Raw genomic sequence first — 72,089 nt, forward strand, 5'->3', positions numbered from 1 at the left:
CCTTTTGCAAATTAGAGAAGAAACACAGTGGAAGCCTTATACTTAATACTTTATAATAATCAAAATTTTGCTTATTGTCTCAAAAGACTCGGATTTCCATTTCCTTATTTGAATACAGGCACGGTACAAAAACAATATTGGGCCAACAAAGTACGGAATAGAAGATATTTAGTACAATACAAGTTGTGAACTTTAGGGAAAGTTCTACGATGGTTAACTAACAAAACTAAACACATAGCAACAATACGACTTTTGCAGCAGCAGATAGTTAGAAATGAAGCATTCTTTTTAATTGTTCATTTCAACCATAAACTTTATACTGTAAAACTACCTTGGTAGCCATCCCTACATGAATTTTGAGTGCTCGGCAAAGAAATTACATACGATGCAACAAAATCCAAACCTCCAAAATAATATAGTTACACAAACATTTAAACATTTATGTATATTTATACATAAAAAATCAAGAAAGATAAATACACACGCAAAGACAAATATATGTGTAAATACGATACGAAGAAACTAAAATCAAATCGAAAGATATACACGCAAGCAAATAAAATATTTAAAAAATATACCTTAATAGAAATAAAAACAAACTCCCCGGCTCTATAAATTTCAGATTTGCAGAAACCAAAACCGAGAATCTTAAAATATGAAAATAAACTAAAGAAAACATGAAAAAACAGTACACAAACTTACTAATTGAAAGCTGACCAAGAATCTGGTTGAAATAATCTTGCTCCATGTGTATTTAGTTTCAATTAGGGTTCATATCTTCTTAGAAAGGGAGTATCTTTTTAGAAAGGGGGTTTTTGTTAAAGCTTGAAGAGGGAGAAAGCGAGGTGTGTGAGAGAGCGGTGAGAGAGAGAGAGGTGTAAGAGAGAGAGAGAGATGAGAGAGGGGGGGAGGTGTGAGAGATGTGAGAGAGATGTGAGAGAGAGACGGGTATGAGTGAGAATCGGGGGGAAAGAATCGAGGAAAAGGGGGGAAATAATTGGGGAAATTAGAATTTTGGTTAAGGGGAGAAATAATGTAATATTAGAGGGGACAGAGGTGTAATTGATGCCGTTTTTTATTTAATAAAATTTGAGATTAGACAACAGTCATTGTCTAAACTGTTGTAAATGTTTTTTTTTCATTTTTGAAATTAAAGATTAGACAACGGTCAAGTTTTTAAATGATATCTATAAACCCTTTAACATCGCTTAAAAACTAAGCGATGTTAAAATTCATGTTAACATCGGTGGTATTTAGGACCGTTATTAAAAGTATGATATCTTTTTCTTTGTTTGTTGTAGTGATCAACAAGAAATATATATTTCCTGCTGCAGTCGAGGGAGAGATCGGGCAACAAATGTCACCGTGCCCCAGTTCCGGCGGTTTTGTAGCACTGTAATCCGCTTTAGCAGGAAATTACTTTACCGTTTGTTTCGACATAAGACAACCTGAACATAAATTTTTGGGCCGGCTCACTTTTGGTAGGCATATCACCATACGATCTTTAAACATCAATTCCATGGCCTGATAATTCACATGCCCAAGGCGAAGGTGCTAAAGCTTCGATACTTCCTCTGATTTTGATAATAGACATGCAGATTTTCTACTTTCGATGATTGTCATATATAATCTATTTGTTGACCTTCTGATCTTCATAAGTAGTCTTTCATAGTTGTCGAATAATCGTAAAAATTCTCCATTGATCAGTACTTTGTTGCCTTCTTCGCACAACTAGTCTATGCTTATTATGTTATTACACATACTAGGAATATAGTATACCTCTTTCAGTACATGCTCCTCTCCATTGTTGCACTCGAACACCACCGAGCTTTTCCCTTCAATCTTTACAGATGACCCGTCTCCGAATTTTATTTGGTCACTTACTCCCTCATCCAGCCTTGTAAATTTTGATCTACAACCCATCATGTAATTACTCGCTCCATTATCGAGATACCACACATTCGATTCGACTTGCTTTCCTGTTCCTCTAAGCAAGAGTGATGGTATAACTTTTTCTTCATTTACCAGCATCAGATCCCTCTCATTCTTCTTGTGTTGTGCCAGCAATAGGGCAGGCTCATCATCATCTACATGTGCCATATTCATTTCAGGTTTTGTGTCTTTGCCTCGCTTGGATTTCTTACATTCTGTAGCAAAATGCCCATATCCATAGAAATTGAAACTACTCACTCTTCTTTTGTCTCTAATTCCATGGTTCCTCGTGTTTGTTGCAGCATCTGCACTCCCTATATTTTGACGCTTCAACCACTCCTCCCGAGTTAATAGGAGCTTACCATCTTCATTTTCCCTTTTTTCCCGTTCTTCTTTAGTAAGCTGGCCTCCAACAGTCTCTCCTTTTCCTTTCATTCTTTCTTCGTGGATTCTGAGCAAACCAATCGCTTCTTCCACGGACATTATTTCAAGGTCTCCAAATTGCTCCAACGTTGAAGTAATCTGTAAAAACCTTGAATTTACAGCACGTAGTAATTTTTTGACCACGTATGATTATTGTATTTCTTCCCCCAAAGCTCGAATGTTTGTTACTAGTCCATTCAGCTTCATGCTGAAATCTTCTAATTGTTCAGAGTCTTGCATGCTCAATGACTCGAGCTGCGCCTTCAGTGTTTGTATTTTGGCTTTCTTCACTTTCTCTGCATCAAGATACATCGTCTTCAGCGCGTCCCAGGCTCCTTTAGCCGTCTTCTCATCACCAATGGACAACAGCATCTGCTCTGGTATGCCTTGGTAAATCATAGTCAAGGCTACCTTGTCGGTTTTCTCTTCAACTGTCGCCTTCAGATCAGTTGGTTCCACAGCCAACCACACGCCCTGAGCTTGCATAAACACTCACAATTTTCAATCCCAGGTTGTGTAGTTTATTTTGGCGAACATTGGGTAGGTCAGAACAACTGACCCTCCTTTCACTTTGCCCACTTTCACTTCCAGACAATCTCTAACGTACGGGCACTATAACACCCCCGCTCTGATACCAACTATTGCAGACAATAAGAAATATTTATATAACTGTTTGATAAGTATTAGAAAATACAGAGCTTATGCACGTTAAAAACTGCTTCATTAATTTGCTGAAACATGATTTAAATATAAGGAAATAACAACTAGCTAAAAACCAAGAAAGAACTAAGCTAATGTCCTAAACAGACTTCAACACTAACATTTTTCTTGTTCCTACAAAAACTCCACGACTTACACGACCAAATCAACCAAGACTAAATCAAACACTGACACATAAATACTGCAAAAATAAAATAAACAAAATATGATAAGTTTTAGATTAAATAGCCAACACCAAAATGGGGCAGATTCATTTTTATTTAATCTAGATCGTCGCCAACAACCAAGGAGAATAAGACCTTCCTCTGACTGAAAAAGGTTTTAATCTAGCTAGTTTAATATGCAGAACGTGTCATGTTCAGGGTCGTGCCTGAGGGTGTGTGACTTGCTAGACGGAATATGCCCTAAAATTTGTAGGACACATTTTTTAGATGAATGCTTATATTATATATTTTATTTGCAAAAAAAAGTATAATATATTTTTAATGAAATAAATGTACAAATAGAAAGTAAGCTATATTGAATAATTAGTAAATGTCAAATGATTATAAATAATTATTCTGAGGTAAAGTAAAAATATTATATTAATTTTAAAAATTAAAGTTATTAAATTTTAGAAAAAACAATATTAAGCAAAGTAATTAATAAGAATATTAATTACTTTGATAAATAATTTATACTACGACTAGTCTTAACTATAAATATTATGAATGTTAAATTTCTTTTTGACAATTTGCGCAATATATCAGTTTTTAATAATTCAATTTCTAGGTTATCAATTTATTTTAAATAAATTTATAAATGAATTAGGTTTTATGTGAATATTTTTATGTTTATAATAATTATATCTGACTATTTATGTACTTGTAAGTTTTTTTTTTCAACTCTAATTTACTATAATATTTTATAAATATAAATTACTATTATTTTAATTATTTATTTTTGTTATTTAATAATATAATCATTTTTCTTGGTCCCAGAGGCATAATTTTTTGATTTGACACACTGCACAAAAATTCTCAGACACTAGTCCTGAAATAGGGTCAAATTTCATACCTTGCAAGATAAACATAATCTAAATTTTAGTATCATTTAAATTTCTTTACCCAAAGAGACCATGCGTTCGAGTTCAAATATTTATAAAACAATTATATAATTATATAATGAGAATCAAGGTAAATGGGTGGAAAGGATATCCCTTATAATATGTCTTCATGGACTTGATCAACTCTTTCTAATTCACTGTAATTGTATACAAATACCCTAGACAGGATTGAGCATCACATCTTTATGCACACCATATCTCTCATTATCATATGTTTCTAAAAAAGAGAAAAATGTTTAGTATACTATACATTCAATGTATATTAGACCCACGTTTGAACAAGAGGAAGGGCTAATTTTATCCCCAGTTGTCAATAAAGTAGATGAAGTCGGTTAGGACTTTGACATGCGAATCTTGACAAGCAAGGTAAGTGAGGATTGCAAGCAAGTTTGTAATCTTTAAAGTCTATTAGGATTGTAATATTTGAAATCTATTAGGAAGACAACTTACTTCACCAGCTCGCCAACAAATATGGTTGGAAACGGTGTCCAAATTGCAATATATATATTTCATATTATGACTCTGTCAATTCTGATTATGAATTGCAGTTGGTAATTAATCATTATATACCAAACCAATGTATATATTAATGTTCCTAAACGCATTTGAGACGTCTTTAACTTTGTTTTGGTTTTCAAGGAGCTGCGGGTGTGGATTCTGTCAAGGTTGCGGATATGCTTACGGTGATCCTGGAGCAGTGTTAGAATAATATAACATCCTGAAAAGTACCATTCTCTAAAATCTCAAAGTGTTAGAGAATGACCATTTTGAGGATATTATATTATTCCAATTTTAAAGAAACGGGCTCTTTCCAGGATGTTATATTTGATAACTCCTGGTGGCGGGACCGCTCCTTCGACGCCGTCCTGGATCCTTCGCAGCTATGGTTGGGTTCCTACGAAACAACACCGGAAGGGGGGTTGGAGTCCCACGGCGCCTCCGGCGTGAGAGTAAGAACTAGCTTTTTGGGAAGATGGAGATGAATATGAATGCAAGGTGGCTGTGTGTGTATATGAGTGTGAAAGAATGATTAACCCCAAAACCTCACCTTCTTGGGCTATTTATAGCCCAAGGGTAGGGTTTTGGGGTTGATACCTTTAGATCATAGCCATTGGTTCTGGGAGCGGAGGACACCTGGCTGGAGTGGATGCTTTACACTTGTCAGCGCGGGACTGGCTGAGGAATGTTCTGAGGATCCTCTGACACGTGTCCTGATTATTCCCATGATTGATGTGTGACAGTTGTCCCCATCATGTGCCTGGGCCAACGTCTCACGTGCTGGGATTTACCAAGGTTAGGCTTGCGGGACTGAGCTGATTAGGAGCGGTAGTGTGCGGGACAACTCCTTCCAGGAGCTGCGTGGAGTTAGGGGCCTAGGAGTAGCCCTCCCAGGAGTTATATGGAATTAGGAGCTTAGGAGTAGTCCTTCTAGGAGCTGTATAGAGTTGAAGGCCTAGGAGTAGTCCTCCCAGGAGCTATATGTACTATCATGTGCCCCCACTCCCTTATGCAGATTTTCTGGATGGGGGAGTGAATTTGGGTTTGTCTGTAGAACATGAGCTTTTGATTGTTTTGTTAGAAGAATTTGAGCTTTTCTTGCCCCCCAGTCCGGATTGCGCTGAGTTCGGAAAATCAGGACTAAGGTGGTTGTCCTTCTCAGGAGTTGAGTTTTTCTTGCCGCCAGTCCGGATTGCGCTGATATCGGCGAATCAGGACTAATGTGGTTGGTTTTGGTAGGAGTTGGGGTTTTCTTGCCCCCCAGTCCGGATTGCGCTGAGTTCGAAAAATCAGGACTAAGGTTGTTGTCCTTGTCAGGAGTTGAGCTTTTCTTGGCCCCCGGTCCGGATTGCGCTGAGTTCGGCGAATCAGGACTAAGGAGGTTGGCCTTTGAAGGAGTTGAGGTTTTCTTGCCCCCCAGTCCGGATTGCACTGAGTTCGGCGAATCAGGACTAAGGTGGTTGTCCTTGTCAGGAGTTGAGCTTTTCTTACCCCCAGTCCGGATTGTGCTGAGTTCGGCGAATCAGGACTAATGTGGTTGGTTTTGGTAGGAGTTGGGGTTTTCTTGCCCCCCAGTCCGGATTGCGCTGAGTTCGAAAAATCAGGACTAAGGTTGTTGTCCTTGTCAGGAGTTGAGCTTTTCTTGGCCCCCGGTCCGGATTGCGCTGAGTTCGGCGAATCAGGACTAAGGAGGTTGGCCTTTGAAGGAGTTGAGCTTTTCTTGCCCCCCAGTCCGGATTGCACTGAGTTCGGCGAATCAGGACTAAGGAGGTTGGCCTTTGAAGGAGTTGAGGTTTTCTTGCCCCCCAATCCGAATTGCGTTGAGTTCGGCGAATCAGGACTAAGGTGGTTTTCCTTGTCAGGAGTTGAGCTTTTCTTGCCCCCCAGTCCGGATTGCGATTAGCGAATGAGTCCGGACTCGGAAGTCGAAACGGTTTTGGGGAATTTCCCCCCAATTATTTGAATTATTACAGCTCTAAGAATGTTGAGAGACGTGCTGTTAGGTCACACTTTCACTGTAGAGGGGGTGAATACAGTGTTTATTACAATCAAATCAAATTTCAAGAACTTATGTAACAGAAAACAATCTTTATTTAAACAATAAACTCTGTTACAATCTGGAACTGTTATCTCTCAGTGATGAACAAAATATCACGAGAGCTGCTAGAGTTATATTTTATAATATTCTCGATAATGATAATACTTCTAGTATAAACTCTATTCCTGTGTTTATATACTACACAGTTACAAGATATTCGCTAATTGATATGGAATATAATTCTGCTTCCTAAAATATATCAATCAGATATCTTCTATTCCAAGTATTCCATTCTTCACAGAATTCCTTCTTCATGCATATCTCTTCTTATGTTTATCTTGATCTTCTTAACTTCAATCAGCTACTGTCCTTATCTGATCGTCCTTCAGCACTTAAGTTCTGATATCTATCTCCTGATGACATAAGTACTGATATCCCTTAAGTTCTGACTTCCAGTATAAGTACTGATCAGTTAAGTACTGATTTGTTCTGTTCAAATAAGATCTGAAATCTAAACATAAAACATATTAGCCATGACATTATCAAATATATCTAACAATCTCCCCCAACTTGTAAATTAACAAAATATACAAGTTTAACAGATATTTGATGATGTCAAAAACATTAAGTACAAATGCATGAGAAATAGACAAGATAACTACAACTTACAGTCCTTAAAATTTTTACCAATTCAGCTTCTGATAACAACTTCAACCTGTATAAACATCAGAATTTAAGCAGTTGTAGATCTTCGACTTGGCTTCATTATTTTCTGATCTCTCTGATGTCAGGAGTTGTTCTGAGATAATTCTTCAACAAACATTTCTCAGCATATCTTAGTTCATCAATCATTCTCCTTTTAACATCTTTAAGCTCTGCAGTATCTTCACCAGTTTGAAAGATTGCAGCTCTGAGATCATTGATCTTTGCTTTTCTCAACTCCTGATCTAGTCTTATAACATAAGCTTTGTCAGACTCTAGATTGAATTCAAGTCCCTTAATACCAAGATACGTTCTGATCTGTGCAGTATTAGGCTTCATATCAACAATATCACCATTGTGATTTCTGTACTTTGGAACATATCTGCTGTCAGACTTAACAGAATAAAGTCTTTTCTGTCTCTGAATCTGTTCTTTTAAGTAGTTTGCAGCAGTCTCTGTTATTCTGTCATCCACTTGAAGTAAGAACAATACATGCTCCAATTCTTCAAAATACTTCAACGGAATGGCATTTTGTCTTATATGATAAACCCTACCATCTGTCATGAAATACAACATGATGTATTCTCTCAAGTAGGTATGGTAAACCATCTGTACAGATTCTAGTTGATTCAATCTTTCAGGAGTTGCTCCAATACCTGGTTCACTCAAGGAAGTTTGATCATTGGTAGTGTTGTGTACTCTTCTTTCATCAGCACTTCCCAATCCAGTTTTATCTCTAGCTTCCTTTCCAGTAACTACTCTTGCTTCAAAACCACTTGAAGTAGTCTTCAAAGATTGAGTCTGTTTTGCTTTAGTGAATCCTGGTAGAAGTGTTTTAGATTTATTTTCTGATATCAAGTTAACTTGAGCACTGTCAGAGGTTACTTGCTTCTTCTGAATATCAGAACTTACAATTTCTTGACTCTGAACAACTTGAGCCATGTCAGAGGTTGTTTTAAGAATTTTTCTTGAAGTCAGAGCAAGATTATCTTTTCCATCAGTAATTTCTTCTTCCTCAGGAGATACATAAGGCTTGATAGGTTCACCAACCTTTTCTTTACCCTTGGATCTTGGATCTATCTGTGGTTGTGATCTAGCAAATGTTGCTTCAGTTTGTGCCTTTTCTTTAATCACAATACCTTTCAGTTTTGGAAGTGACTTTTTACCAGAAGCTTCAGATTTAGATGTGACTTTCTCTGATTTAAGTCTGGCTTCTTCTTCCTTTAAACTTTCCAAGTCCATCCCTGGATTTTCTTGAAGAAATAACTGTCTCGACATTTCCTCATCAAGATCTAGAAGTTCATCAGAACTTATTCTTTTACCAGCAGCAGAACTTATTCTTTTCCCAGTATCAGAACTTGTTCTATGACTAGCTTGTCTTGATATAAACCTTCTACCTTGACTATGACCACTACCCATTCCAGAGTTTCCTTGGTCATCTTTTCCATCATCCTTTCCTTTCAGTGACTTGTCATCCTTGCATTTGGACTTAATCACTTTCTCCCCCTTTTTGGCATCAGCAGGAAGTAGAAGAGAGATAAGCAATTCCACTGAAGATTGGATTTCTGTAAGTTGTGATTGCTGAGAAGCTTGATTTGTCAGAATTTGATCAAGCTGAGCTTGTTGCTTCTCTTGAGTTTTCTCAATATAAGCAATCCTGTCAATGGTAGGTTGGAAGAACTTTTTCTTATCAAGTTTCCAAACTTGTTCCTGTTTAATTAAGTTCTCCTGAATCTTGTGTAGCTCTGCATGAGTATTGGAATGAAGACCTTGTAGATGTTTAGTACTCAATGCAGTGACTCTAAGCTGGGTTTTAAAATCATCAGAATTTAACATTTCATCAGCTTTAGTCAAGTGCTCAGCAAGATGTAAAGCATTTGGAACACATGAAACTGAGTTCCATTCCTTAGTCCACTCCTGACCTGCAGGAGTGTCACTCCAAAGTACTGGTGCATCCCTGATAACAAACTCCTTTAGCAGTTCAGACTTAGGAAGAGTCAGTGGAGGAGTATGTCCTGAAGGACCTGCTTCATCAGCATCTATAGTTGTAGCAGCTTCACCAGTATCTCCAACATTTGCAGCATCAGAACTTACAGAATCAGTATCTTCTGATAAGACAACTGTATGAGTAGCAATGGAGGCTTCAACATCCTCTAATTGCTGATCTGATACTAAGTTCTGATCAACAGCCATATCCTGATGCTCACCTAAAATCTGATCATCAGCATCTTGATGCAGAGAAGGTGTCAGTGATAACTCAGGAGTTTGAACAGCATCAGTAACAGGTGTTGTGGAAGGATTATTTGTTGTTGGAGCTTCTAAGAAAAGTATTTCAGGCACAACCAAGTTCTGAATATCAATTTCAGCACTTGTGCCTGGATCAACAAGAGATATAGAAGGTGAATTAGCCTGATCAGATACAGGTTCCTGAGATGGAGTTGATGGAGAAGAAGTGACTGGAGCAAATTCCTTGTCTTGGGAGATCAGAGATTCCTGATCCCCTTCCTTAGCTGCTTCCTCCTCATCATCTGAAACTGGCCTCTGTGCCCTCTGTTTCTTGTACTTCCTTGTTGATGTGGATTCCTTGGGAGTTGCAGGAACCGTCATACGTCTAAGCCTCTTAAGAAGCCTAGAACCCCCAATTTCAGAATCCTTCTGAGAAGTTGCCTTCTCAGCTTCATCTATCATAGGTTCTGAAGATGGAATCTGATCCTCAGAATCTGATTCATCTCTCAAGGTAATCCTCCTTTTCTTCTGAGATGTTTGAGGAACAGTCTTTGTTCTCTTTGGCTTAGAGGATGTAGGCTTCACAGTAGGTGTTGAAGAAGAAGGTTGAGCAGACTGTGAAGTTGAAAGATATGATTTGAGATAAATTCTGAGGTTAGGTTGAGTAGAATGAGAGGTAGGGACTGAGGTTGATGGATTTTGGTTATGGTGAGTTGGTTGAACATTTGAGTAAACAGATTTGTAAGTAGCAGGATCAGCATTTACCAGAATCTGTTTCACAGACTGAGGGATCTGTAATCGTCTCACCATTGATTTCTTTGTGTCAGCATTTATCAGGTCGTTAAAGTACCTTTTTGCAACCTTAAAAGGTGGGGTTTGAGTGCTAACTAACTGGGGTTCAGCAGTACAATATGTATAAATAAGTTGACAGAATCTAGCAAAATAAATAACATCTCGATCCTCTGTCATCCTATCCCCAATAAAACCAATTATTCCAGTTGCATAATCAAAATGAGTTTGATGGATAATAGCATACCCGATGTGCTGACTCAGAATTGGGATGGCATCAAAATTTGAACACTTGTTGCCAAAAGCCTTGGTAATGCAATCGAAGAAGAAACTCCATTCTCTTCTGATATTAGCCCGTTTCAATTGTCCAAGTTTCGTCAGACTCTTTTCATATCCCAATTCAGTCATTAACCCCCGAAGTTCTGATTCCTCTGGTATAGAGAAAGTACAATCTTCTGGAAGATGCAATGCTCTTCGTACTGTACCAGGAGTGACTACATAGGAAGAATCACCCACTTGGAAGATAATACTGGGAGTTCCTCGTTTACCACCATCATCAAAAACTCCAGTCCTCCAGAACCGCAGAACTTGTTGACTTGAAAATAATTCAGGTTGAGTTAAGGCGTACCCAACCTCACTATGTGCAAGAAGATCTTGCACAAAATGCAATTCAGATGGAGCTTCAGTATGATCAAGAATTGCAGCATAGTTGTTTGGAACAAACTTTGCTCCATCAATGATTAAATCCTTTGGTGCCATGTGAAAAAGTTAGAGATAAGTATGCCTGATAGGTGTTTGATATAATATCTGTATGAAAACAACGGAAATAGTAAAGTGAAGGAGAGTAAAAGTAAGAAGAGAGATAGAAGATGAAGAAATTAAAAAGATTAAAGAAATCTTCTCTCTGCTGTACTTATACAAAAAATATTACCGTTAGACACCTGTCAGACATGCAGTAATAACGGATAGTTACTGGGCTCAAGAAAACAGTAATCATGACTTACCCATTTGCCGAGTTTCAAGGAAGGAAAAAAAAACTGTTCCTTGTATCAAGGGAAACAATTCAAATTTTAACCCGTTATCACTGATTGGATTGTTTTTCACTGCAACATTAATATTCTGAAAATGAATCATGTTAAAAATGACCGAGATAATTTCTATGAATAAGTGCTGACGGAGAATCAGAACTTAAATAAAAACAAAATTTAAATGGTCATCAGAATATCAATCAGGATTTATCAACACAAGATAAAATAACTCAGAGACAAAATCTTGAAGTAAAAACAGTTTTCATTAATATATCAAGTCAATACATATAGGAAATAGAAATTACATCAATACAAGATTTTCCCTAAGCTTCTAATCCTAACGTCAACAGCTTTAGTCCTAGCTAAGAAGCCTGACAAAGCTGAGGATGAAGAAGAACAGGAAGAAGACGAGATTAAGTCATCTTCCTCTTCCTATCTTCGACAAACAAGATGGCGAGTCGAATGATTCGCTCTTGCTGACGGATACGACGAAGGTGAAGGTCTCTTCGAACGGCCACCAGATCACGTTTGATAACCTCTGGAAATTGAATCCAGAGATTGTGAGGAATGTTGGTGATAGGGTAGGGAGTTGGAATTTCATTCAAAAAGACATGCACAGTCTCATCACTGTAATTGAAGAACCATCCAAATTCAGCCATTTGTGATAGTAAATGTAAAACAAGACTGAATTTGTGATACAAGTGGGATGAGAAGAATAATGTGAAGTGGCTGTTTATATAGGCAAGAGAATGCCGAGAGACGCAAAGATATATAATGCGGACAGATAGAAGTAATTCTACCTCGTCTCCCTAGACTTTGAAAAAGAATAACAGACATTGGAAAAGGAATGTGCACATGTAACAAGAGTGAACTGTTCAAGAACGAGTGCCATTATGTTTTAACCATAGACTATTAATCTTCCACTTCAACATTTCGAAATTAATCTGAGACTGTTACCAAATTTTATTCACAGATAAGTCAAGTAAAGGGTTAGACTGAAAAATCAGAACTTAGACCTATACCAGAACTTAACAGTCATCAGAACATAATGTCTTAACTCGAACAAGGAATATCTATCTTAGTAAATACTCATACAAGTGCTTAGTTATGAACGTCAGAACTTAATCATCAGAACGTGTAACTAGAACTTGTCCTCAGAATTTGTGCAGAAGTGACACAATGACTGTTTATCTAAAATAACATAGACCACCACAGAAATTTCATCATTCATATGGAGTGGTGTGTGTGTGCATTAAGCTAAATAACAGACAAAGAGTAAAGTCTGATCTACTTCAGTACATCTTAGAAATAAGTCATAATTAAAATATTGCTAAAGAGCTGTCACTATCCTGAAACCTACTGATAAATGAGTTCATGCATGAGTCCATCTCACTGTTTTTGTGCTAATTTTATGCATCTTTTGAAATTCTATTTTACAGAGGCTTCTCAGTGTAAGTGAGTCACGACTGTTTATCAGAATTTATGCTATTATCAGAGTATTTCTCCAGTAATCATAGAGTGTGAAAAGTCACCAAGAAAATATTTTGCTTTTCTAATGCATATTTACTTAATACCAGCAATGCACTTGGGTCGTCCCTTTCACATTTTTACTCTAGATCTCAAAGGAGTACCTGATATTATTCTTTGATTCTTTTCTTTTTCTTTTGATAAGTGAGGTTTATCAGCACTTAGTACATTCAGCAGTTTTACTAGAATCAGAACTTAAACAGATGAGTAGCATTATTCTAATTTGTGACTTAGTAATAAGATATACAAAGTAAACTTAACTAAGCTCAGTTATCAGAATTTGCTTGTGTCATAAGATTTCCACAGAAATAATTACTTCTTTCATGGGATCATTTGTTTATTGAAGACTAGTAGGTCAGTATCTAGCACAGTTATCCTCATGGGATTGAATAGTTACTGAAACAGACATATCACTTATCAGAGTTTAGAAACATATATCAGACAACAGTCAGTACGTAAAGACATTTATCAATTAAGCACAGAATACACAAAGAGATTAATTCTGTAAATACTGAACATAAAGTCTGATAACATAAAACAAGTTTAAGCAGATTTAGAGAAAGAACCTGAAATCATTCCAAGTTCGTTTACCAATTTTGAAAAGGTAGCTTCACACAGTGGTTTTGTGAAGATGTCTGCTACTTGTTGATCTGTGGGAACAAAATGCAATTCCACTGTACCTTCATCCACATGTTCCCTGATGAAATGGTACCTGATGCTGATGTGCTTTGTCATAGAGTGTTGAACTGGATTACCTGTCATAGCAATAGCACTTTGATTATCACAGTAAATAGGGATTTTGAAATATGTTAACCCATAATCCAGTAACTGATTCTTCATCCAAAGAATCTGTGCACAGCAGCTTCCTGCAGCAATATACTCTGCTTCTGCAGTTGATGTGGAGATTGACTTTTGTTTCTTGCTATACCAAGAAACCAACCTGCCTCCAAGAAATTGGCAGCTTCCACTAGTGCTTTTCCTGTCAATTTTGCAACCTGCAAAATCTGCATCTGAGTAACCTATTAATTTAAAATCTGATTCTCTAGGATACCATAATCCTAGATCAGCTGTTCCTTTAAGATACTTAAAGATTCTTTTTACAGCTGTTAAGTGAGGTTCTCTTGGATCTGCTTGAAATCTTGCACAAAGACAGGTAGCAAACATGATATCTGGTCTACTAGCAGTTAGATAGAGAAGTGAGCCAATCATACCTCTGTAATCAGTAATATCTACTGAATTACCAGTATCCTTATCCAGTTTTGTTGCAGTGGCCATGGGAGTGGATGCACTTGAACAGTCTTGCATTCCAAGTTTCTTCAGCAAGTTTCTGGTATACTTAGATTGGCAAATAAAAGTTCCTTCTTCAGTCTGCTTGACTTGAAGGCCCAGAAAATAACTAAGTTCTCCCATCATACTCATCTGATATCTTGACTGCATTAGCTTGGCAAACTTTTTGCAAAGTTTGTCATTTGGAGACCCAAAAATAATATCATCAACATAAATCTGGATTAAAAGTAAGTCCTTGCCATGGTTGAGATAGAACAATGTTTTGTCAATAGTTCCTCTGTTGAATCCACTTTCCAGAAGAAACTGAGCTAAAGTCTCATACCATGCTCTAGGAGCTTGCTTAAGTCCATAAAGTGCTTTATCAAGCCTGTAGACATAGTCTGGATGTTTGGAGTCTACAAAGCCTGGAGGTTGTTCAACATATACTTCCTCTTCCAATTCTCCATTGAGAAAAGCACTTTTCACATCCATTTGAAAGACAGTAAACTTTTTGTGAGCAGCATAAGCCATGAATATCCTTATGGCTTCTAACCTAGCAACTGGAGCAAATGTTTCATCATAGTCAATTCCCTCCTGTTGAGAATATCCTTTTGCAACCAGCCTTGCCTTGTTCCTTACAATTATGTCATCACTGTCAGTTTTGTTTCTGAATACCCACTTTGTACCAACAACCGATCTATTCTTGGGTCTTGGCACTAAGGTCCAGACTTTGTTTCTTTCAAATTCATTCAACTCTTCCTGCATTGCTTGCACCCAATCAGCATCTTGAAGAGCTTCTTCCACTTTCTTTGGCTCAGACTGAGAGAGAAAAGAATTGTAAAGACATTCATTCGAAGTACCTGTTCTAGTTCTGACACCTGCATCAGGATTTCCAATTATTAAATCAGGTGTATGTGATTTTGTCCACTTCCTTGCAGATGGAAGATTTTCTCTAGAACTGGATGCTCCCCCATGATTCATGCTGTCTTCGATTTCATTTTCTGATACTTCCCCTGAAACTATGCTCTCTGAGTTGGATCCTTCAGTATTTAGATTTTCAGCACTATCAGTACTTGGCTTATCAGAACTTGACGAATCAGAGTTTGAAGAGCCAGATGTATGTTCTGATGCTTCTTGAGATGTGATAATATCTTGAGTATGCTCCCCCTGCATTGGTGCATCTTCCTTTGACGTAGTCATCACAGTTTCAATAACATCAGAGTTTAATCCATCAGAAATTACAGTATCAGGACTTAGATTGTCAGGACTTGAGGTATCATAATATGAATCTTCATTTTCAAATCTCAGCTGATCATGATCAATGCAATCTTCAAGTCCAGTGATCTTCTTGTCATCAAAAGAGACATTGATAGATTCCATGACCACTTTTGTTCTCAAATTATAGACTCTGAAGGCTTTTGTAGAAAGTGGATATCCTACAAAGATTCCCTCATCAGCTTTTAGATCAAACTTGGATAGCTGTTCAGGATGAGTCTTGAGAACAAAACACTTACATCCAAATACATGAAAGTATTTGAGATTTGGCTTCTTGTTCTTCACCATCTCATATGGTGTTTTTCCATGCTTGTTAATGAGTGTTGCATTTTGAGTAAAACAAGCAGTCTGCACAGCTTCAGCCCAGAAATAGGTTGGAAGCTTTGCTTCTTCAAGCATTGTTCGTGCAGCTTCAATTAGAGTTCTATTCTTCCTTTCAACAACTCCATTTTGCTGTGGAGTTCCAGGTGCAGAAAATTCCTGCTTTATTCCATGATTTTTGCAGAACTCTTCCATTATCAAATTCTTGAATTCAGTGCCATTATCACTCCTCAAAATTTTCACAGAATCTCTGATCAATTTATCCAGATGTTTGACATGATCAATCAGGATAGATGCAGTTTCACTTTTTGTGTGCAAGAAATACACCCATGTGTATCTGGTGAACTCATCTACTATGACCAACGCATATTTCTTCTTTGCAATAGACATGACATTCACTGGACCAAATAGATCAACATGAAGTAGATAATAAGGCTCAAGAATTGATGATTCAGTCTTGCTCTTGAATGAAGATTTTCTTTGTTTAGCCTTCTGACATGAGTCACAAAGACCATCAGGAACAAACACTGATTTTGGCAGTCCTCTCACAAGATCTTTCTTGATCAGTTCATTTATCTTGTTGAAGTTTAAATGAGAGAGTTTCTTGTGCCAATTCCAGCTTTCTTCAGTTGAGGCTCTACTCACTAAGCAGATTGCAGAACCATCAGAACTTATTGAAAGCTTAGCTTCATAAATGTTACCACGCCTGAATCCCTTCAGAACAATTTTTCCTTTAGTTTTACTAACTATTTCACAATGTTCTGCAAAGAAATCAACATGATAACCTCTGTCACAGATTTGACTTATACTCAGTAAGTTGTGTTTAAGTCCTGAGACCAGAGCTACATTTTTAATAATGACATTCCCAAGATTGATATTGCCATATCCCAAAGTTTTTCCAATGTTGCCATCTCCATAAGAAACACTTGGGCCAGCTTTCTCCACAAAGTCTGATAGCAGGGCCTTATTTCCAGTCATGTGTCCTGAACATCCACTGTCCAGAACTAAAATATTTTTCCTGTTGCCCTGCAATCAAAAAGACCACTAATTATTAGTTTTAAGGACCCAGACTTGCTTGGATCCTTTGGCCTTTTTAGGTTTGTTAACATTTGCAGCGGATTTAGCATCAGATTTTATGTTAACAGTTTTCTTATCAGAACTTATACTACCAGACTTTGAATCAGAACTTACACTAGAAGGAACAATAGAAACTTTCTTTAAAGAAGGTTTTATTTGATAATAATCATAGTACAAACTATGATATTCCTTACAAGTATAAATGGAATGCCATAAACTACCACAATGAAAACAAGGATTTTGTGGTTTGTATCTAACATACTGACTCTTAACTCCTGACTTTGTAGATAAGGAGTTAATATTCTTATTCTTCCTGCAAAAAGAAGCCAGATGGTTAGAACTTCCACAGTTATGACATGCTTTCCTAGGAGCACCAGGAACAGATTTATAGTTATTGCTTTTATTCACACCTTCCTTTCCATTCCTGTTTTTCCTAGGTGATTTTACCTTGTTTGCATTCTTAACATCTTTCAGCTTATGCTTAAGCTGCTTCTTTGTCATTAAGCCTATGTTAACTTCAGCTGTCTTTTCCTGTTTTAGTTTGTCAGAAGCTAATTCCTTTTTAACTTCTGATTTCTCATTTTCAGATTTTTCAGTTACAAACTTAACAGGTTTTAACTTCGGCTTTTGCTTATCAACAGGCTTAATTTCTTCAGTTCCTTTTTCATTATTTTCTCCATAACCTAAGCACTCTTTCCAGTTTCCACTGCTTAGCAAATTTTGAGTTGTTTTGCCAGAGTTAGTCCAAGTTCTGATAATCTCTCTCTCCTTTTCTAACTCAGTTTTTAGAGATTCATTCATTTTTAGCACTTCATCCCTAACATAAAAAGCATCATCTCTATCCTTCTGAGTTTGATGGAACATAACTAACTCTTTTTCTAAGAAGTCATTTCTTTTCTTAAAAGCAAGATTTTCAGAAGTTAATCTTTCACATGTTAAAGTTTGATCTCTATAACTAACAAACATGGTTTTAAGATATCTTCTCAACTCATTAATATCATCAGTATGAAAAGCATAAGTAGTCTGAGGTACCTTTGTTTCAGCAGCTTCAGAACTGCTCTCAGAACTTTGTTTATCAGCATTTGCCATCAATGCATAGTTCTCCTCACTTTCAGAGTCTGAGGTGTCTGTCCAGCTTTTCTGCTTTGTGACAAGAGCTTTGCCTTTGTCACTCTTGGTCTTCTTGCAATCAGGAGATATGTGGCCTTTTTCACCACAATTATAACATTTAACATTGGCGTAATCTCCTCTGTCAGACTTTCCTCCTCTTGCTTCAGATCTTCTGAAATTCTTCTTATCAGAACTTATGCCTTTCCTGGAAAACTTCTTTCCCTTCCTGAACTTCCTGTATGCAATCTTTGTGATTCCCTTCACCATAAGAGCACACAGCTTCATCATCTCCTCATCAGCATCAGTTTCAGGCAAGCTTTCAGAATCTGAGTCATCATCACTCTCAGAACTTGATGACTCAGTATCAGACTTTATGATAAGAGCTTTACCCTTGTCTTTCTTTGAGGAAGGTGATTTGGGGGATTCCTCTTCAGCCTTGAGAGCAACTGTCCTTGACTTTCCTCCTTTCCTCTTGCTTCTTTGTTCCATCTCAAGTTCATGAGTCTTGAGCATTCCATAGATTTCATCAAGAGTTGTTTCATCAAGATTGTAGTTGTCTCTTATTGTTGTTGCCTTCAAATCCCAACATTCAGGAAGAGCTAACAGGAATTTAAGGTTTGTATCTTCAAGATCATACTCCTTATTAACCAATGACAAGTCATTCAAGAGTTTGACAAATCTATCATATACATCAGTCAATGACTCATTAGTCCTAGAGTCAAAGTGTTCATACTCTTGAGTGAGTATTGTCTTCCTGTTCTTCTTAACTGTTTCAGTTCCTTGACACCTTGTCTCCAGTGCATCCCATATCTCCTTAGCAGTCTTGCAGTTGATTACCCTGTTTGACATTACATTATCAATGGCACTATGCAATAAGTGACGTACCTTGGCATCCTTAGCAATAGATGCTATATCTTCAGCAGTGTAATCATTCTTTTCCTTTGGTACGGTCATTGCTGCTTCACCTGGAACTACAACAGCGAGCTTGGTAGGTTTGTGAGGCCCTTCCCTGATTCTATCAAGGTATTCTGGATCTGTTGCTTCCAGAAACATGGTCATCCTTACCTTCCATATGGGATATTCAGATGGTCTCAATATGGGAACTCTGATAGTCTCATATCGACTCTGAGTTGATGTCTTTGATGATTCCTCAGTTTTGGTAGGCTTAGTTGGAGTTTCTGTGTCAGACATGATTGTGTTTGGATCTTTAACTGTATGTGTGTTAACAGATAGCTCTGATACCACTTGTTAGGTCACACTTTCACTGTAGAGGGGGTGAATACAGTGTTTATTACAATCAAATCAAATTTCAAGAACTTATGTAACAGAAAACAATCTTTATTTAAACAATAAACTCTGTTACAATCTGGAACTGTTATCTCTCAGTGATGAACAAAATATCACGAGAGCTGCTAGAGTTATATTTTATAATATTCTCGATAATGATAATACTTCTAGTATAAACTCTATTCCTGTGTTTATATACTACACAGTTACAAGATATTCGCTAATTGATATGGAATATAATTCTGCTTCCTAAAATATATCAATCAGATATCTTCTATTCCAAGTATTCCATTCTTCACAGAATTCCTTCTTCATGCATATCTCTTCTTATGTTTATCTTGATCTTCTTAACTTCAATCAGCTACTGTCCTTATCTGATCGTCCTTCAGCACTTAAGTTCTGATATCTATCTCCTGATGACATAAGTACTGATATCCCTTAAGTTCTGACTTCCAGTATAAGTACTGATCAGTTAAGTACTGATTTGTTCTGTTCAAATAAGATCTGAAATCTAAACATAAAACATATTAGCCATGACATTATCAAATATATCTAACACGTGCCTCATTTTTGCTTTTAATAATTACGGTTTTGATGGACTCTCCAGATGCTGCCACGTGGCGTGGCTGTTGGGATTTCACCGTGCCTATAAAAGGCACTCCTCCCCTCCTACTTTTTTTTTACTTTCTCCTCTTTATCTCTTTTCTCGCTCGTGCTTTCTTTTTCTCTCAAATTCTTTTTCCGGCGGTGGTTCTTGGAGAAGCTCCAATGTTTCTTGTTGTTTACTTGGTCGTCCTCAATTTCTCCGTTATCTCTATATTGTAAGTGTTGTTTTCCTCCTTTATTTTCGATTTTGCCCTTGACTTGAATTTTTGTCCCCTGTTTTTGTTTGTGTTGTTTTGTCTCATGTGGTTCTTGTGTTCCTTGTTTATATATGTGTGTATGTATATGTTTTTGGGCATGATTTGGTTCTTTGATTTTGGTGAATTGTGTTTTTAGATTTAGGGTTTTTGGTTGAGTCCAGACTTGGTTTATTAGTCCAGACTAATGGTTTTTTTGTGATATTTTGCCATTTTGTTTTGGGGTAATAGGATAGTTTTGGGTCCGGAGTGGATTTTAGGTTATTATTATTGGGTCTATGGAGTGTTTGCTTTTGACTTGTAATAAAATTGAACATAGGGTAGTCCGGACCATGTAGCTTTCAAGATAAATAAACAAAAGGGTTTTTAGACTAACCTTTATCACTTGTTTTAGGTTTATGGTCTGGACTAAGGCGCGTGCCAAAGCTTACATAACTTGCTATCCGGGGCCATCTGGTTCGGATTTCGAGTCTTCTGCTGATTCTGAACGAGCTGGGATGGGGAAGAAGGCTTCCACTTCGGACTCTGAGGCCATAACAAAGCTTTCAGTTGCTAAGATTTCTGCCAGAAAGGTGCCTTGCAGTCCGAAGGGACTGTGGGTGGAGAATCTGGGGTATTTTGTTAGTAAGAGTGAGGAGATAGAAGATAGTTTTTATTATAGGAGTATCCAGTCCGGGTATGCTAGGCAGGAAAATGCTGGCCCGGGACCTTACAATAGAGAAGCGTTTGATAGGAAGTTTGCTGATAGCATAGTGGCTAAGGAGCACTATGAGCTCAAGGATGAGTATGCTGCCCTAGATCACGCGGCTCAGGATTCTGCGGTCCGGGCTGCTTTTCAGTTGGATCCTCGGATCGAGTGGAGGTGGCCGAATCCGGACGAGAGGGCTCATCATAGGCCAGCTGATGGGTTTGTTCCGGTGTGGCTGGAGTATCTCCGGTCCGGGTGGAATCCTCATTGGCATTTGTTCCTGAAGCACCTGTGCAAATATGTGTACAAGGTCTCTCCGATGCAGATAACCCCAAATGGTATAAAGTGGATGACCTGGTTTATTGCTACTTGCAATCAGTTCAAGGTGCAGCCCATGTTCAAATTATGGCATCATATTTTTCATTTGGTCCGGTCCAGCCAGTTCCCTCTCTATGAACTTCGGTTCCGGGCTCCGGAGTGCGGCTATGGTGGCTCCTACAGGCCTGTTATCCAGCAATCTTCGCTGAAGTATTGGAATGGGGAGTTGATCATGCTCCGGGGCTTAGATTTGTACTATCTTCCCCATATTGCTTCAGAAGGGGTCCGGACTCGCTTCCGTAGGGATGTGCTCCGGGGTGAAGCTATCCGGTTAATGTTTGTATTTTGTGAATGTCTGGGTTTCCAAATGACCCGAGACACTTTTATGAATCATAGAACTATGCATAGACTAGGTTGTAAGTAGTTTTCTTTCCTGTCCGGACCTCTCATATATTTCTTATCTGCTTTCATCTGCTTTGGTTATTTATTGGTTTTGACTTGTGTTTTTTCTTTGTTTCTTGCAGGTTTGCCACACTACAATCCGGACATGTCGTCTTCTGCATACAGTGATGCATTGAAAGGTCTAGGCAAGGCTTTCAATTTGCCAAAGAAATCTGCTGGTGCTGGGTCCGGGTCCAATGCCTCTGTGGAGGAAGGATCCCAGAGTAATGTGGCTCCGTGGCCAGAACCCAAAATTGACGTTAACCAGTCTACTCCGGAGCACAATATTGAGCTGGATATCAGCAATGAGTTTGATAATCTTGAGGATCTTGGCCCTATTGGGGAAATTCGGGGTGCTAATTCTGGACGGAGGAGAAAGAGGCTCCGGACTCTTGGGTCAAAACCTCCCCGGGCTGAAAATTTTGAGGCTGGCTCTGGGTCCGGGGCTGGTAAAGGAAAGACTGCTAATGAAGAGGTTCCGAATGCTGGTGGTCCGGGGCTGAAGGATAAAGTTGCGCGTTTCATGGCTGGGATTCCTACTCAATCTGATTGGAGGAGGATGAATCAGTCTGGATTCGATGCAACTATGAAGGAGTGTTCCCGTCTATGGGGTCAGGTACGTTTTCTTCTTGTTCTTGTTTGTTGTTTTTGCTTGCCTTAAAATACTTTTCTAAGTTTTCTTATTTTTTTTGTAGCTGGGTGGGTATATGGCCGGATCAGCTTCTCTGGCCTATAATGAGCTAAAAAATTCCCGGACTGCTATTGCTGATAAGGATTCTGAGATTAGCAGGCTCCGGGACCAGATTATTGCTAAGGACACTTCTCTCTCTGGGCTGAACCAGCAGCTTGATGATGTCAGGATCCGGGCTGAGAGTGCTGAAAAAGAAGCTTCTGATCTGAAATCTGAATTGGCTGAGCTCCGGAAGCAGATGTCTGTTGTGCGTCCGGAGTCTGAAGTTATTGCTGAGTTTAAGAGATCCAAAGAGTATGACAAAGCTCTTGCCAATGCTGGTGCTCCGAAGATAGCCCGTTGTTGGTTGGTTGCAGAGCGACATATCAAGACCAATCCGGAAGCCGACTGGGACAAATTTGTTGCTGAATTTATTAAGGCAAAGGAAGATTTTGAGATTGGGCTAGGAGATCCGGAGCCGTTCGACGGGCCCTCCCCGACTTCTTGCCTCCTAATGCTCCGGAGTCTTGAATTTGTAATTTTGATATTTCTTGAAGGCCTTTGATAACTTTGACATCTGTAATATTCGTACTCTGCTCCGGGCTTATTCAAGACCGATAATTTTTAATGTTTGCTATTATTTCGCTTTGTTTTTGTTATTTGTTTTTGTTGTTTGTTTTTGCCTTAGAATATTTTTCCAAGTAAAATTTATTGCACTAGTCCTGACTAACTTCTTGTCCGAACTAGTAGGTAGCTTTTTTACTTAAAAATTTTATTCCAAATAAAAATGGTTGCACTAGTCCAGAATTTTAGCATGTCCGGACTAGTGGTTGCTTTTAGTTGGAAAATTAATTCTAAGTAATCCTGGTTGCTCTAGTCCTGACTAATAGCTTGTCCAGACTAGTGGTGGTTTTTAATTAGAAAATTAATTCTAAGTAAAAATGGTTGTTCTAGTCTTGACTAATAGCTTGTCCGGACTAGTGTTTGCTTTTAGCTAGAAAATTAATTCTAAGTAAAAATGGTTGCTCTAGCTAGTCCTGACTAATAGCTTGTCCGGACTAGTGGTGGCTTTTAGCTAGAAAATTAATTCTAAGTAAAAATGGTTGCTCTAGTCCTGACTAATAGCTTGTCTGGACTAGTGTTGGCTTTTGAAAATATGTAAAGGGAAAAAGTTTTTCATTAATCATTTATACAAGATAGAAGGAGAAACAAATTGGTTGCTTGTCATATTGGCTACAAGATTTTTGGTTGCTTTGTTTGTTTTCCTACTGGTAGAATTTTCTTAGCCTTAGTCCATGCCAAGTGTTTGGGACTTCTGAGCCATCCATGTTCAGGAGCTTGTAAGTTTCTGGCCTGAGGACTTCTTTGATCTTGTATGGTCCTTCCCATTTGGGCATTAGCTTTCCAGTGTTTGTGAGATCTGTTGCTTCAGCGTCTCGAAGAACTAAGTCTCCAACTTGGAAGTTTTTGACTCTTGACTTCTTACTGAAGTGCTCTCTTGTTTTCTCCTTGTATTTTTCCATCCTTTCTACAGCTTGGTCCCGGACCTCATCAATTAGCTCCATGTTTATTCTGAGTCCTTCTTCATTTGCTTCTTCTTCAAAGTTTATTGCTCTGTGGGAAGGAGAGCCCACTTCAATAGGAAGCATTGCTTCTGTTCCATAAGCTAGTTTGAATGGAGTTTCTCCGGTGCTTGTCCTTGGGCTTATCCTGTAGGACCAAAGTACACTTGGTAGTTCTTCTGGCCATTTGCTTTTGCTTTCTTTGAGTCTTTTCTCGATACTTCGGAGCAGGATTCTGTTAGTTACTTCTACTTGGCCATTTCCTTGGGGATATGCCACTGATGATTTCTTGTGCTTGATCCCGCGCTCCTGGAGGTAGGACTCGAACTCTGATCCAATGAATTGGGGCCCATTGTCTGATACTAGGACTCGCGATATCCCGAACCTCATCAAAATGTTGTCTATAAACTTTATGCAGTCTTGTTGATTTATTGTCCTCATTGCTTTTGTTTCAACCCATTTTATCATGTAATCAATAGAGACTAGTAGGTACTTGAGGTCTCCTTTGGCCCGGGGGAAGGGTCCCATAATGTCAATACCCCAAACAGCGAAGGGGATAGGTGACAGGACTGAGGATGGTAGGACTGGGCTGATTCGGGACACATTGCTAAAGAGCTGCCATTCCTTGCACTTCTTGACAAATTCTGTTGCATCCTGATGAATGGTTGGCCAGTAGTAGCCTTGTCTTATAATCTTATGAGCTAGGGCCTTTGCAGACATGTGGTCTCCGCATATCCCTTCGTGCACTTCTGCCAAACAGTATTTTGCTTCTTCTGGGCCAATGCATTTCAGGGTAGGAGATGAGAAGGTCCTGCGATAGAGTATTCCTTCTTCGAGGAAGAACTTGGCTGCTTTTTCTTTCAACCTTTGAGATTTTCCTTTGTCTTCTGGGAGCTCCCCTTTGTCCAAGTAGTTTATGAAGGGAGTCATCCAGTTTTGACTGCTTTCTATCTCCAAGATCTCTCCGGATTCAATGGATAGTTTGTGGAGTTCTTCGAAGTAGACTGAGCAGTCCAGATCTGATGAGTTCCGGACTAATTTGGATAGGATATCTGCTTTTTCATTTTCTTCTCGGCATATCTGAAGGACTTGGTGGCTTGGTATTGAAGCTAAGTAGCTCTGAACCAGTGCTTGGTACTTCGCCAGAGTAGGGTCCTTTGCTATGTATTCTCTATTTGTTTGCTTGACCACTATTTGGGAGTCGTTGTAGATTTTTAAGTACTGGACCCTTAGAGTCCGGGAGAGCTTTAGTCCTGCGATCAATGCCTCATATTCTGCTTGATTATTTGTTACTGGGAAGCTGAAAGATATAGTTGTCTGAATCTTGAATCCTTCTGGACTCTTGAGTATGAGTCCGGCTCAACTCCACAGCCCAATTGACAAGTCTTCCCGAGACATCTGGCTTGTGAATTATTTTCCTTAGTGGTTGATTTGTCACTACTCTGATTTCTCTCCATTGGAAGTAATGTCTGAGTTTTCTTAAAGTTGTGACTAAGGCAAAGGCAAACTTCTCTAGTTTTGGATATCTTGTTTCTGCATCTTTTAGCACTTGGCTTACATAGTATACTGGTTGTTGTGCTCCATTCTCCTCCCTGATTAGGGCAGCTCCTACGGCTTGTGCTCCTGCTGACAAGTATAAGTAGAGAGGCTCTCCTGGCTGTGATTTAGTTAGGACTGATGGCTGAGAGAGGTAGGACTTGATTTCCTCGAATGCTTTTTGGCACTCCGGATTCCAGTTCACCTCTTTCTTGTTGGTTTCTCCTTTGAGTAAATCAAAGAATGGTAGGCACCTCTCTGCTAGTTTTGAGATAAATCTCCTGAGTGCTGCTAGGGATCCTGCTAGCTTCTTCACATCTTTTTGGGTCCTGGGAGCTTTCATCTCATGGATTGCTTTTATTTTCTCTGGATTGGCTTCTATGCCTCTATTGCTGATCATGAATCCTAAGAACTTGCCTGCTCCTACTCCGAAGGTGCATTTCTCCGGATTCAGCTTGAGTTGGTTCTTCCTTAGGTTGTCAAAGCACTCCTTTAGATCTTCCACATGTCGTGGTACAGTTGTTGATTTTTAAATCATATCATCTACATAGCACTCCAAGTTTCTCCCAATCTGGGACGGATATCTTGTTCATGGCTCTTTGGTAAGTGGATCCTGCGCTGGTAAGCCCGAAGGGTAGCATCACATAACATAGACTGTTCTGTGAGTTATGAATGCTATCTTAGGAATGTCCTTCGGGTTCATCTTTATCTGGTTGTATCCGGAGAAGGCGTCCATGAAACTAAGCATGATGTGTCCGGAGGTGGCATCTATCAGTTGATCAATATTTTGGAGAGGATACGGGTCCTTCGGGCATGCGTCATTCAGGTCAGTGTAGTCCACACACATTCTCCATTTGCCGTTGGACTTCTTAACCATGACCACATTAGCTATCAACTCTGGATATTTGATTTCTTTGATGATTCCTGCTTTGAGTAGCTTTTCTACTTCTTCGTCAATGGCTCTTTGTCTCTCCGGAGCAAAGTTTCTTCTCTTCTGTTTTACTGGTTTTCTGTTGGGGTTGACATCCAAGCTGTGCATTGCTATGGACTCATGTAGTCCTGGCATGTCCCTTGGACTCCAGGCAAAAACATCTCTGTACTCCCATAACAAGGACACTAATCTCTCCTTGAAAGACTCCTCGAGTCCTGACCCAACTTTCACTTTTTTGCTAGAATTGCTTTCATCTACCTGGACTTCTTCTGTTTCAACTTCGGCTTTAATTTTTGCTTGTTCTTTGTTTGAAACCATTTGATGAATCCGGGCTTCGAAGTTCTTCTTTAGATAGAAGTTTGCTTGTTCAGGTTCTTTGGTTGCTTGCATGGTAGGACTAGCTTGTTCTGGGATTTGATTTGCCTTGTCTACTACCATGACTTGGTTGCTTTCCAGTCCCTCTGGACTTGTTTTGTTTTTTTCTTCCCTTGTCCGGGGTCGGTGCTTCTTCATGTTTTGTTGCTTGCGAAGGACTGTAGCCTTCCCCTTGTTATCTTGATGGGTTTCTGCCATAACTAACCCCTGGTTGTAGCATGTTTCAGCAACTCCGTAATCTCCTTTAATCTCCCCGACTCCTGTCGGGGTTGGGAATTTGATCTTGAGATGGGAGATTGAAGTTATCGCTTGCATCATGGTTAGAGCTGATCTTCCAATAATACCGTTGTATGAAGAAGGAGCATTGATCACATAAAATTTGATGACATGAGTCACTTAGTTAGGAGCAGATCCAAAAATGACTGGTAGATACAAAGTTTCTTGGATCGGGACTAAGTTGTGGTCGAAGCCATAGAGTGGGTCCTCCCGATATTCATTTGAGCGGACGCTCCCTAACTGCATTCTATCCACTGTGCGCTTGAAGAGAATATTTACCGAGGAGCCATTGTCTATGAGCATTCTTCTTACTTCATTATCAAATATGTCCAAAGTGACAACCAAAGCTGCATTGTGATGAGGGCTGACTCCTTCGTAGTCCTTGCTGCTGAAGGATATCACCAGGTCAGGGAGTGATTGGATTGAGAGCACTTCTTCGCCGAAATCCGGGCTCCGGGGTGGGGAGTAGGATCCACCTAGGACCACATTGACTACATTCTTTCCTCTCTTCTGTGCTTCCCGAACTAAGTACTTGTTCATGTTCCCCTTCTTCATTTGGTCCTGAATGAAGTACTTGAGTGATAAGCAATTCTCAGTCTTGTGGCCATGGGTCTCGTGTTAATCACACTGCCTATTATAAGGCCTGCTTTCCGGAGGAGTTTGCATTGGTTTAGGAGGATAATAGAAAGGCTTGTCTTTTACCTCTTTTAAGATTTCCTCTCGGGTCATATTGAGAGGAGTCCAATCTGGCTCCTGCTTTGGCTCCCGGGGCTGCTTCGCGGGTCCTGGGTCACTGTTTGACTCCTTCTTAGGACCAAGTCTCTGGAAAACCGGAGTAGTTTGTCTTTCTTGGCCTTGGTTGATTTGCTTGAACTTCTTATCCTGATGGTAACCCCCTTTCGGTCGGTCATCAGTATTTTTGCTCCTGGACCCCCATTCCGGGTCATCCTCATTGCCTGGAGCACATCTGTTTCCTTAATGAATCTGGCAGCCATGGAATAAGTTGCTGCCAGACTTTGCGGCTCCTTACTGATTAGCTCCACTATGTATCTCTCATTGTGCTCTGGGTCCAGGTTTCTCCTGAAAATGCTTAAAGCTTCCCTCTCATCCAAACTTGAAACTTTATTGATTGCTTCCTGGAACCGGCGCATTTATGCAGAGAGGGACTCATTGTCATGCTGCCGGATTGTCTCCTGGTGACATATGTGCATTTCGTGCATTTTGTTTGCCCGAAATCTCCGAAGGAAGGAGGCTCGAAATTCCTTCCAAGAGTGGATGCTGCGGGAGGGGATTCTGCTGAACCATCTCTGGGTCCCCCCTTAAGAGTTGAAGCGAAGAACCTTGATTTCGTTAAGTCATTGTAGTAATATATCTGCGCTTTGGCTCAAAGTAGTTCAAGTGCTCCTCCGGGTCTCCTAGTCCATCGAAGGAGTCGAAGTTATAATGCTTCAAGTTCCGCTGCCGGGGGATAGCTTCCAGGGAGTGGCTGAATGGAGTTAATGTTTCTCCAACCTCTACTCCTGAGTCTCTGTCCATCTTTCTCTGCAATTCATAGATCATATCTTTTAGGTCCTTCTGCCCCTCTTCTTCTTCGTCATCAGAAATCAGCTCCAGAGTAGGATCTCTCCGGGTTCTTTTGCTCCTAGATTTGGCCACTAGCTTTTCTTCTTCTAGTTGCATCCTCTTTTGGATCTTTAGCTCAAGCTTTGCTTCTTCATCTTTCCTGATTTGCTCCCAGACTTCTTCCAACTTCCTCTGCTTAGCAGCTTCTGCTTCTTTCTTGCTTTGATCTTTTTTGCTTTTCTTCCCTTTGGCTCCAATTCGGTCGAACACAGACCTCTTTGATTGCTGGGAGTCCCCGGACTCCTCCGGTTCCTCCTCTAGTTCGGCTTCTTCTTGGACCCGGGTCTGCTCCTGCCTATATAGTCTGATTGCTTCTGCTAGTTCATTGCTTGTAAGGTTGGCCATGTGCTCTTCGGCTACCGGGACATTGGTGTACTTGTACTGATTGAGCTCTATGAGGGTCCTGGCATCCCTGGTGTTTATAATTCTCTCCGCTACGGGAGTGTGTAGTGGTTGCTCCTGGAATGTTTCTCTCTCGGCTCCTGGGTCAAGGGCCTGGGAGTGGTCCGGATCCTGGACCTGAGCACTAGCAGATGGTCTCCCAGAGGTATTCTTTCCTGGTCTTGCCATTTCTCAACAATACCAACAACAAATAACAACAATATGCCACAGAGAATATCGGTCTGAGGTTGCTTTATGAAATTTGCAGAAACTACCCAGAATAACAACAAACACTAAAAAATAGCTTCCTGGGAGCAGTTTAAACAATTTCCAGGGACTACTCAACGATGTAGTATAACGCAAATTCCATATTCAAACTAGAGTAATAACGATTAAAACTAACGATAGCTCACATAAACGTGGCTTAAATCAACAAAATGGGCTCACACAAATGTGGCTTAAAATAACGAGCACACACAAACGTGGTTGAAATAAACAACATTCATACTTATGGAAAAGGTTGGTTGCTTGGGTTCTTACAAGTTGAATAAATGGACTCTTTCAAGAGTTTGCTGATGAAGGTGAATCCAGGGGCACCGAGACCCAAGGATGGAGACCCCTCCTTCTAGCACCAAATGATAACTCCTGGTGGCGGGTCCACTCCTTCGACGCCGTCCTGGATCCTTCGCCGCTGTGGAGGTGTAGCTGTGGTTGGGTTCCTACAAAACAACACCGGAAGGGGGGTTGGAGTCCCGCGGCGCCTCCGGCGTGAGAGTAAGAACTAGCTTTTTGGGAAGATGGAGATGAATATGAATGCAAGGTGGTTGTGTGTGTATATGAGTGTGAAAGAATGATTAACCCCAAAACCTCACCTTCTTGGGCTATTTATAGCCCAAGGGTAGGGTTTTGGGGTTGATACCTTTAGATCATAGCCATTGGTTCTGGGAGCGGAGTACACCGGGCTGGAGTGGATGCTTTACACGTGTCAGCGCGGGACTGGATGAGGAATGTTCTGAGGATCCTCTGACACGTGTCCTGATTATTCCCATGATTGATGTGTGACAATTGTTCCCATCATGTGCCTGGGCCAACGTCTCACGTGCTGGGATTTACCAAGGTTAGGCTTGCGGGACTGAGCTGATTAGGAGTGGTAGTGTGCGGGACTACTCCTTTCAGGAGCTGCGTGGAGTTAGGGGCCTAGGAGTAGCCCTCCCAGGAGTTGTATGGAGTTAGGAGCTTAGGAGTAGTCCTTCTAGGAGCTGTATAGAGTTGAAGGCCTAGGAGTAGTCCTCCCAGGAGTTATATGTACTATCAATATTATTCTAAAAAGCAAACATCCATCAGGACTACCCATGAATATAGCCCGAAATCTACCAAAATCAATCCAAACCAACCCTTTTCTAGGCCTCCTAAGTTGGCCTGTTTAAATCTGAAACTTGTACGGGTCAAATTTTAAAAAAGCTAAAATTGGGTTGCTTCGGGATCAATCATAATTTAAACTTAATTAACTAGACCCATTCCAATTTATATTATGTAATAATTCTCCATAGTGATTCCAGCAAAGCCATGACAATTTTCTTTTTGAAATTTTATTTAAAGTTTTCTCTCTTACGCATGAATCAATCTCCTTTCATTCAATCTGACATGGTAGTAAATAAATTTTTTATTCAGAAAATAAATGCACTGCTTTATCCAAGTCCATTTATCTACTTTGTTGATTCATTGTTTTACTCATTATAATCAAATAACTCGCATTGTCCTTGCCCTGCTAGTTATTTATTTTGTCCGAGAAGATATTGTTAGTTATTAAGACATCATCTTTCTCTTTTTATTTGATAATGTCTAAATTATAAAGCATTGTTCTTCATCTTTCTCTGTTTATTAGACAATATCACTATTCCTTATTGGTCGCTGGTGTGGTGTATGTTGTGAGTTTAAGTTTGGACAGAAAAATAAAACTCATTTAACACTACCCAACCCTACTGTTGGTTATAGGCCCAATAAGGCCCATTGAACGAAGGCCCACAAAACGGTTGTGCTACTGGGCCGAAGGACCTCCAGGCCCGCGTCGCCAAGGCCCATGGAAGCCCAGGCCGAGGCCTGCTACTCGCGGACCGTTGGGCAATGCAAGGGACACAACGCCCCCTTTTCACTCCCTCCTTAATGGTTGGTAACGGAAGAACATTCATGACATGATTGGGTATAAAAACCCTTGTGAAGTAAGATAAAAGATATACACTCTCAACACTCTACTTCTCTTGTTTCGCTACCCTAATTTTACAGCCAGATTCTGATTCTCACACCGGAGGTGAATCAGGGATCCAAACCCTCGCATTCTCTTCACTTTCAGGTACGGCCGAAGCCATCTTCAATCCAGCCGAAGCCTGTTTATACAACCGAAAGGATCCGGGCGTAACATTTGGCGCCGTCTGTGGGAACTACGAGAGTTACAAGTTGAGAAAATGACAGAAATTCATGAGCATTCACCGCCACCTGGTTTCACCGACAAGGGACAACCATCCTCCCTAGTCGACGAGGATGGGGTTATCACGTTAACCCCTGAAGAAGAGGCCTTACTCCTAAAGATCCGGGCAGAGAAGGCCGCGGAGAAGGGTAAGTCCAAAGTTGATCAGATTGACAAGGAAGCGGATGCGCGAGCCAAGAAAAGAGAAGCTGATGCCCTCCGACTGAAAGCCCTGCAACTGCAGAAGGAAGAAATTGAACTGCAAGAATAAGCCTTGAGAGAAGCGATGCGGGCCGAAGAGACCAGCGGAGCACATAAGGATAGAAGGGAACGAAGGGCGTATGACGAAGAAGATGAGTTTGACTCTGATTCGCATCCCCGAAGGAAGAGGGCTAAGCAACCCTACTCTTCCGATTCAGATGACGAGCCCGATGGATCCCGCCTCAGGCTCAATCGCTTAGAGAAGGCCCTCTTCGGTGATAGGAGGCCCGATCGAGAACCTGTTGTAACACAAGAGATTGAACTGTACCGACCCCCTCCGGGCGAAGAAAGACAATTCCCCAAGATGAGCGAGTTCAACGGGAAAGGGGACCCCGAGGACCATTGTGAAAAGTATGAACTCCTAATGGTTGGGATGGGCCACAACGATATAATGCTGTGCAAAATGTTCAAGACTTATCTCAAAGGGTCTGCCTCGATGTGGTACAAATCCCTGAAGCCTCGGTCAATCGGGTCTTACGAGCAGTTGAAGAGGAAATTTTTAAAGTACTACTCGCACCTGTGCCGAAAGGCGAAGGACACCGAAGCCTTGGTCCATTATCGACAGAGGGCGAATGAGGAGCTGGGGGATTATCTCGCTAGATTCAAGGAAGAAGCGGGAATGGTCACCAATCTGGACAAAATCAAAGCTATGGGCTTCCTAACGGCGGGGCTAGACCCCTATAAAGGTAAAAAGCTTCGTTCATCTCTTTACGATTTCCCCCCAAAATCCCTAAATGATATATATGTGAGAGGCGAGAATATTCGCCGCAAGATGGAAAGTATTGGGGGATATAAAGACACAAGAAGGGACGACCGATCAAAGCGAGCCGACAGATATGAGGGCTCAAGATCAGGATCTGACCGAAGGGATAGCAGAAAGGAAGGAAGGAATCAGATCGAGGGGCCGAACGACGTCGAGATAGAGATTCGGCCGTGTTCACTCCTTTGAATGCGCCGATCTCCAAGAATCTCCATGAGATAAAGGGCAAGCCGGGATTTGTTCGCCCCGCCAAGATGAAGGTCCCGAACCACAAGAAAAACCCCGATAAGTACTGTGACTATCACAGGGACAAGGGGCATAACACAGATGAATGCTACCACCTCAAGAAGCTCATTGAGCGCATGATCAAAGACGGTGAGCTTAATCAGTTCGTCCGAGATCTGAGAGATAGATTGGGGCCGAAGGAAAACCCAGAGGAGGAAGTAGAGGCCGATGAGCCAGAACGAAGGGACAGGATAAGGGGCAAAGTAAAAACTATATCTGTGGGGAGCATCCTGGATAAGGATAGCAAGACTACAAAGAAGAGGTACGCCCGACAAGTGTACAATCTGTATCAGTTCGGGCAGGCAAAGCCCCACATGCCCATGACCTTCAGCACTGAAGACTACGAGGATGTCATTCGCCCGCACGAGGACCCTCTGATCATCAATCCTATCATCGGGCAAAACAAAATATGGAAGGTGATGGTGGATACCGACAGCTCAGCCAATATACTATTCCACAAAACCTACTGTAAGATGAACTTGGCGGGAGAGCAACTAGAGCCCTGCAACGAGGCCCCCCTCTATGCAATCGGAGGCCATCCAATTCAGTTCGAAGGAACGATTACTCTTCCGGTCCTCCTGGGCAAGTTGCCGTATACCGCCGAGAAGCTGGTGAAGTTCTACGTGGTTCGGATTGAAAGCCCGTACAATGCAATATTTGGCAGGCCCTTCTTATCAACTTTCGAAGCAGTGGAGTCCATACCTCACCTCAAACTCAAGTTCCCAACTGAAAACGGGGTAGGAGAAATGAGGGCCGATCAGAAAACTGCCCGAATCATAATGCTCGAAGACCTTGAGAAGGATCAAGAATATGAAGGGCCGGATGGAACCGGAAAGAGAAAGCGGGCAGAATCCGAACCCAGCGGAAGTCGAGAAACATTGAACATTGAGTTGGAAAAATTTGGGGCTGATCTCTCGAGTCCTATCGCCGAACCCGCGACAGAGACTGAAGAAGTGGAGTTGTACGCAGGCCATTCGGGAAAGATGGTACGGATAGGCAAAAATATGGGGCCAGACCTGAAGGCGAAGGTAACAGCTGTCATTCGGCAATACCATGATGTGTTCGCCTGGGGGCCCGAAGATATGCCCGGATTGGATCCCAAGACGGCAACGCACTGCTTGAATGTGCAGCCCGAGGCCAAGCCGATAAAGCAAAAGAAGAGGACATTTGCAGTCGAACGACAGAAGGTAATAGAGGCCGAGGTGGAAAAACTTTTAGAGGCCAAATTTATCGAGGAGATCGAGTATCCTGACTGGCTAGCCAATGTGGTGGTCGTGAAGAAGTCGAACGGGAAATGGAGGATGTGCGTGGATTACACTGACCTCAACAAAGCATGTCCGAAGGATCACTACCCATTGCCTAACATCGACCAACTAATAGACGCAACCGCAGGATATGAGGTACTTAGTTTTTTGGATGCTTTTTCCGGTTATCATCAAATTGCTATGAATGATAGGGATGTGCCCAAGACAGCGTTCATAACTCCGAAGGGGACTTATGCTTATATTAAAATGCCCTTCGAACTGAAGAACGCTGGAGCCACATTGCAGCGAACGGTGAACAAAGTCTTCAAGGAGCAGATTGGGCGGAACATGGAAGCATACGTGGATGATATGATAGTGAAGTCACTGTTCCAAGATCATGCCGAGGACTTAAAGGAATACTTCGAAACTCTCCGAAAGAACAACATGAGGATCAATCCGAACAAATGTACCTTCGGAGTCTCTAGTGGAAAGTTTCTCGGGTACATGGTCAGCGCCCGGGGGATAGAGGCGAACCCGGAGAAGATCGAAGCGGTTATCAATATGGAACCTCCCAAATGCATTAGAGATATACAGAAATTGACGGGGCGACTCGACGCCCTTCGGCGTTTCATTTCCCGGTCAGCCGAGAAAGCACTTCCTTTCTTCGCCGTGCTCAAAGGGTCAAAAAATTTTGAGTGGGGGCCTGAATGCCAAAAGGCGTTCGAAGAAGTAAAGGAATATTTAACAAAGGCACCACTCTTGATGAGGCCCGATCCGAAGGAAACTCTTCAGCTTTATCTAGCTGTGTTTGACAGAACTCTGGGGGCCGTCCTTATGAAGAATTATGAAGGCAATCAACATCCCGTATTTTACGTGTCCCATATTCTCAAGGACGCAGAGACAAGGTACCCCAACGCCGAGAAATTCGCATATGGGTTGGTTATGGCCTCCCAAAAATTGTGACATTATTTTCAAGGCCGGACGGTCCAAGTTGTCACCGATCAACCTCTGAAGAAGATTTTGACCAGGCCCGAAGCCTCCGGGAGAGTCGTAGCGTGGTCCATTGAACTCGGGGAATTTGATCTCGAATATGTCCCCCGAACGGCAATTAAGGCCCAGGCTTTGGTCGACTTCGTGGTTGAATGCGCATTCTCGGGTCCGAAGGATCTCTCGCCTGAAGAATAACTAATCCGGATACCAGGGAAGTGGAAGCTCTTTGTAGACGGGTCGGTCGCCGGAAAAAAGTGTGGGGCAGGCTTGATCCTCTCCAGCCCCGAAGGATTTGAAATATGTCAGGCCATAAGGTTCGACTTCCCCTTGACAAATAATGAGGCCGAGTACGAAGCCCTCCTCGCAGGAATGAAGCTTGCCCGAAGCCTCGAGGTGAAGCACCTAAGGGCCTTCAGCGACTCCATGTTGGTTGTGAAACATTTCACAGGGGAATATGAACAAAGGGATCCCCGAACGAGAGCCTATGCTACCAAGGTACGAGAAGCTTCTTTATCATTTGAAACCTTTGAATTAAGTCAAATTGGCAGAGAAAACAATTCTAGGGCGGACGCACTTTCCAGGCTAGCTTCGGCCGAGACACAGAACTTAACCGGTTCTATTTACCTCACCGAAGCCAAAATGCCTTCGATCGAAAAGAAAGAATGCCTAGAGATTCACCAGGGAAGCGACTGGATGACCCCCCTCAGGAACTTTCTGGAGAAGGGCATTCTGCCACCCGACCGGAAAGATGCCCTGAAGGTTAAATATAGAGCATCAAGCTACACTATCATCAATGGGCGAATGTATCGCCGATCAGTTAGTCAACCCCTTCTACGCTGTTTGAACAACGAAGAACAGCAACAGGCTTTGGAGGCAGTACACGAAGGAATTTGCAGCGAACATCTGGCTGGTCGTTCCCTCGTCTTTAAAATTCTCCGGCAGGGATTCTTCTGGCCCACTTTGAAGGCAGATGTCATCGACTATGCAAAGAAATGTGTACAATGCCAGTTGTTCTCCACTGTCCCGAAGCAACCTCCAGAAGAGATGACCCCTATACTAAGCCCAATTCCGTTCATCGTATGGGCCGTGGATATAGTCGGCATACTTTCTACCAGCACGAAGCAAGCGAAATACTGCATAATCGCCATTGACTACATGACTAAATGGTTCGAAGCCCGTCCTCTGTCAACCATAACCGAAGAAGCTGCTAAAAAGTTCTTCCTGGAACAGGTCATTCTCTGGTTTGGCATTCCGAAAACCTGCATCTCGGATAATGGAACTCAATTCGTTGGAAACAAATTCCACAAGTTCCTGCACCACTTCGGAATCCAACAAAAATTTAGCTCAGTCGCAGGGAAATGGGGCGATTGAAGCGGCGAACAAAGTGATATTCCGTGGAATCAAGAAGAGGCTGGGCGAGGCAAAAGGAAGATGGGCGGAAGAACTCCCTTGGATCTTATGGGCTTACCGAACCACCCCCCGGACATCGACCGGAGAAACTCCTTTTAGAATGGCTTATGGTACCGAGGCCTTAGTTCCTGTCGAAGTGGGCTTGGAATCATACCGAACCGAGACCTAAAATATGGAAACTAATAGCTTCGGGTTGAAGGCGAACGTAGACTTGCTGGAGGAAGAAAGAGAAGCCGCCCATCAAAGGAACATGAGGTATCTACTGCAAGTGGCACAAAATTATGACTCCAATGTGAAGAAAAGGGCCTTCGGAGTAGGAGACCTAGTATTAAGGGAGTTGGCCGCATCTATGCCGGCCAAGCAAGGAAAGCTCCAGCCGAACTGGGAAGGGCCTTACAAAGTGACCGAAGTCATTCGCCCTGGAACCTACAAGCTCGAAACGCTGTCAGGCGAATCAATTAAAAATACTTGGCATGCCAGTCGCCTTCGGAAATTTTATCAGTAAGAAATTTCTTAAAAAGCTTGTATTTCAATTATATGTGAAGAATGTAAGCGGACTGATTGAATAAAGATGCATTTCCTGTCAAAATTTCTTTATTCATACATGCTGCGGCCGACCGAGTATTATCTGAGGGCGATCCCGAAGAAGATAAACCCTTCGGCCGCCGCCATTGTCTAATTTGTTAATTGAAAAGACATAAGGGGCAATCACCCAAAAATCGAACATCACTACACTCTTATGAAAACTTGAAATTGGTAAACACGAATTAAGGGCCTTAAGGGGCAGTCCTAGAATAACGCCCTATCATTCGTCTTAACTTAATTATTTATTATTAATGAGGCCCAAGGAACCCCTGTCCCGGGGCGATCAAAGGAAGGACATGGTCCTTCGGCCTAGATAATGAAAACAATTAATCCGACCAGGTTTAGGGGCGATCCCGACGATGACCGCTGATCTAGGGGCGATCATTAAAAGATCAGCACCCATGTGCCCTCGCCTGAATTAAGAAAGGATTAACAGCCTGAACCAACCTTTGACCTTTAACCCTTGGGGCCGTAAGGGGTAGTGAGGCAGCAATACATTAAAATCGTTAAAAAAAAGATCGTTGAGGCGAATGAAGCCGAAGATACGATTCATTTTTTAACGATTCGATAAGATCGTTGAGGCGAATGAAACCAGAGATTCGATTCATTTAAGCCAAAGATACGATTCATTTTATTCAATTCGATAAGATCGTTGAGGCGAATGAAGCCAGAGATGCGATTCATTTTATTATTAAAATTATTGAGGCAGAATAAGCCAAAGATACGATTCATTATATTCAATTCGATAAGATCGTTGAGGCGAATGAAGCCAGAGATGCGATTCATTTTATTATTAAAATTGTTGATGCAGAATAAGCCAAATATACGATTCATTTTATTCAATTCGATAAGATCGTTGAGGCGAATGAAGCCAGAGATGCGATTCATTTTATTATTAAAATTGTTGAGGCAGAATAAGCCAGAGATACAATTCACTAATTTTGTTAAGGCAAATGAGTAAGCCAAAGATACAATTTTAATAATCGTTAAGGCACCAATAATGCCGAAGAGACGGTTCGTTTTTATGGTGAACAATTAAATACAGTCGGACAATACTGATGAAAAACTAAAGATGCATTAAAATATAAAACCCCGAAGGCCAGTTAAATTACAAAGAGTACCAACTACAAAGAGTACCAACTACTACCAATTACAAAGAGTACCGATTACGAAAAATAGAAATACAGGAAGACGAACGAAGAATGCCGCTGCAAGAGTTGGATACGACCATGGAAACACCAACGGCAAACTTCGCAACAAGATCATCTTCAGTCATGTCAAGCACCTTAGTGCTGAAGGTTTAGGCTTGAGGGTCTTCATCCGAGAGCTCTTCGTCTTCGCCGGAGGAGACAGGAGGGACTTCGACTGCTGGACGACCGATAGGATCCTCCAGGTTGTCGTCAAGTAACTGCTTATAGTCCCAGTTCAGGCCATGGGCCTTCTCCAGGACATAATCAGCGCCGAACTGGAAGTAGCGCTCCTCAGTCCGGTCCAGCTGCTTCTTCTTCTTTCGAAGCTCTTCGGGACCTCTTCAGCTGGCCGTTCCGATGGGAGATCCTCCGATTCGCCCTCTCCAGCTCAGTCTCCAGCCGGGATCTATCCTTCTTCAGCTCAGTGGCTTCGACCTTGTTCTGGGCTTTCACCCTTACGAGCTCCTCCTTGGCCGCCGTATCCCTCTTCTCCAACTCCTTCACCTCGGCCCTGCGAGTCTCCATATCCTTAACCTTATCCTCCACGGATGCGGCCCAAGGGGCAGCCTGCAAAAGGACGGCAAAAGCATTACTAAAGGATGCCGAAATGAAAAAAGTGGAAGAAAAATAGAAGATTAAAAAACATACCAAGGACAGGAAGGACAGAAGCTCCGTGCAGACTTCGGTAGCAGAAGCCGAGGCAAAGGTCGGAAGATCGACCGGGAGCTGAAGACCATGGCAGAGGTCCGAAGCCACCTCCTTCATGGACTGCCGAACAGGATACACCGTATGGTCGGACGTAAGCAAGCCCCACCCCGGGAGATAAGAACGTACTATCCCCTCCTTGCTCCGGGTCCTCTTGGAAGGGTTCCCCTCTCCCATGTACTCCAGATCATCCCCCTCCTCGGCCTCAGAAGCCACTCGAGATTGACGGGGCGACGAATGCTTCTCGGTCGGGGCCCTTTCGCCCGTGCCCTCAGATGGATCGGGCGTAGCCCCCTTATCAGCGGCCTTCTTCGCCGCCTCTTCGGCCGCCCTCTTCTCGGCCGCCCTGGCCTTCTTTCTCTCGATCAGGGCCTCCCTTGAAGACACTGAAATAAGTAGGGAAAACAAGTCAGCCCAAGCATATATATAATCGAATGCATAAAAAGAAATGGAAATACAGGCGTGGGGACAAAACTAAAAGACCAAGGAAGAAGTTTTGTTACCCCCACCCCACAAGTTGAAGAGCCAATCCTTGTCCCGAAACTCTCCGGGACCCAGCTTCTTCACATTGACGTCCACCAACGCCGTGTAACTATCCTTCTCCTCCAAGGTCAAGCTCGGCATGAGAAGCAGAGCGGGGTTTACATCCCGCCAAACCGACATGTCCGCCAACCCCGGGCCACTCACATAGCACCAATGTGTGTGAGTGGACTTATTGTTCGAGTTGGTCGCCGTCCAATCGGGTCGCCCTGCCCGACGGGCGATGGTGTAAAAACCAGCACTCTTCGGATTCCTCCTGAAATCGTAGTGGTACCAGAATAGGCGAGTGTTGGGTGCGATCCCGGCATGAAGACACCTGTTCTGAAAACAGTTGATGTGGATGAACCCGTTCGGATCCATCTGTCCGAGGGCGATGCCAATCTGGAAAAAGAGGTGCTTAATCAACTTCAACGGCGGCACCCTCAAGCCGCATTTGAAGGCCGCCTCTGAAATCCCTACGGCACAGCCTCCATATCCGTCCGGTACCCCGGGAGTGTCGAAGATTCTCTCACCCTCCCTCGGCGCGTACAACCAACAAAGTCCTCGGGAAAGAGAGTAATCATCGTACATCTGAATGACGCGCCCTTTCGTCAGCTCAGATCTATTATTGGCTGTGGGATAGTCGGCAGCCGAACCGTATAGGGCCCGTCCTATCCGCTCGGGGCGAATGGAAGACGTTCCCACCAAGCTGTTGGATAAGGGGTCCCAAGAATCCGGGGGACGTTCTGCTTGGTCCATGTCCCTGTATCGAACAGACAGACATTAGTCCATGTACTCGGATTAGCAGATAAAAGAAAAAATAAACACCCGAGTACACTTCCCAGGACCGAACGAACCCGAACCCCGGAGGCTGTTTCCGAAGGCTGCTCCTGAGCCAAGCCCCCCCAAAGGATGTTCTTGCCTACAAAGCCTTACGCAAACATCGCTCCAGACCACCTATTTAAGCCCTGGGACGGCTCCCGAAGGGTGTTCTAAAACCAAGAAGTCCCGAAGAACGTTCTTGATCATAAAACACCTCGCATGCCATCTTTAAACCCTTGGGGCCTCCTCAGGATTGGTAAAACCCAGAAACCTATGATCACCTACCCAAAAACCCCAGAAAAACACAACAACACACGCAAAAACCCAGAAAATCCCCATAAACCCAGAACAAAAGTCCGCATGCAAACTCTATAAAACACGGGAAACTAGCATGCAAATTCAAAACTGGAAAACAAGAAGAGAGACTTACTTATTTGAAGATGTTCTTGAATTGAAATGGGATAATTTGGAAAGACAGAGTTGCTGTTGCCCGTGATTGAGAGATTCACCGCGATTTGTCACTGTGTGTGGAGAAGCTAAAGTGATAAAAAGGAAATGAAACATACAAATGGGCTTATATAGGCGCCTAAAATGAATTTAGAGCAACGACATTTGGGGGTTTTTGAAATGAACATCCCAGATCAAAACGGTTGGCATTCAACGGCTGAGATTGAGTCATGAAACGACATGCCACCAGCTGTCATCAATGCACTGCAAGTCCTCATAAGATTGCCACGTGTACGACCGAAGATCGAGGCGGGACTGAAGCGATCGCCCTAGGGTTCCTCCATCCCCATATGGGCCGAGACCGGTGTCCGTCGGCCGGCCCGAAGGCCCAGCCGAAGGACAGGGACATGTTGGTTATAGGCCCAATAAGGCTCATTGAACGAAGGCCCACAAAGCGGTTGTGCTACTGGGCCGAAGGACCTCCAGGCCCGCATCGCCAAGGCCCATGGAAGCCCAGGCCGAGGCCTGCTACTCGCGGACCGTTGGGCAATGCAAGGGACACAACGCCCCCTTTTCACTCCCTCCTTAATGGTTGGTAACGGAAGAACATTCATGGCATGATTGGGTATAAAAACCCTTGTGAAGTAAGATAAAAGATATACACTCTCAACACTCTACTTCTCTTGTATTGCTACCTTAATTTTACAGCCAGATTCTGATTCTTACACCGGAGGTGAATCGGGGGTCTAAACCCTCGCATTCTCTTCACTTTCAGGTACGGCCGGAGCCATCTTCAATCCATCCGAAGTCTGTTCATACAAACGAAAGGATCCGGGCGTAACACCTACATATAAATAATACATATAAATAATAGGGTTGGGGTTAGACGAATATTATTGAGTTAATAGGTTAATTTTTTTATAAATCGACTGCATCTGGTCGGATCGTCTTTTACCTCAAGTTCGACCGACCTAACCGTGTTCGGTGTAATCAAAACATGAGCATTGTGAAAAGCAAATTATTACCATTCTTAAATACCTTATGTGTTCTGTGATTAAAACAATACAAGTCTAAATCACAATTTTTAATCTGTATATTGAAATTGGATATATTGACATCAACATCCATTTTTCCAAGTTCGGGATGAGTCATAATTTAAACTTAATTAACTAGACCCAATCCAATTTATTATATAATAATAGTGCAGGCACAAGTAATGCATGCTGGAATATTGATAGATATTATTACACATTGGGGATGCAAGGAATAAAATCAAGCAAGCTGGCCGGAATCAGCAATGACAACAGGCTTGGCAGTCCTTCCACCGGAAGAACCAACTTTCTCAATAGCCCTCACCACATCCATCCCCTGCACAACTTGCCCAAACACCACATGTTTCCCATTCAGCCACTCCGTCTTGTCCGTACATATAAAAAACTGTGATCCATTCGTCCCAGGTCCTGAGTTGGCCATCGACAATATTCCAGGCCCTGTATGCTTCTTAATAAAATTCTCGTCAGCAAATTTGGCCCCGTAAATGGACTCCCCTCCTGTCCCGTTCCCAGCAGTGAAGTCTCCACCCTGGCACATAAACTGAGGGATCACTCGGTGGAACTTGGACCCTTTGTAGTGGAGAGGCTTCCCGCTACGACCCACACCTTTTTCCCCCGTGCACAGTGCTCGGAAATTCTCGGCGGTGCGAGGAGTGGTGTCGGCGTACAGTTCCATTATGATCTTGCCGATGTGCTCACCGCCGACGGTCATGTCGAAGTAGACTTTAGGGTTTGGCATAATTGTATGGGTTGATGATACTGAACCTATTTTTAAGGACTTGGTTTGTTTCTCCGAACTATTTGATGCCCGAGTCGATTGTAATTTGTATGTATGCATATTAATATAGACTTGTTCAAGGTAGTGGTCACCGTTCTCTCTTGTCAGCCGTTCTTTTCTTGTCAATATCTTTATGTAGTAGCGTTGTATGTCCGCAACGTCTTTTGTTATCCATATTATTTTTATTATTAAGTCACTTTTTTTACAAAAATATCATTGAACCTTTATATTAAAAAATCCTACTGACTTTATAAAATTTTCATGAAGTTGAACTTTACGAATGTTTTCACTTAACATAATGTTTTTTTCCCCAAAATATTATGCATTTCATCAAAAAGACAGCTTGGACAAACCTCAAAACTGGTGATATGATCAGGTTGACAAACAAATAAACGAGCTAAATGAATAGCCGTTTTGTTTCCAGATTGCTTAACATACATAATATAAATATTATTTAAACTGAAAAAGATTACAATAATTTTCCAAGAAATTCATCCTACACCATCTTCAAAATCAGTAGCATCACAATTGACCTTCACACAATTAATTTCAGTTGTAATCCAATGTTCAGAAGTGATTGGAGGTACAGATGCCCTCGTAATATGAACAATTTTCCGTTGTGAAAGGTGGGTTTTTGCGATTTTCACCACCGATTCAGACTCGATGCGAGCTTTCAAGATTCCCCGAAACACCAATTGAATCATTCTCAACGATACAAACAAACAAGTCAAAAATATAAAAAACATACGGACCACTCCAAAAAGGAGGACAAACAACCACTCCAAAAGGAGGACAAACAAAATACCCAAAAAGATTGGGTATGATAGTAATCCTTACAAAATAAGGATGATTATTGAAAAAAAAAAATAAAAAACTGATTATTAGATGGGGTAGAAGAAGATGGAAGTGATTTTGGGAAAAGGAAGAGGGCTTAATTGATGAAGAAGGAGTAGATCTGAATATTTTTGAGGTGGCTAACTAGGGTTTGGGGGTCGACTCTCATCCCAAAGCCGTTTAAAATTTCCTTAACATAATGTTTAATCATATTCTTATCATCATATCTGTCTCAATTTAGTGCAACATCCAGTTAACATGTTAATATAAATATTAATTATGTTAATTTATTTGATAATTATCAATTTGTTAAATATGATCCTGCATATGAAGAAAATATGTTTCAATAAAATGTGAAAATATGATTAGTGACATAATGTGTGGGAGAATAGGATTATTATAATCGAGAATTTTATAATTTAGAAGTGTAAAATAAATTGACTTATTCTTCCACCTAAACATTATTTATTAATAAAATTTGTTGGAAAATAGGTAAATATAAAACAATACATACTTTAACGGTTAGGCATATGGAAAAAGGTAAAAAAAATTAAAGAAATTCGAACATGTTCTTATATTGACCGGTTCAACAAATAGATTTTAAATAAATATGTGAATTTTATAAGCCATTTCAAGTATATAGATGTCTCTTACGTATGAAATGCAACACATGGAGGGGTGAATGTGTTTTCATGAATTTTAATTAACTGTGAAAGTGTTTGGATATTTGGAACAGAACATATATATGAACTTGTAAAGATAGAATGCTTAAATGTAAACACATAGGCAGATTATTAAAAACTCATTTAATTTGTTAAAATCAAAATTGTTTTACTACAAATCTGTTTGTTAGATATAAGAACTCAACTACAATTCTTGAGAGAGAATACAAGATTTTTCTTAGATATGTTTGTTACTCTAAATAAAGGATTCATGACATGCTTTATAGATCAACATGCATGGGTTTATAAAACTTGTACTAAAATGGACTAACACAGTTTTTAAAACTATTTTGTACATTTCCATTTCCAGTATTAGCAAATCTGTGCAGAATCTAGTAAATCTGTGACCCTCCTTTGTCCAGTGAATCTTGGCCATTGATTTTGTATTCTTCAAGCTGCATTTTTAGTTTTCCAAAATGAGTGATAGAATTGTTTGTTGACTGATAATTAATCTTGAATCTTTAAGTTGTCTGCATTCTAAATTTTGAAGTAGTTTTTCGAGATCTCTTTGTTCTGTAGAGATGTCAAATATCGATAAGTAAAATGATTTATCGATATCTTGAGTTCTCTACATGTGTATTAGAGTTGTCGAGGTCTCTAGTTCTCTACAAGTAGAATGACTTGTCGATATCTCCGGTTCTCTACATAAACTTTTGACTTGTCGATATCTCGAGTTCCCTACATGAGGATTTGACTTATTGATATCTCTAAATCTCTACATGAAGAATTGACTTTTCGATATCTCCAGTTCTCTACATGGACTTTTAGACTTGTCGACATCTAAGTTCTCTATATGCAGATTGACTTGTCGATATCTCATGAGACTTCTCTACAAGTCATTTTAGGCTTATCGACATACTTCTCGATATTCCTTGATCTGTGACTTGTCGATATCTTACTTAGAATATTTTTCCTAGAACAATATTATTCAACTCCAACCTGCTACACTTCTCTCTGATGCATGATCAGGGTTTAATTTTTCCTCCAGAGTTTATTACTTAGTTTAATGGTTGTTCAAAGAAAATTCCTCCAGTCTAATTTATTGAACATTTTACAAACTCAAGAAATATAATTACAGAATACAAAATTAGTTATCAAACAACTTATCCCTAGGGTTGTCAAGATTACTTAGTCTTGTTATATATAGGCATGTCTTGCACAACAATCTCCTCCAATTTGTAAAAAAATTACTTGTCACAACTTCATGCCTGATAACAAGACGAATCCCAAGCTAAAATTAAATAAAATGAGACAAACAAATTTACAAAGTACAAGCAGTTACATTCAGAATTGAGTTATGACAATTTGAACTTCTCATAGCCTGGTTGTTCTCTAATAAGATCTTTGAGTCTAACTAGAACCTCAAGTTCTTCAATAATTTCTATTTCTCTAAGAGCTTCCACCAGCTTGAGCCATTTATCCAAGTTGTAACTGTCAAGATAGTGTTAGTGTGTGTCCCCTAGAGACAACACTATAATATTTTAGTTTAAAATATTTGGATTATTAATATTTATGTTCTGTCAATAATTTCCTTTATAATTTATTATGTCTTAATTTATTGTGATATAAATGTTAGATTAATAAATATCCTTGGAATATGATATGAATTATATATCTCTAAGTACGTGAATTAGAAATGAGATTATGAGAACTGTATCAATATTCCTAAAGGTCCCTAATCGAGTATTATTATTAAGAGACAATAATAATGTATTAAAACGGGTGTGTTTGTTAACTCATGATCACATCTCAGTGATTATATGTATAGTGATACTAAAGTCAAAAACACAGGCCTATATAAATGTACATGGTGCCAGACAGACCTGATAAGTGGAATTTATATCTAATTAGAACGCTTCATATCGGCTTAAATTTATGTTTTGGACTCAAGTATTTGGTATTTTTTATTTGTTTTGTGTTGAGTCATTTCAGGGCACTAGTAAGGAGGTGAAAAGGAGCTTTACAATGATTTTATGCTAATGAAAGGTCAGGAATGGAGTTGCGGAAGATCGCACGAAGAATAGAGTTCCAAAAGAAGAAACTGCAGAAAAAGAATAGAAGGACAGCGCGCCCGTGTTGGGTCAGGCACGCCCTCACCATGTTTTCCAGAGAATGAGTGCGCCCGCGCCCCAGTACTGCGCGGCCGCGCCAGTGCAAAGCTGCAAAATCCTGATTCTGTTATAATTTGAAGATTTGGAGAGTCCAGGTGATCCAGGGGCTTACATATAAAGATAAGAAGAGGTTTTTACCAAACAAGGAAGCCAGGGAGAACATTAAGATGACCTAGAGCAAACGAGACGGCTCAGGAGAAGAAGAATTAGTTCATTCTTTTATATTTTTTGATTTAGGTGATACTTTTGGATGCTTGTTTTATTCTTGTTCTAAACCCTAGTACTTCATATACTATTACGTAGTATTCTTAACTTATTTTATTACCATGTTTTCATTGGAACCCATGGTGAAGATGTATTCGATCATGAACTAATCGTTGTTATGGGGTTCTAGCGGATTTATTTATGAATTTCAATAGTTGATTGTTCTAAATCCTTAGTGTGTGGTGATTTATGATTTCATAGTATGGTTGTACTTATTCGTCTTTGATGCGTAGCTAACATCTAAGATTTTTTGTTAATCTTTATTGAAGCGATACTGGATATAGAGGTTTAGAACTTGCCATGCTAGCATAGGTTTATGTATGAATTGACATGCATAATTCGTGGAGTAATTTTAACCATCTTACACACCCTATGTAATCATAATAGATAACTTGTTCTTAAACCGTTATATTTTCAAATCTTATAGACATATAGGGTCTAAGCATAATTGGTGTCTACTCAACTTCTATCATGATTGTGGATGCTCAGTAGTAGGGTATACGTATATCGAAAGATAGCGTATACTAATTTCGTGTTATCTGATTAGTTATCATCACCATCGCATACTAAGATTAAAGGCATAAACTATGAATGAAGTGTTTAATGAAGTTAAAATCCCATGTTTTATCTTATATAAGTAAATCAGTTTTATTCTCTTAGTTAGTGCATGCTAGTATAATCACTTTAATTAGTTAATCAACTCAAATTTGTTACTTGTCTTAGCTATGAACAATAATCATACATTGTTGCATAAGTGCATAATCTGAACTTAACCTAAACCAGTCTCTGTGGAAACGAACTTGAATTAAATCTTATAATACTTGTGATCGCATACGCGTGCGTGTAATTTCGCGTGTGTTTTATTTCGAACAAGACACAATGTGAGATTTTACATGTTTTTTGTGTCATAAGTAATTCTCACTATGATAATGATATAATGGTCCTTACACTTTAAATCATTATATTTTTATACAAGAATTTATGTACTTTGATTACATTAAAAATTACCTTTGACCGGGTAATGATAAAAGTGTATTTTCGGTATATTTTGAATCGTATGAGAAATATGGATGATCTAGAAAGGATTTAAACAACCTAATTTTAGGAGTTTTATTATTGGCCTCTTGTATGAGCTAGACTATGAAATGTGTGGCCGCGCTCAAATATTAATTTGTTATGATAGTCTACTCATTGATCAAGGAAACATGGATTAAACATCGATGAGGATGACACATTACACGCCTCTAGTTTAATCTATAGTATGTGGTTAAAGGGATTATATTATATTGTACATTATTTGTAACGCCCCCAAATCCGGGGTTAGAGGATTTGGTCGTCACTATAAAACCTCAATAAAAAAAAACCTGTTTAATCAATAAACAATTGTCAGCGGAAGATATTTAGCATAAATGACCCCAACTAATCCAAGATCTTTTAAGGTTACAGTTCTAGAAACAAGATATCCAAATTCCACAAATAAATTTTTCTCACTTTCTTTTAAAACTCGTTTCAATAAATTCCAACTTACAATTAAACCCACTAGTATAACTTCGAAATGAAGTATACTAGGCCCAAATAAAATATACAACTATAATATAATATAATATAAACAAATTTATACAATAAAACTTACACTAATCCGTAAACCCTGGACCAACCACCTTCCAAAAGCTTCTTCTTTGCTTCCTCGAATTACGCAGCTAAGTAGCGCAAGCTAATCCTCACTGGAGGTTAAATTTAAAAACAGGCAAGTATGAGCGGAAGAAATGCTCAGCAAGATCATTATAGTAAATATAGGGTCGTTTTGATATAAAACCGACATCTGCATCAGCGCAGAACATTTAAAATCATAATTGCTGAATCATAAAACTATAGTAGTGGAACCCCAGAATTGATTCCTTAATTGTATTCAAAAACCCTTTTTATATTTTCCAGCGACGTGCTTCAGCAATACTTTGAATCTTGACGAGAATAAAACTCGTAAAACAGTGTTTACGGAAATATCGTAAACCACAATAACATGAAACAATGATTATGGATTGAATCATAAACTTTACTCAAAACCGAACTCTTGAGATTAATACTTATTTTGTTGTCATATCAAATTAGATATCAATACGAACTTTGATGCTAACAACATTCCATACTGAAGTCAACCCCAATCATCTGTACTAATACCACCTTTGATATTTAACAACAACATAAGTATCAGCATAAATCAGAATCTGAATCAAAACTACATTTCACCGTTAATCCAAAACAGAAACAGTTGATAAATCATTTATTCTATGAATATCAAAACAATATCATAATTTAGATTAGGATCATCCTCCGACGGACGTACTATCACATGCTGATCAGCCCGTGTGATAGCACAAGGTCATGATTCATAGAAACGTGACCCCAAAAACACGAGTACTCAAACAAAAAGGCATAACTAGCCTGTGGCAAAATGGTGTCATAATATTCATATGGCACTTAGAAATAGCCCTCCGCTGGACCGTCCGTCCCGGTCACTTACGCAATTATGATCCAATCTTAAAACCTTTTATTGAAATGGGGTCATAATAACCGACACCCGAAATAATTTTATTCCCCCAATTCTTGGGTAGGAATATTCGCAACCAAATTACTTTTCTCAAATCCAAAACATTTGTAAATCCAGAAATTGGATAAGTAAAATCACTTGACTATTCAGAACATAGAATAACAGATGAGTATTTGCATAAACATAATTATTTAATTCAGCGATATGTAAAACATCTATCTATCTTGAACTGAGAATAGGGAAAGCAATACTTGCATGATAAGATTTAAAATAAATATCACTTGAACAATAAGTAATGATAGAAATACTTGCCTTTGGATTTTAGCAGTTAGTCACACTCGCAATGACACATCTATTCTGATATTCTGTCTCAAAATATCACCGTCTTTCTTTTCAACACTTTACTGATGTACTGCTCCTGCGATTGCTAGAAGCCAGATATCCAATACCATTCCATTCCATTCTTTATCCAACGTCTTGTCCCGCTCAACTCGAGAGATCCGCATCTATAATTAAAAGATATAGCTTTAATTGTCTAAATGATAATTACTTGACGAACGGCGCGTCAAAACCCTATCGTCTACCCATACGATAGCCCACATATAAATATAACAGACAAACACAGGACTCTTAATCCACACACACACATAATTCACATAGCACATAAGCACATAACTCATGTATCACTTAATTCATATCACATATGACTCAGTTCGTCAAAAGGGTCGACTCGATATGTTTAAAACTGAAATCAGGTCAAAAATATGATTTTTCGATCAATAATCGACTCAGAATAACTTGTAAAACAAACGACCTTTCGAAACAAAAAGGATTTGGGTCTCGAAAGTATTTTTAATGAAAGCGGAATATTTTTCTGAGTCTGTACGCGTTCGTTTCGTATTAAACGGACGAACGGTTTATTTATTATGAATTTTTGAACATTTTTCGGAATAAAAACATTCACCGAATCATTTTATAACTAAATAATAGGGCTCGAACACTCGAAAATAATTTTATAAGAATTATTGAGCTTGAAAAATAATTTAAAATAATATTTTAAAGCTCGAACTATTTTTTCAGAATTTTTAAATCATAAGAAATAATTAACTCGAATTAAATAATCAATTAAAATTCATTAACTAAATAATTTGGATTTATTTTCGAATAAGAATAAAAATAATAATCTTCAGAACTAAAAATAATATTTTCTTGGAAATCGGACAGCACCTCCTCTATTTCTCGGACTGCCAGTCGATATCATATCGACACAACCAACAACAATCAACACATTAATTTATATTTACGCATATAAACACTCCAGAAATGAATAACACGGCCACCTGAACCAAAACTCGGACCAAAAGTGACTTCTCCAACAATTTCTAAAAATTATGAAATAAATATATAAACACTAACATGCTATAATATACATAAGTACGAAGGCGAAATTTCGGAATCGTTACCCAAAATAAATTCTGATCACCCCGAAGAGAAAATCTGATGTCCGGAAAATATCTTCAGAAAAATCCGAAATTAATGGTCATAGACATATACACGCTGAGATACCATGTGGAGTAATCACCACCTCCAAACTCTTTTTCTACGCCCCGAAAATAAATTAAAACAGAAATATAACGGATATATGCTCCGCAAATTTTCTTGTCAAAACCTTGCAATATATATACCTATACGTAGGTATTGAAGCGCTGATCGTTTATATATATACCAATTGAAATTTGGATATACGGTTTGCAAGATATGAATTTTTTGAAAAATAAAAAAAATAAAATATAACAGAGAGGGGAGAGACAGAGAGAAGGGGGAGAGGAGGATGTTGATAATGTAAAGGGGGGGTTTTGTTTACAGGGGTGGCAGGTGGGGGTGGTGGCCTCCTGCCACGTTTTCTCATTTGTTTTTTTTTTTTGTTTTTTTTTTGTTTTTTTTTTTTGTTTTTTTTTTCAACAGATCACAGCAACATATCCTTATTTACATCTGAAAATTTTGTTTTGCCCCGCATTTCTCAACTTATCGAATAAACGCGCCGGTAAATAAAATCAGAAAATTACCAAACAAATTCTAAAATTCTCAGAATAATTAAAAACTAATAAAATAAAATTTTTATAATTTTTAAAGCATTTTTGACTTGCGCGTTATACCCGCATTACACAATTTAACGAACCGAGCTGCACTTGAAACAAATTCAGAAAATCACAAAAATAGTCTTAAAATGTTACAAATATCCCGAAGTTTATAAAAACATAAATTTTGAAATTTTAAAACAATTTTTGAAACGCAATTTATACCCGCTTTTATCAATTAAACGATTCAACGCGCGGTTAAAATTAATCCTAAAAATTCCCAAAATAATTTTGAAATTCTCAGAATATTTCAAACTTAAATAAATATGAGTTTCATAATTTTTGAAGAATTTTGGAATTAAATACGGATTTTACAAATAAATGAAATCTAAAAATCATACAGGGCTAAATAATTGATGAAATATTGATTTCTAAATTTTATAAAATCCCAAATATAATTATTGTAATTATAAAACCATAAAAACAATTTTAGAGACAATCCAAGTATTTATGCAAATAAATATCCGAAAATAGATTACTTAGCTGCTAAGTAACTATAAAAATGATACAATTTAATACCATATTTGAATAATCATCAAAACCGGGATTTTTATAAAATACTATATACGAAAATAACGTAAAAATATCCCGTCTCCCGAAAATACGGGTTTTATTGATTACCGAAATAACTATCGTATCGAAAATATTGCGCCGGGCCGCGCACGGGTCAAACCGTAATCCGGATCGAAAAAGTTAAAACACGGAAAATGTCCGGAATTATCAGATTAGGTTAGGAAGGAGTTTTCGGAAGAGTTTCGGGTTGTAAAAACGCGAAAACGGTTGAAGTCGGATGATTCCCGGCTTTATAAAATAATTTTGGTAATTATTCAGAAAATATTTAATAATACATAAATCATTATAAAATCATATAACACTCCAAAAATTACCAGAAAAATATCACAATTATCTATATTTTATTCTGGACATATAAAAATTCAAATACTCAAATAATATCACGTATAAACACCCAAACATCAATTCCACTTATCAGATAATTCACCAAAATTCACATAAAATCACATAAATAATTCCAAATAATAATAATGATAATATTTGAAAATATGGGATATTACATTATTCACGAAAGATTTACTTGATCATCGATTCAATTATTATTACTTGGGTAGGAATGATGTATAACTAGATGCCGCTCATTGTTTACAATTTGAAATTAGATTTAAAATTCATTGCCAAAGTAATAATAACCTATAGGGTCTCACGCAAAGAATGCTTAAAGGATTTTTTAATTTAAATTGGATTTAAATTGAATTAAAGTAATTTAAATTATTTATAATATTAATTAAGTTTGACTTAATTAATTAGATAAATATTGATATTCGAATTTATTAATATTAATTATGAAATTTATTTGTTAAATAATTAAGTGAAACTTAATTATAATACATATATAAATTTTAAATTAATAATAAATCCTAATTAGTTAAGAGTTATAATTTATTTTTCTACTCTCTATATAATATCTCTTGTGTGGCTGATTTTGTATAGAAGACTTTTATTAAAAAAACCTAGCCACCAAGAGAGAAGATGGAGAGATCAAGAAGAAACGATTTTGTGCTAATACACACGCAATTCTTATGTTCAAGCATTCGTGTGGATACCGGTAGAGCGTAGATCGCGAGATCGGGATGTATGGTGATTGAACAAACTTTGGATCTCCATTAGTCAACTAATTTGTAAAACTTCTTCAAGTAAATTATCTGATCTACGGTGGGTTTCGAAAATTCTAGTTGTTCACGTTTTTAAAAGTAAAACAAATAATGAAGCACATGTTGAGGGGGAGCAACATGATACTCGTAAATAGTCAAGTTCAAGTGATTCAAGTCAAGACACATCAATGAACACTTCATCAGACTCTGATTCCTCAAATACTTATGAAATAAATATTGATAATTATGGAAGCACTGTTTCAGGGGGAGCATCAGGAAATAATAATGGTGCATATCAAAGTGAAAATATAGACTCCATGGATCAAGGGTAAGATCTTCTTTAAGAAGTCAACTTCCTTCTACAAGGAAATGGATTAAGTCACACACTCCTAACTTATTCATTGGAAATCCTGATAGTGGTGTGAAGGCTAGGAAAGCCACTCAAAATGAATGTCTCTATCATTATTTTCTATCTCAAAATAGAAAAAAAAAGTGGATGAAGCTCTTTAAGATGCTAACTGGATCACAACAATACAAGAGGAGCTCAATGAGTTTGAACGAAACAAAGTATGGATATTACTACCAAGGCCAAAAGGTAAATCAGTAGTTGATACTAAGTGGGTGTTCAGAAATAAGATTAACAGTGAGGGCATTGTTACAAGGAATATAGCAAGGTTGGTTGGAAGAAGAAGATGCTAGACATCCAATCTCTGAGTTAAGAATCTTTAGGTCATCTAGAAAGCAAGCAACAACAGGAAATGTTGTCATACACTGCACCACAACAATAAATGGCAGGGCTTCATAGGTTACATGGTCTAGATACACATGCTTCTGGATAATGAATGCTAAGAAATTAGAAAGCCCATAGGGAACAAAGATCGCGAGAATTCCTTTGATTAAAGGTTGTTTCCCTGTTCTAAAAACCATTGTTGGATCAACTTTGACCCCAATTAAGAAGATAAAGAGCATGACAGAAAACTCTGCACCAGTCTCTAGTACCACCCTAGTTTCATTTGGAAATATAAATAATATTTATTTAAGAATTAAACACTTTATCAGACTCTGATTCCTCAAATACTTATGAAATAAATACTAAAAATTCTGGAAGCACTGTTTCAGGGGGAGCTTCAGGTAATAATAATGGTGCATATCAAAGTGAAAATAGAGACTTCATGGATCAAGGGGAGGATCTTCTTCAAGAAGTCAACTTCCTTCTACAAGGATATGGACTAAGTCACACACTCTTAACTTAATTATTGGAAATCCAGATAGTGGCTTAAAGGCTAGGAAATCCACTCAAAATGAATGTCTCTATCATTCTTTTCTATCTCAAATTGGAAAAAAAAGTGGATGAAGCTCTTTAAGATGCTAACTGGATCACAGCGATGCAAGTGGAGCTCAATGAATTTGAAAGGAACAAAGTCAGGATATTAGTACCAAGGCCAATAGGTAAATCAGTAGTTGGTACTAAGTGGGTGTCCAGAAACAAGAGTGACAGTGAGGGCATTGCTATAAGGAATAAATCAAGGTTGGTTTAAAGGGTTATTTATAACAAGAAGACATTGGCTATGATGAGACTTTTTCTTTAGTTGCAAGACTTGAGGCTATCAAAAAATTTCTGGCCTATGTTGCTCATATGAAGTTCAAGGTGTTCCAAATGGATGTAAATAGTGCATTTCTTAATGATGGACTTGATGAGGAAGTTTATGTTGAATATCCTTCTAGATTCATTGATCCAAAATATCCAAATCATGTTTACAAGTTGGAGAAAGCACTCTATAGATTAAAGCAAGCTTCAAGAGCCTAGTATGAAACACTTGCACAATTTTTATTAAAAAGTGGATTCAAAAGAGGTACCATTGATAAAACTTTATTTTATAAGGATCATGGTAAGGACTTATTGTTAGTTCATATATATGTTGATATCATTTTTGGATCTACTAATGATAAACTCTGTGAGAAGTTTTCCAAGTTAATGCAATCAAGATATCAGATGAGTATAATGGGAAAATTAAGTTATTTTCTGGGATTATAAGTTAAGAAGACTGAAGAAGGGATCTTCATTAATCAAGCTAAATATACCAGGAATTTGCTTAAAATATTTGGAATACAAGATAGTTCAACTGATGCAACTCTCATGGCCACTACAACCAAGTAAGATTTAAATATCGGTTCATAAGTAGATATAACTAAACATAAGGGTATGATTGGCTCATTTCTATATTTGACTGCTAGTAGGCCTGATATCATGTAAGTTACATGTCTGTGTGCAAGGTTTTGAGCTGATCCAAGGGAACCACATCTATTAGCTGTGAAGAGAATTTTTAAACATCTCAAAGGCACCATGAATCTTGGATTATGGTATCCTAGAGATTCAGACTTTAAGCTAATTGGATATTCAGATGTTGATTTTTCAGGATGCAAAATAGACTAGAAAAGCACTTCAGGAAGCTTCCAATTTCTCGGTGGCAGATTAGTTTCTTGGTTTAGCAAGGAAAAAAAGTCAATTTCCACTTTAACTGCTGAAGTTGAGTACATTGCTGCAAGAAGTTTCCATGCACAAATTCTTTCGATGAAGAATCAGTTACTGGATTATGAGATAGAGTATTCAAAAATTCCTATATATTGTGATAATCAAAGTGCTATTGCAATTACGGGAAATCCAGTACATCACTCAATAACAAAGCACGTCAGCATTAGGTACCATTTTATAAGGGAACATGTAATGGAAGGTACAATGAAATTGTACTTTGTGCCTATAGATCAGCAATTAACAGATATCTTCACCAAACGACGTTTTGAAGCTACCTTTACAAGATTGGTGAATGAGTTGGGAATAATCTCAAGATATTTTTCAATCACTGATGAATAAATTGTTTACTCTAATAGGCATTTGTGATCAAAGTTTGGTATCTATTTTTAGGTATTAGTATTTCTTAAATTCTGATGATTGTATTAAACAACGATGCCATGTATTTACGCTATTTTCCTTATGGAAGTAATATAAAGTGTTAAATTCTGATAGTGTACTTTCTACAGTAGGTGCATGAATAAACTCTGATAATGTGATTAATTACCGATATGAGTCAAATATGTAACTGATCAAATCTGATGGATTTTGAATTTATTCAAAAAGATCTAAATCGGTATTTTTAATTAAATTAGTGACTGTGATTTAGTGAATAATTTTATGCAATGACTAAAATTATATGGTTGATGGCGTATACACAAAAAAACGGTTCAGTAATTACAGCACATCACTTTGTGTAACCGTGCACGTTTTTACTGCTCCTTATTATTTGTTCCATGATTATTTATTGAGCAATAGAATTATGCCACGTGTCCCACTAAGTTGAACCGTTTGTAAGTAAAAGATTACAAAGTTATACCAAAATATTTTTTGATTTTATATTATCACTTTATCCTTTCACCAAACTCTTTCTACTCTCTTTCAACTTCTTCTCTCTCGACTAAACTCTGATACCTTAATCAGTTTTTAAGATTTTCCACAAACATTTAATGATGACTTCTCCAGTTGCTACCAAGGATTTCAATTAAAATGGTGCCAAATTTGTTCCAAACAACTACGCTCCTATTCTAGATAAGACTAGTGTTGATCCTAATTACCATATTTTTAGGATCTTCTGACAAAAAGTGAAGTTAGGTATGCTCTTACAAAACCTGTTGTAATTTCTGGTAATAATGTTCTTGAGTTTTGGAGAACTGGAGTTTTTGATGATGGAGGTCCCAATGGTGGAACTCGATCATAGCATTACTTTTGAGCTTAATGGGGAGACAAAGTATGTGACTCCTCAAACATTCAGGGATGCTCTTCATCTTCCAAGTCATTCCTCAAATATAATCTTTATTCGAGATGCCAATATTAGAAGATTTTTAACTCTGATTGGTTATGACAAGGAGATGAATAATTTGGGTCAGTTAAAGAGGCCAGGACTTCATAAAGAATGGAGTTTCTTCTTTGACAGCATCACTAGAGCTTTCAACAATAAATGTACGAACTTTAATGCATTGCCTATGATGTCACAGCAGATTGGGTACTCTCTACTTCATAAATATAATTATGATTTTGGTAGAGTGATTTTATGCTTTATAGGAGATAGATTAAAATTTGATGCAAATGTAGTATGTTATGATAGATTCTGTCAGCTAATATTTAATCAGTATTTTCCTAATGTTACCATACCTGCTAACCAAATTATATCTTTGTTTAAACTCACAAAAAGGGCTTTATCTGATTTAATTTGCAAAGATAAAGAGAGAATACTCTTGCACCTAATAGAATTCTTGTTTCTGGAAGGGACTTGCTAATTGCAAGGATTCCTAAGACCTATGCACAACAGAATGTGCAAAGCGCTAAGTTACATGCTATTACTGATGGGAACCCCATGTAACTAACCCAAGCTCTACAACCTAAATACTTCCACAAACATAATCCACCCGGGATTCTCTCAAAAGACATATGTTGTAAAAACAAAGAAGGTAGCAAAGTCTGATGCCCCTTAAGGATCAGGACTGAGGCCTTCTCAGAAACCACACTCAAAAGTTACTGAGAAGCAGGGTGGAAAACAGGCACAAATTTCTCAATTTCTTAAACCTTCAACCACTCTAAAGAGAAAATTTGTGGCCACTATCTCAGACTCTGGTGAAGAGGAAAATGATCCTCTGTCCATATAGATTCATTTTGCATGATTAGTTGTAGTTCATTCATATTTTTGCATGATTGTTCATTTAGGTCATATTTTTTTGCATGTTTGTTCGTGTTATTATGTGGGTTCATTTAGTTGCATTTACATGCATATAACATGATCCCTTAGGTTGAGCTGTTTCTGATTAATTCCTTGATTTTGATTGGAGTGTAGTGATGTCGAATAGAGGGATGATTAAGTCCTAATGAATTGATTTGCATGCCCAGAAACAAGGTTTTTTTCACAAGTCTTATAGGTTGCTTTTGAACTAGATCATGATCATACTTATTTGTTGTTGAAATTGAATCACTTGGTTATATTTAGAATTTGTGTTATTCCCTTAATGACGTAGGAACACTGAATTTTAAACTGGGGGCGTCTTGGAATTCATTGCTAATTGTGAATAAAGCTAGGCGTCAAATGGCTAGTAGTGGGCTCATGTTTTTATGAGTAGTCTAGGGTTGAATGAGATGGAGCGAAACGCACTCATTCAGAATCATTAAAAAAAGAAAAAAATAGAAAAAAAGAAAAAAAAGAAAAGGGAAAAGAAAAGAAAAAAAATCATGTTAGTATATGCAAAATTGACCAAGGGTGAGCTCTTTAATACTCGAGCAATAAAGTTCTAGGGGACTTTGTGCCTAGTGACCTAAGTCTTGTATAGTCTGGGATCCGTTAACCTAACTCTCGCTACATAGATATTATTGTATAAGTCTTTTGGGACCTCATTCATTGCATGGTCAAATAAGTTTTTGTGTGTTTATGTTTCAGTATTATAGCATGAATCCTTGTCTAACTCTAGTAAAATTGAGGTGTTGTGAGTCATTATGTGTTTAACGTTCATTCTATTTATAAACTTATGATTATTTTGGCCAAAGATAGGATATAGTTATTGAATAATTGTTGAGAGTATATCTGATAAGCATCTCACACACACACGTTTTTTGGTTTGTATGTTAGTTTATGGAATTTAGTTGAACTCTGTTTAAAGTCATTGTATTTTTAGAGACATTGCTTATTGATTTGGTTATGGTTATTTTGAGGGGATCGTTGCATATTAATATTAGTTGCATTCATACATTAGTTGTGTTTTCATTGTTGAGTCTGTTTATGCTTGAGAACAAGCATCGATTTAAGTTTGGGGGTGTGATAAGTAGAATTTATATCCGCTTGGAACGCTTCATATCAGCTTAAGTTGGTGTTTTGGACTTAAGTATTTGGTATTTTTTATGTGTTTTATGTTGAGTCATTTCAGGGCACTAGTTAGGAGCTGGAAAGGAGCTTTACAATGATTTTATACTAATAAGAGGTCAGGAATGGAGTTGCGGAAGATCGCATGAAGAATGGAGTGCCAAAAGAAGAAACTGCAGAAAACGAATAGAAGGACAGCGAGCCCCGCTTGGTCAGGCGCGCCCGCGCCATGTTGTACATAGAAGGAGTGTGCTTGCACCCCAGTGATGCGCGCCCGCGCTAGTGCAAAGCTGGTTCTATTATAATTTGAAGATTTGGAGAGTCCAGATGATCCAGGGGCTTATATATAAATATAAGAAGGCATTTTTAACAAACAAGGAAGCCAGGGAGAATATTAAGAAGACCTAGAGCACACGAGATGACTGAGGAGAAGAAGAATTAGTTCATTTTTTTGTATTCTACGATTTAGGCGATACTTTTGGATGCTTGTTTTATTCTTGTTCTAAACCCTATTACTTTATATATTCTTGCGTAGTATTCTGAACTTATTTTATTACCAAGGTTTCATTGGAACCCATGGTGACGATATGTTCGATCATGAACTAATCGTTTTCATGGGGTTCTAGTGGATTTATTTGTGGATATCAATAGTTGATTGTTCTAAATCGTTAGTGTGTGGTGATTTATGATTTCCTAGTATAGTTGTACTTGTTCGTCTTTGATATGTAGCTAATATCTAAGATTGTTTGTTAATCTCTATTGAAGCAACAATGAATATAGAGGTTTAGAACTTGCCATGCTAGCATAGGTTTATGTATGAATTGACATGCGTAATTCGTGGAGTAATTTTAACCATCTTACACACCCTACGTAATCATAATAGATAACTTATTATTAAACCGTTATGTTTTTAAATCTTATAGACATATAGGGTCTAAACATAATTGGTGTCTACTCAACTTCTATCTTGATTATGGATGCTCAGTGTTAGGGTATACGTATATTGAAAGATAGCGTATACTAATTTCGTGTTATCTGATTAGTTATCATCACCATCGCGTACTAAGATTAAAGGCATAAACTATGAATGAAGTGTTTAATGAAGTTAGAATCCCATGTTTTATCTCATATAAGTAAATCAGTTTTATTCTCTTAGTTAATGCATGCTAGTATAATCACTTTAATTAGTTAATCAACTCAAATTTGTTACTTGTCTTAGCTGTGAACGATAATCGTACATTGTTGCATAAGTGCATAATCTGAACTTAACCTAAACCAGTCTCTATGGGAATGAACTTGACTTAAATCTTATACAACTTATGATCGCGTATGCTTGCGTGTAATTTCGCGTGTGTTTTATTGCGAACAAGACACAATATGAGATTTTACATGGCTGTTGTGTCATAAATAATTCTCACTATGATAATGATATAATGGTCCTTAGACTTTAAATCATTATATTTTTATACGAGAATTAATGTACTTTGATTATAATTAAAAATTACCTTTGACCGATAATGATAAAAGTATATTTTTTGGTATATTTTGAATCGTATGAGAAATATGAATGATCTAGAAATGATTTAACCCTCCTAATTTTAGGAATTTTATTATTGGCCTCTTGTGTGTGCTAGAATATGAAATATGTTGTCGCGCTCAAATATTAATTTGTTATGATAGTCTACTCATTGATCAAGGAAACATGGATTAAACATCAATGAGGATGCCACATTACATGCCTCTAGTTTAATCTATAGTATGTGGTTAAAGGGATTATATTATATTGTACATTATTCACGAAAAATTTACTTTATCACCGATTCAATTATTATTACATGGGTAGCAATGATGTATTACTAGATGCCGCTCATTGTTTACGATTTTAAATTGGATTTAAAATTCAATACCAACGTAATAATAACCTATAGGGTCACACGCAAAGAATGCTTGAATGATTATTTAATTTAAATTGGATTTAAATTAATTTAAAGTAATTTGAATTATTTATATTATTAATTAAGTTTGATTTAATTAATTAGATAAATATTAATATTCGAATTTACTAATATTAATTATGAAGTTTATTTGTTAAATAATTAAGTGAGACTTAATTATAATACAAATAGAAATTTTAAATTAATAATAAATCCTAATTAGTTAAGAGTTATAATTTATTTTTCTACTCTCTATATAATATCTCTTGTGTGGCTGATTTTGTATGGGAGAATTCTTTTATAAAAAAACCTAGCCACCAAGAAAGAAGATGGAGAGATCAAGAAGAAACGATTGTGTGCTAATACACATTCAATTCTTGTGTTCAAGTATTCGTGTGGACACCGATAGAGCGTAGATCGCGAGATCGAGATGCATGGTGATTGAACAAGCTTTGGATCTCCATTAGTAAACTAATTTGTAAAGCTTCTTAAAGTAAATTATCTGATCTACGAATTAAATATTTATTTTTTGCATGGATCCTGCGGTGGGTTTCAAAAATTCTAGTTTTTCACGTTTTTAAAAGTAACACAAATAATGAAGCACATGTTGAGGGGGAGCAACATGATACTCGTAAAGAGTCAAGTTCAAGTGATTCAAGTCAAGACACATCAGTGAACACTTAATCAGACTCTGATTCCTCAAATACATATGAAATAAATACTTATATTTATGGAAGCACTATTCAGGGGGAGCATCAAAAAATAATAATGGTGCATATCAAAGTGAAAATAGAGACTTCCTAGATCAAAAGGAAGATCTTCTTTAAGAAGTCAACTTCCTTCTACAAGGAAATGGATTAATTCACACATTCCTAACTTAATCATTGGAAATCCTGATAGTAGTGTAAAGCCTAGGTAGGAAAGCCACTCAAAATGAATGTCTCTATCATTATTTTCTATCTCAAACTGGGGAAAAAAAGTGGATGAAGCTCTTAAAGATGCTAACTGGATCACAAAAATACAAGAGGAGATCGATGAGTTTGAAAGGAACAAAGTATGGATATTACTACCAAGGCATAAAGGTAAATCAGTAGTTGGTACTAAATGGGTGTTCGGAAATAAGATTAATAATGAGGGCATTGTTACAAGGAATATAACAAGGTTGGTTGGAAGACGAAGATGCTAGACGTCCAATCTATGAGTTAAGAATCTTTAGGTCATTTAGAAAGCAAGCAACAACAGGAAATGTTGCCATACACTGCACCGCAACAATAAATGGTAGGGCTTCATAGGTTTCCTAGTCTAGATACACATTCTTCTGGATAAGGAATGCTAAAAAATTAGAAAGCCCATAGGGAACAAAGATCGCGAGAATTCCTATGATTAAATCTAAAAACCATTGTTGGATCAACTTTGACCCCAATTAAGAAGATAAAGAGAATGAAAGAAAACGTTGCACCAGTCTCTAGTACCACCCTAGTTTCATTTGGAAACACAAATAATATTTATTTACGAATTAAACACTTCATTAGGCTCTGATTCCTCAAATACTTATGAAATAAATACTGATAATTCTGGAAGCACTATTTCAGGGGGGCTTCAGGTAATAATAATGTTGCATATCAAAGTGAAAATAGAGACTTCATGAATCAAGGGGAGGATCTTCTTCAAGAAGTCAACTTTCTTCTACAAGAAAATGGACTAAGTCACACACTCTTGACATAATTATTGGAAATCTTTATAGTGGTGTAAAGGCTAGGAAAGCCACTCAAAATGAATATCTCTATCATTCTTTTCTATCTAAAACTAGAAAAAAAGTGGATGAAGCTCTTTAAGATGTTAACTAGATCACAGAAATGCAAGAGGAGCTCAATAAGTTTGAAAGGAACAAAGTCTGGATATTAGTACCAAGGCCAAAAGGTAAATTAGTAGTTGGTACTAAGTGGGTGTTCAGAAATAAGAGTGACAGTGAGGGCATTGCTACAAGGAATAAATCAAGGTTGGTTTAATGGGTTATTTATAGCAAGAAGACATTGACTATGATGAGACTTTTGCTTTAGTTGCAAGACTTGAGGCTATCAAAAAATTTCTAGCCTATGTTGCTTATATGAAGTTCAAGGTGTTCCAAATGGATGTAAAAAGTGCATTTCTTAATGATGGACTTGATGAGGAAGTTTATGTTGAATATACTTCAGGGTTCATTGATCCAAAATATCCAAATCATGTTTACAAGTTGGATAAAGCACTCTATGGACTAAAGCAAGCTTCAAGAGCCTAGTATGAAACACTTGCAATTTTTTTTTTGAAAAGTGGTTTCAAAAGAGGTACCATTGATAAAATTTTATTTTATAAGGAACATGGTAAGGACTTATTGTTAGTTCATATATATGTTGATATCATTTTTGGCTCTACTAATCATAAACTCTGTGAGAAGTTTGCCAAGTTAATGCAATCCGGATATCAGATGAGTATGATGGGAAAATTAAGTTATTTTCTAGGATTATAAGTTAAGCAAACTGAAGAAGGGATCTTCATTAATAAAGCTAAATATACCGGGAATTTGCTTAAAATATTTGGAATACAAGATAGTTCAACTGTTGCAACTCCCATGGCCACCACAACCAAGTAAGATTTAAATACCGGTTCATAAGTAGATATAACTAACCATAAGGGTATGATTGGCTCACTTCTATATTTGACTTCTAGTAGGCCTCATATCATGTATGTTACATGTCTGTATGTAAGGTTCCGAGCTGATCCAAGGGAACCACATCTATTAGCTGTGAAGAGAATTTTTAAACATCTCAAACGCACCACGAATCTTGGATTATGGTATCCTAGAGATTCAGACTTTTAGCTAATTGGATATTCAGATGCTGATTTTGAAGGATGCAAAATAGACAGGAAAAACACTTCAGGAAACTGCCAATTTCTCGGTGGCAGATTAGTTTGGTTTAGCAAGGAACAAAAATCAATTTCCACTTTAACTGTAGAAACTGAGTATATTGCTGCAAGAAGCTTCCTGCACAAATCTTTTGGATGAAGGATCAGTTACTGGATTATGAGATAGAGTATTCAAAAATTCCTATATATTGTGATAATCAAAGTGCTATTACAATGACGGGAAATCCAGTACGTCACTCAATAACAAAGCACATCAGCATTAGGTACCATTTTATAAGGGAACATGTAATGGAAGGTACAATAAAATTATACTTTGTGCCTATAGATCAGCAATTAACAGATATCTTCACCAAACAACTTTGTGGAGCTACCTTTACAAGATTGGTGAATGAGTTGGGAATGATCTCAGGATATTTCTCAAACACTGATGAATAAATTGTTTCCTGTAACAGGCATATGTGATCAGAGTTTGGTATCTATTTTTAAGTATTAGTATTTCTTAAATTTTGATGATGTATTAAACAATGATGCAATGTATTCACGCTATTTTCCTTATGGAAGTAATATAAACTGTTAAATTCTGATAGTGTACTTTTTATAATAGGTGCACGAATAAAATCCGATAATGTGATTAAATATCGATATGAGTCAAATATGTGACTAATCAAACTCTGATGGATTTTGAATTTATTCAAAAAGATCTAAGTCAGTATTTTTAATTAAATTAATGACTGTGATTAGTGGGTACTTTTATACAATGACTAAAATTATATAGTTGGTGGCGTATACATAAAAAACGGTTCAGTAATTACAGCACATCACTTTGTGTAACTGTGTACGTCTTTACTGCTCCTTATTATTTATTCCATGATTATTTGTTGAGCAATAGAATTATGCCACGTGTCCCACTAAGTTGAACTGTTTGTAAGTAAAAGAGTACAAAGTTATACCAAATTATTTTTTGATTTTATATTATCACTTTATCCTTTCACCAAACTCTTTTTACTCTCTTTCTACTTCTTCTTCTCGACTAAACTCTGATACCTTAATCAGTTTTTAAGCTTTTTCACGCATAGTTCACGACGACTTCTCCAGTTGCTACCAAGGATTTTAATTAAAATGGTGCCAAATTTGTTCCAAACAACTATGCTTCTATTCTAGTTAAGACTGGTGTTGATCCTAATTACCATATTTTTAGGATCTTCTAACAAAAAGTGAAGTTAGGTATGCTCTTACAGACCCTATTATAATTTCTGGTAATAATGTTCTTGATTTTTGGAGAACTGGAGTTTTTGATGATGGAGGTCCCAATGGTGGAACTCGATCATAGAATTACTTTTGAGCTTATTGGGGAGACAAAGTATGTGACTCCTCAAACATTCAGGGATGCTCTTCATCTTCCAAGTCATTCCTCAAATGCAATCTTCATTGGAGATGTTAATATTAGAAGATTTTTAACTCTGATTGGTTATGACAAGGAGATGAATAATTTGGGTCAGTTAAAGAGGCCAAGACTACATAAAGAATGGAGTTTCTTCTTTGACAGCATCACTAGGGCTTTCAACAATAAATGCACGGACTTTGATGCATTGCCTATGATGTCACAGCAAATTGGGTACTCTCTACTTCATAACTGTAATTATGATTTTGGTAGAGTAATTTTATGCTTTATAAAAGATAGATTAAAATTTGATGCAAATATAGTATGTTATGATAGATTCTGTTAGCTAATATTTAATCAGTGTTTTCCTAATGTTACCATACCTGCTAACAAAATTATATCAGTGTTTAAACTCACAAAAAGGGCTTTATCTGATTTAATTTCTAAAAATAAAGAGAGGATGCCCTTGCACCTAATAGAATTCTTGTTTCTGGAAGGGACTTGCTAATTACAAGGATTCCTAAGACTTATGCACAACAGAATGTGCAAAGCGCTAAGTTACATGCTATTACTGATGGGAACCCCATGTAACTAACCCAAGATCTACAACCTAAATACTTCCACAAACACAATCTACCTCGGGTTATCTCAAAAGACATATATTTTAAAAACAAAGAAGTTAGCAAAGTTTGATGCCCCTTAAGGATCAGGATTGAGGCCTTCTCAGAAACCACACTCAAAATTTACTGAGAAGCAGGGTGGAAAACAAGCACAAATTTCTCAATTTCTTAAATATTCTACCACTCTAAAGAGAAAATTTGTGGCCACTATCTCAGACTCTGATGAAGAGGAAAATGATCCTCTATCATTCAAATTCTTAAATATAAAGTCTGAATCAGTAACAGCTGGTCAGGGTTCCTCTAAAAAGGCCAAAATGGTAAATATTGATGAAACACAAGGCACAACTACATCTCACAAATAGCCAGAGAGTCATAAGGAAAAGATAAATGTTGATGCTGCTGTCACAATTACTGTTTCAAGACTTATAACTGATGTTCCTTTCACAATCAACCAAGGTGTCATAAGTTTTAGAGGAATAATTAGAGAAGAAATGTTGATTGCAGCTCTAATTATTCCCCCAAAACTTATCAAGGTGAAGCATATCAGAAGTGGTGCTTTTGATGAAGATTTATTTGGAGAAGAAATGATGGTTGATGAAGCTGGACATGTTCATAGTGCAACAAATAATGTGACATTTTAGAGGTTCAGCCTATCTCTTCCATGCCACTGGATGCTCCATCTACAACTGCACAAGGTACGAATTCTAATCTTTCATTATCATCATTTAATTTAAATACTGATAATATATCATAATTTACCGTTACCTTAAATACTGATGGGGTGACCATGGACAATCCTTTCTCTAGGGATACCCATGTTCATGTGACCATATCCAACTCTTCTCAGCGACCTCTTATTTCTATAGAACAAACTTTTTTGAGCCTTTCTAGTGAGATTGAGGGAAAAGATCTAGAGAAAAACAGAAACAAAAAGAGGCAGGATCCTTACCTGGTAAAAGGAGAGGTAGTTGAGGAAAAGAATTTAGTTAATCCTAGTGATAAAAATCTAACTTTCAAAAGTCAAGATATGAGTGGTGTGAGAATTAGTAAGACTACTTTAAAAAAATAGAGAATTAAGTGGCTATTTTTTTTCCCTTACAGGTGCTCAGGATTTACCAAAAATAAGTGGTCCTGCATCCTGTAGACCCTCAGAAACACTCTATAGCATCATGTGCAAATGCTGATACTTTCCCTGCAGGTATAAATACTAACACTTTACTGTAGTCCACTTCTATCTACACTTTATCCATCATGACAATCCATGTTGTGATAGAGACAATACAATAGTCCATTCATATTTCCATTCCATCATTTACACTCCATGTTCCTGCTGAAGATGTAGCTACATAACAGTCCATTCCTGAATCTCGTGCTGGAATTGAAGTTTTAGAGATTAATGTTGATATTAATGTTACACTTTTCTCCATTCCTGAGGGAGTTGAAATAAATACTGATAACATGGAAGTTTCTGAAGCAGTTGGTTCACACACAGCTCTCATTCCTGATTTTACATTAAACTCTGATGATGAAGAAGAAGTGGCTCAGAAGTTAAAGGGGCCAGTTGCTGATGATGAAGCTTCTGTTCATTCTACTGGAGATGATGAGTCTGATGATGGGGATGATATTAATGTATCTAAGGTCAATGTGGCTTTAGATCTTGATGAAGACCCCGATGAAATCATCTTTCCTGAAGGCATGCCGGAAAGAGAAAAGAAACTGAAGCTGGCTGAATTGGATGCTGCCACCATAAAGAAGTACTTGGATGAGAAATGGGTATCTAAATGGAAGGATCCCAATTATCCAATCACTGTTAATCATGCTTCTCAACAGTTGGAGACAGTTGAGAGACATATTACTAATCCTAATATGCTCGCCCATCTCAAGGCTTCAGCTTTACTGGTCAAGCCTATTTATTCTACACAGAATAAGGCTCAGACTCAAATAGATGCACTCAAGGATGCCTTTCATGAAGTCAAATTCAAATCCGATCTTGATCTACAGAAGCAACTAACACCTCTATTGGCCAAATGGATATCAGTATTTAGAACTATCAGAGTTTTCCATTAGAGTTTGCTGACTCGAAGATATCAGAGTTTTTGAAGCCATCAGTATTTGACAGATCAGAGTTTATCATCAACATTTGTCTATCAGCATCTGTCAAGACAGGTTTCCCGGAAGTAACTGATTCTCTCTAGAAGACTTTGATTTATAGAGATATGTCGGTGTAGAACTTTACTTATTTATAGAAATCAATAGTTGGATATGTATTAGGATTCCTTATTCATTTATATCATATCAACTGTTTGATTGTGTAACTGTGCAGTATATAAGCACAGGTTAGTTTAACACTATATGTGTCATGCATTATTTTATCATACACATAACATAGAAGCTCTCAAGGATATTTGTTCATCCTTTAAGAGAGTTTTGTAATCAATTTTTATTTATTAATATAAAGACTTTTTTTCATTATTGAGTTCTTAATTCATTTTGATTGTTATTACTGTATTCACCCCCCCACCATATAGTGTACTTAAAGGCCTAACAACCTCGCAGTTAGAAATATTTGGGTTTAAACCCAGTAGGTTGTAGAACTTGGTGATACAAGATATAATTGGATCGGATAATAGTTGTATGGATAGACATATAAGTTTGAGGTTTCTTGCCAGAATTAAGATCTATGACGGTGGTTCTTCGTCGGAAAATCAAGCGGTGCGTGGTGGTTATAGGTTAATTGGTGGCTGAGATTGATTAGGGCAAGTGGTGGCTCCTTTTCATCTCTCAACTTCTTACCCCTCTCAATGTGCCTACGTACCCTTTATATAGGGATCAAGCCTGATGTAGTTCTTGGGGAACAAGAAATCTAATGGGCTTAGACTTCTTATTCCTAGGCCCGGTAGAAGCCTATCTAGAATCCATCTTCCACTAGCTTTAGGAATGTCCAACTATGAGGCCCAACCGCGAAGGCCCAAGGCTCGTCCGTAATCATAGGAATTCACGGATAATGCATCTCCCTGCACAGAGATAACACTCTGCTACAACTATCTCCCTTAGTTTACGGACCCAGGTATAGCCACGGTTCATCCCAAATGCCAGACGCGTCCCTGTCCCCCGAATGAGGATAACCCACCAGATAACAGGAAAGGTGATCCCAAGCTTTTGGGTGCAAAGTGCAGGATGACTCTAAAGTTCTCCAACGAGGACACCCATTGAATACAAGAACAGAGTTCTCAGAGCACACACCAGAGTTAACCCCGCATCCCCAACGAGGACAACTGTTGACTACAGGAGGAGGCCTTTAGTCATCAGGCATACCCCTGGAGGCCTTCAAGCTTTTCACGAACATCCCCCTCCTTGACTGTCTCAAGGAGGGAATTTTTCCAAGAGTACCTGCAACAAATACGTTAGCAAAAACAATCTCTATTCTCCTTTCCATGATTGCCTTGTCCTCCAAATATGCCTGCTTGCCTTGTCCTAAATGAGGACAAGCCCAACTATCCAAAAGTATGCATCCCCATGGGCAGGACGCGTCCTCTATGTATGGAATACACACATTTCCCTTGTATTGTACTTCTAGCATGTAAATAATCCCTCTTTCCAAGCGCGTCCTTAGCTCTAGACGCGTCCTAGTCTTCTTGACACGACAACCTTTTGCTTCAAACAATTCATGTCACACAATCCACTATAAGTTGGACGTGTCCTATGTATAGAGAGCGCGTCTTCCCTTTGTACATTGCAGTCCATAACCTTATTCTTCATCCGCTTGTCCCAATTCTGGTCCAATTGACCCGTTCTTGACCCAATGCCAAATTTTGGTATAACAACTACCCATCAAATTCCATACGCAGTTGAAAACAAAGTTGGAATTTTAATCCTTAAAACCAAGCAACGAAATTTGGCTTACAAACCCAGGACGCGTCTTTGGAGGAGGACGCGTCTTCCCACTCACTCTATAGCTGTTGCATACGTCATCATACCCTCTCCTCTATAAATACCCTAAAATGAAAATTACATCATCATTTTACTCTCTCAACAACCGCCGTCACCGCCGTTCAAGCAGAAATTTCAAGTTTAAAAACTCGGTGATTTCTCCGTTCATTTCTCGACTTTTTGCAGTCAATCTATTCTTCAACTTACCAGGTATGTAAATCCCTCTTTATTTCTTCATTTCATCGATTAAATTGACCGTAATAATCAAAAGAATGTCCGTATACTTCTTTTTTCCATGAACTGTTCTTCATTTTTTTGTACATATATGTATATATCTGTATCTTTTGCCTTTTTTTATTCTCAATTAAATGTTTCTAGAGTTTAGATAAATTTTCCCCAAATTAACCATAATCGATTAAACTTCCACTATGTTTCAATTATGGTGGACGCCTCTACCACAGAGGGGCGTCCCGTTGTTTATTGCATGATTTACCCGTCGCAGTTTAACTTGTTTCAACAAGAATAGAGCAGACGCGCTATCAAACTAGGATGCGTAATAGCACAAAACCTGTCTTTACACCCTTTTTTATTATCTTCTTTTCTTTAATACATGGACGTATCCTCAAAATCTTTTCCCTTCTTATTTCAGCTGGAGGACGCGTCTTCATCCTCTCCATTCCATCCATTCAAAGTTCTCAACAAACGTCTTGGAATTTATTCCCCACCTTCCATTTCTTTCATTCCCGAACTACCTGAACATCATAGGATAGAATATTTCCTTGAAGCAGAATCCCATGTATTTGAATCTCTGAAATCAAAAACTTCAATCATGGCAAGCTCAAACTCTGAATCAATGGACAACATTCCCCTTAGTGCAAGACTCGGAAAGAAACGCAAGAGGACTTCCCAAACCGCCCGTAGCCAAACAATCAAAGATTGGACTGATGACGAGATCATCCTTTCTTCCGGTAAATCACAAAAACATAAGACCGTCTCTGATGAGGGCACGTCCACACAGTGAGGGTGAGTTTATGAAAAGAGCTCCTGAGCCTGATAAATACCTCATCTCTTCTCAACAATCTATCTCTCCACTAGAACATTGGGAGCCAAGCGATGTAGAGCTGGATTTTGACTGGAAGGAACTTGAAGATCTCCCTGAGGCAGAGAAGAATGTCTGGAGAAAAAAAGAACACAAACTAACTTGTGTTGGGATAAGTCTAATGCAACATACCTAAATATTGGATGGACCATGAAATATTATGACATGGAGGAAATATGAGCGCTTCCACTTAGAATGATGAGGCCCCATATTTTCAACATAGAGAATCTGAGGATCCCTAGAATGGTTCTTACTCTGAAACTCATTTTTTTGGGTGTGGGCGCGCCCTTGCATCCATACATCAAGAAAATTTTAAAGTGGTACGACGTTGCTCCAGTTCAACTGCCCCCAAATTCATACAAGTTAGCATGGGCCTTGTGTATCATGTACCACAACCTAGGGTTGGGCGTGCCCTCCATGAATGAGTTTAGTTATTTCTTTAACATTAGAAAGTCCATCCATGGTTACCACTTCTTTGTTATCAACAAGTGGCTAAATAATAAGGGCTTAAATGAGGGCAAGGTGAGCCATGAGAGAGACTGGAAAGAACCTTTTTTCTATATTTATGATGTCAAGAGAGCTCGTGTTCACTTTAACTTAAAGCCAAGTAAGTGATGTTCCTAGAACGCGTCCTATTAATCAGGACGCGTCTTCCCGTTTATTAACTCTTTTACTTTTCCTTTTTGATAATCCTCATCTTTCCTCCTTAGATAAAAGAACTCAAAAAGAGCTAACAGGGAAGAGAAAAAAGAGAGCAGAAAATGTGCTTAAGTATGTTGAGGAGCACTTCAATCTCAAGGAGATGATCACAGAAGCCAACCTTAAGAAAATTGGGGCTCTGTCTGTAAGTGTTGGTTCCATTTGTAAATACCGTGACTTTTATGTATGGAAAACCCGTCCTCACAGCTTCTGAAAAAGCTAAGGGACTTAATACCACAGAATTGGTCCAACTTGACATTAGCAGACAAGTGGACTTAGAACAGGGTAAGAATTATCACATATAGGACGCGTCAAAGACTTAGGACGCATCATACATGCATCTTCATATGCATAGCTTCTACTTTACCTGATATATATATTTTCATTACCCATATACTTGCTATTGACGTGTCTTAATGGTAGGACGCGTCTCCTTATCCTTTACGTGACTTTTATGGTTGCATAAGGCTGTTATATTCCATAGTTCGCAAAGGATACGTCATATCACATAGGACGCATCCATTCTCATAACTCTTTTCATTGTATACAAAATCATAATGTGCATACTTGTCATTTTCAAATTTCTACTAAAATGTTATCAGCAGGGCACATCCTCATATCTTGGCGCGTCCATGTATAATGTTTCCCATGTTATGTTACAAATATGACTTATCTTCTCAAAGGGTTTGCTATTGGGGCCACCAGAAAGCTAAAAGCCAGGACCAAGCACACTCTCATGAAAACTGGTCCAAAAACCAAGTATCATGCGCCTGCTTTGGTTCCTCCCCCCCCCACCAAAGATTATCGATACCTTTGTGGTGAACATCTCAGATAAGGAGGACGCGCC

The 72,089-nt window shown here is 38.6% G+C and overlaps 3 protein-coding genes and 1 long non-coding RNA gene across 4 annotated transcripts in view; 1 reads left to right on the forward strand and 3 right to left on the reverse strand.

Annotated features, from left to right (window-relative positions):
• The window catches only part of LOC141720719 (uncharacterized), a 2,673-nt gene extending 1,682 nt beyond the window's left edge, over window positions 1–991 (reverse strand). The window contains exon 1 of the long non-coding RNA XR_012574508.1: window positions 703–991. This is a non-coding gene — a long non-coding RNA (uncharacterized LOC141720719). The remainder of the gene's footprint in view (window positions 1–702) is intronic.
• Window positions 992–35,358: 34,367 nt separating this feature from the next.
• LOC141719446 (uncharacterized) lies at window positions 35,359–36,568 on the forward strand. The gene is made up of 2 exons (XM_074521826.1): window positions 35,359–36,155; window positions 36,220–36,568. Exons 1-2 carry the CDS (start codon window positions 35,359–35,361, stop codon window positions 36,566–36,568), a joined length of 1,146 nt encoding a protein of 381 aa, XP_074377927.1.
• Window positions 36,569–38,065: 1,497 nt separating this feature from the next.
• On the reverse strand, window positions 38,066–41,598 carry LOC141720721 (uncharacterized). The gene is made up of 3 exons (XM_074523314.1): window positions 41,363–41,598; window positions 38,823–39,265; window positions 38,066–38,741 (listed from the first exon to the last, which is right to left on the reverse strand). Exons 2-3 carry the CDS (start codon window positions 39,054–39,056, stop codon window positions 38,466–38,468), a joined length of 510 nt encoding a protein of 169 aa, XP_074379415.1. The 5' UTR covers window positions 39,057–39,265; window positions 41,363–41,598; the 3' UTR covers window positions 38,066–38,465.
• Window positions 41,599–41,821: 223 nt separating this feature from the next.
• Window positions 41,822–42,580, reverse strand: LOC141720720 (peptidyl-prolyl cis-trans isomerase 2-like). Its single transcript, XM_074523313.1, has one exon. The coding sequence runs from the start codon at window positions 42,555–42,557 to the stop codon at window positions 41,940–41,942; it is 618 nt and encodes a 205-aa protein (XP_074379414.1). The 5' UTR covers window positions 42,558–42,580; the 3' UTR covers window positions 41,822–41,939.
• Between the last annotated feature and the right edge of the window lie 29,509 nt (window positions 42,581–72,089).

Source organism: Apium graveolens, chromosome 4 (assembly GCF_009905375.1).
Source record: "Apium graveolens cultivar Ventura chromosome 4, ASM990537v1, whole genome shotgun sequence".
NCBI lineage: Eukaryota > Viridiplantae > Streptophyta > Magnoliopsida > Apiales > Apiaceae > Apium > Apium graveolens.

Coding starts and splice junctions, on each gene's coding strand:
- LOC141719446 (XM_074521826.1), top strand. CDS start 35,359: ATGAAGCTTGCCCGAAGCCTCGAGGTGAAGCACCTAAGGGCCTTCAGC. Junction 36,156..36,219: donor ATTGACTACATGACTAAATG/GTTCGAAGCCCG, acceptor TTCCTGGAACAG/GTCATTCTCTGGTTTGGCAT.
- LOC141720721 (XM_074523314.1), bottom strand. CDS start 39,056: ATGGGAGAGGGGAACCCTTCCAAGAGGACCCGGAGCAAGGAGGGGATA. Junction 38,742..38,822: donor TTCTGTCCTTCCTGTCCTTG/GTATGTTTTTTA, acceptor GTCCTTTTGCAG/GCTGCCCCTTGGGCCGCATC.
- LOC141720720 (XM_074523313.1), bottom strand. CDS start 42,557: ATGCATACATACAAATTACAATCGACTCGGGCATCAAATAGTTCGGAG.